The 72,089-nt window shown below is 43.1% G+C and overlaps 3 long non-coding RNA genes across 5 annotated transcripts in view; all 3 read left to right on the top strand.

Moving 5' to 3' along the window:
* The first annotated feature begins 30,474 nt into the window (after positions 1–30,474).
* LOC106148833 lies at positions 30,475–38,747 on the top strand. The gene is made up of 2 exons (XR_001234547.1): positions 30,475–30,573; positions 38,491–38,747. It is a non-coding gene; the product is annotated as an uncharacterized LOC106148833 (long non-coding RNA).
* Positions 38,748–39,160: 413 nt separating this feature from the next.
* Positions 39,161–41,573, top strand: LOC102029426. Its single transcript, XR_261405.1, has 3 exons — positions 39,161–39,259; positions 39,710–39,711; positions 41,564–41,573. It is a non-coding gene; the product is annotated as an uncharacterized LOC102029426 (long non-coding RNA).
* Positions 41,574–62,670: 21,097 nt separating this feature from the next.
* Positions 62,671–72,089, top strand: part of LOC102028884 — a 20,435-nt gene continuing 11,016 nt past the window's right edge. Inside the window, exons 1-6 of one of the 3 annotated variants that reach the window (XR_261402.2) lie at positions 62,671–62,841; positions 64,643–64,887; positions 65,339–65,498; positions 66,702–66,822; positions 67,663–67,949; positions 68,897–69,242. This is a non-coding gene — a long non-coding RNA (uncharacterized LOC102028884). Of the gene's footprint in view, positions 62,842–64,642; positions 64,888–65,338; positions 65,499–66,701; positions 66,823–67,662; positions 67,950–68,896; positions 69,243–72,089 lie in introns of those variants that run through there. The other 2 variants (XR_261401.2, XR_001234546.1) reach the window with 2 other exon arrangements.

Genomic DNA, 72,089 nt, shown 5'->3' with positions numbered 1-72,089 from the left:
AGTAGCTGTTTTTTATTTTAAGGCAAGGTCTTGATAAGTCATCAAGTTGCTCATGGTGGGCTTGAACTTGGATCTTCCAGTCTCAGACTCCCAGAGTGCTGAGATTATAGGGCTGCACTACCATTCCTGGGAGTGACTTTAATGTAGACTGTTCTTCCATGCAACATGCTTGGTAGATATTATCTTGCTTGACCCTTATAGCTCTTCTATGATGTTAACTGTAACAACATTTTAAATACATGGAAAGGGTATTAGAGAGGGAAATAGCTTACGTAAATGTCCATAGCTCACAGGAGGAACAAAATGGGACTTCTCCCACCTTCTGTGCCCTAAACCTCTGTGAAGTGTTCTTTACCTTGCTTGTGAGTACTCTGAAACCAAGTGCCATTTTCATTCATGGGTAGCTGAATGGGTAAACAAACGTCCTAGGTATTATGGAAATGCTAGCAGCAAGGACTGATGGGTGGATGGATAGATGGATGGATGGATAGATGGATGGACAGGTGGATGGATGAGAAAATGACGGACAGGTGAATGATGGGTGGATGGAGGAAAGATGAATGAAAGGATGTGTGTCAGTCCTTTACATTCCACATGAGCACACCAGGACCCGCATGGCTAAAGTGACAAACGGGGTTTGCTGAAGCCAAGAGGGCCATGACGATTGGTGCAACCTCTTCCCACCTTTGGAGAAAAGTTATATTTCCTGTAAAAGAAACTTCCCAAAGCAAGAGGAGAAAAATGAACCCCAGAGATTTCTGTTTTCTTTTTTTCCTGTAACCCTGGAACCAGAATATGTTTCTCTTAGCTGAGTCCCAAAAGGACTCAGAACCTTCTCTTCCTCTTCTCCACAATTCAGGTCACATCTTCTTCTGTTAAGTCTCTTTAAATTGTTATTGACACCTAAACTAATTTGGGATTAAAAGGGAATAAAGCCAAATCATGTTCAAAATGTTCGGCTTGGGAGGCTTATTTATAACTACTTAGAAATCAGGGTTTGAAAGAGGCAGGGGGGCTATTGAGCAGAGAACTGAAAAGAACATTTGAAAACAAGAAATAGAATCGCACATCATCCTAATTAACCAGCCGTGGAGTAAAAAGTCTACACTTCTGTCATATTGCTACCATGCAATAGCAAACTGTGACATTAGTTTAATTACATAAATTTATGAGATGAAAGGAACAACTTTTATAATCATCCAGACAATATTCCTATTAAGATTGCTGTGCAGGATCTTTATTTAGTCCTTATTAAAGTATTTATTAGAGAAATTCATGTTTGTCTAAAAGTCTCAAGCCTACCTATACTTTAATGACTTGAGGAGCACTTTTAATTTCCCTCCTCTGATTTCCTTAAGTGGGCATCTTTAACAGAGCCCTCGCTCCTTAAGCCCATCAATGTGTGCACGGTGAAATTCCCGCTCTGCCCACCGCCCTGCGCACTCAGCATCCCTGAGAGAAAGGGCAGAGGAAGAAGTGGCTCTGGGGGTTGACTTGCATCACTGCAGTAATTGCTCTTGTTCCTCATCATCGTCTTTGCTACCCTTTGTTGGCTAGCTACCTGGTTCCTGGACCACAATTACCATGCAGTTTCCAGCAGTCATCTCCGAGCCTCTTTGAGAGTGGTAGTGCCTGCCCTGGTCATACCTCCTCCTAAAGGACATTGCCCCTCCCCCAACCCCGCCAGGCAGGGAGCTGTGTTTGAGGTCACAGGACCCTGCTTTATCCTTTCCCCAAGCTCCACGGCTGATCAAACCAGGGATGAAGTCTGACCTAAGGACAGCTAATCCATGGGGTGGCCAGAGACTAGTGTTTGTGCAGCCTAATTAAAAATATTAGATTGGCCAAGAACATTCTCTTGGGAATTTTATCTCTGCACCAAAAGGCTCTGCTAATTTTCCCTGGCCACTGAAGCAGAAAGAAAAGAATATTGAGCTGACATTCTTAGCCTGGGGTCCGTGATCCCATTTAAACGACGTGTGAAATTTTGGGTTTATACATATAAATGGTATTCAATGCTCCATAAATTTGAAGTGCAAGTTGAGATCCTGTCCTTTACTTACCCGGTGCCAACTCCACTGCTTAGCCAGAGTTCCACTGCCCCATGCTCAAGCTTCCCTTGCCCTCTGGGAGACACCAGAACCTGAGGCTTGCAGTCCTGAGAGGCTCTGTCCAGTTCCCACGCCCAAGCTGGGAAAACTCGGGAAGCTGCTGAGCTCTCTGGTCCCACACAGTCTTGCCTGGCCTACGCCTGCTCCCCATAGTCTGCAGCAGATGCCTTGGTTGTGTTGCTGTGATACAGCCTGTTCCTGAAAGGAAGAACTGCAGCAGCCTCTGAGAGGCAGGCTCAGGGTCTCGGCGCTCCATGGCCACCGAAGACCCAGGGCAGTGCCCACTCCGGGATCCTGGGTCATGTAGACCCAGAACCCTGTCTTCTTATAGTCCAGAGAATGCATACCCCAAGAGGAGGCCTTCACAGATTTCTGTTCCATCCTCAAAACTAGATCTCAGATAGGAGGAGAGAGATACAGAGACGGAGACGGAGACAAAGACAGATACTATAGGGAGACAGCCCGAGCTCCAGGGCCAGGATGGAGCCTGCCTAGTGGGACACCTGAGAGTGACTGGAGAGAAGCCGGTGTGGGAGGCAGAGAGGAGGCTTGGAGCATGACTGAGCCCCATGAATGGCATCATTTCAAAGAGGGAAAATGCTGCAGCACATGGCTTAGTCTCGCAGACATAGTTGAGTGACTAGAGAACAAAAGCTATAATACTTCATCTATATGCAGCTCAAAGTGGGCAAAATTAAGCTATGGTGATGTAGGCCAAAAGAGGGTTTCACAGGGGTACCAGCTGGGTAGGGAAAGAGGTGCTGGGAGGCTCTGTCTCAGGGGCCCGCTGACTTTTTCTTAAAGAGGACCAGCTTGTTAGGTGTTTCGCTTGGGAGCCACAGACAAGATAGATGGTGGGCGTGGCTGTGTTCCGGTCAAGCCATTTCCTAAAACACGGACCGACTGGATTTAGACTGCAGACCTTCGTTCGCTGACCCCCGATATTTCTTGATCTGGGGGTGGTTACTTGCATGGATACAATTTTAAAACTCATTGAGCTGCAATTATACGATTTAGGTATTTCATCGTACATAAATACTACCTTCATTTCTTTTTAAAGAAAAAAATACGATTGGCTCAAAAACTCTTTTTAAAAAAATTAATGGATTAAGTACTTTTTAAAAGGTTGTGAAGACTAGATAGTAGCTGATTTCTGGCATGAGCTGGACTCTGGAATCTAGAAGCCTCCAGAGTCCATGCTCTTGGTTCTGTGAGGTTCTGAGTGCGCTTTCACGGCACTGCTTTGCCGGCGCCTTGTCCCAGCTTAGGGCCCTCTGTTCTCTGCTACAAGCGCGCCTTCCAGCACCCTCCCAGCTCCCTGAAGGGGCAGCTGGAGCTGCACTGTGAAAGTGGCCCAGGCTCTGGGGCTGAGTAACCTGCCCGGGCGGGTTACAGCCGCACACAACTGTGGCTGGCCCCAGGCTTCAGTCTTTGTAGGCGCCTTTACAGCTCCCTGGGCAGGCCTGAAGAAGCCGCCTTCCAGGATTCCATTCAGCCTCTGCTCGGAGTGATCTCATTGCCATCTGCCCTTCGCCTTCTCCTGTTCCAGTTCCTCAGCGATTGTTTGTTCTTAGTGCTAAACTTGACAGGAGATGAAGAAAAACACACAACCAAAGTCAAAGAGCAGCAAGCTCTCTCCTCCATTAAGCCTGCCTTTGTCTTTAAACAACACAGATCAAAAAATCCCCTGAATATTTCCCTGTGCTTTTGGCCCAGCTGGCGAGGGTCAGCCCAGAGCTCCATCGTCCTGGGTCTGTAAGCTGTGGCTTCCTCGCAGCCTTTCTCACTGCCCTCAGGGTGGGGGTGAGGAAAAGTGGGGATCCTACTATTACTCACCACCCCCTGAGTCTTATAAAGTCTGGTTATTAGGCAAAGAGGAGGGGAGACTTTTCCTGGGCACATTAGCCTGAGGACCCCAGCTGCCTGCATCAGAAGCAGGGGATTCCTTGTTCTATTTTTGTTGGAAATTGTCTCTCCCATGTAGCGGGTTCTATTGGTGCTGGAAGTGCTTACTATTACTTTGTTGTTTTGCAGCTAAGGGGTGGAAAGGCTCTCAAGTGGCCAAGAAGGGGGCTTGAGAATAGCATATACTGGGCCTGTCAACACCCATGCAATGACTAAACTCGGCATTCTGTTACTGTCCGCAGGCAGGGCCACGTAGCTCCTTGCTTTACTGACATCCATTTCAGTTTCCTATCGCTGCTCTAACAAGTTGCCAGCCACTTAGCTGTTTAAAGCCACACAAATGCAGTACCACACAGCCTTGGAGTCTGGCCTGCTGGGCTAGGATGCAAGTGCTGGCAGGACAACAGTTCTTGCTAACGGCTCTAGCTGGGAGTTGGTGTCCTTACCCTTCCCAGCTGCTGCAGGCTCCTGCATCCCTTGGCTTGCAGCCCCCTTTTCAGTCTTGAGGGCAGGAATGTCACATTTCTCTGTGCCTTCCTTCTTTGCTCACAGCTCCCTCTGACTGGCTCTGTTTCTGCTTCCTTCTTCCACGTTAAGGACTTGTAATTGTGCTAAGCCCATCTGGATAACCAGAATAATAAGGTGAGCCAACGGACAACTTTACTGCCACCTGTGACAAGGTCCCTGTGCCATGTAGCTAATGTCCTCACAGATCCCAGGGGTTGGGTTGTGGCTGTCTCAGAGATGTCACTCTGCCTGCTATGCCTCACGTCCCCAGGCCCCATGGTTGGATGCTGAGTCTGCACAAGACCCACTCATCACCCCGAACCCGTGTAGATGGAACATGGACATGAGTTTTCCTTTTTTTCAGAACCAGGACTGACCACAATATTCACTGACTACCACTCACAGAAAGTGCCGTTGTTTAATGGATGTGGCTTCACCCTCTTGCCTTTGTTAGAGCAAGCCTGCTTCCTTTCCTGTGGTCCCTCTCCCAATTCTGCTGAAGGCTCACTCCAAACCCTGCTTTCGCCAGTGACAAAGTATTAAAACACACATTCAAAAAGTCATTCAAATCCTATACCCAAATTTAAGGTAGAATGTGCAAAGCACATAGAAAGGTTAAAAGTGCATACTGAGAGCAATTCACACAGCACACCTTGTGCAGAGGACAGATTAGATGACTTGCTATCTTCAATGACTGAGGGAAGGCTCACTAATTACCTACAGGTGTACAGAGGCACAAACATTTCTCTGTCTAGTCTAGGAGACACTCTGTCATAGTTTAGACTTAAGATAGATGATTTATAAATAAAACCAGTGGGGAAATGAATAGCTCAACATGCGTGGTTACTTATAGCATGCTGAGAAGTTTAGCAAAGTGATTCATGGTAAGAGTTTGGAGTCGAACTTCCTGGGTTTAAGTTCTAGCTGTTCTTTCTGCGGTGTACCTTTGGGGAGTCTGCTTCCTTCTGGGGGCTTGGTTTCACTCTTGTATGAAAAGGAAGAGTATAATAGAATCCATCTCACACTTGCAAAAAGCGATAGCAATTATTCCATTGATGTTAGTTGTCAGAAGTGTTACCAGACAGTATCAGTACTGGGTGACAGACGTGAGGAGCTTCATTGGTTCGAGTTTCCTTTCCTCCAAGAGCTTACTGCCCATGGGTGGGAGCAGGCAGGCACACAGGTCGGGAGGCGATGGCTCAGGGAGTTCAGAGCAGAAGCGTAGGAACTGGCATGAGGAGCATGAGGAGCAGGGGCGACGTTTCTCAGAAGAGGCAGCATTTAAACTGAACCTAGAAGGACAGAAAGAAATTAATCAGCAACACTGGAGCCAGAGGATGGTGGGGGGAGTGTGGAGAGTATTTCAGGAATTAGGCACAAGGCTGGGGGCCTCAGCGGAATGCTGCAGGAGTTTCAGTTGTGAGTCCTGGTGCTGTGTGTTGTTAGCACCTCCTGTGCCAGTTGGATCCCAGCTGTGGTTTTTTTCTCTGTTCCTCAACTGGCTCTTTACCTTCTTTGTCTATTTTTTTCTTTCCCTCTATCTTCCTAGTGTGTTGGCCCCACTAGCAACCCCTGGGAGCACAAGTTTTGTCTCCAGCTTAGACACAAACCCATTAGTACTGTGAGAGGTTCACATAAGCCAGATGCGCTGTCTTCCTGTCCAGGCACTCTGTGATCCTTGATCTTAATGAACACAGCACCAGACTCACCTCTCTGCTGTGTCCTTTCCCTAGAGTGTTGGTCTTCCAGAGGCTGCGTTGGTCTCTTCCTTGTGCCTGACACTGTCCTGTGTCTACTTGTCCCAGAATTAACTTATTATCTTAACTTAATAAGAATTAGTTGTAAGTATCCTGAAGATTCTGGCTTGCTGGTGGAAAGCAAGTGAGAAAATTCCAGGACAGTTAGACACCGCTCACCTTTTCAGTCATTTGATAGAAACCACAGCACAGTGTGTTCCTGCTTCTGCTCCACGTTGATCTGCTGTGCTCCTTTCTTTGGGGTGGGGCCTGTTCAGAATGCAGGAAGTACATGCGTTGGAGTCTCTTCCTGTTGCTTCTTGGGTTGAAAAACTCTTAGCAAGTTATATAAACTCTCAGAGTTCCCTTTCATTATTGGGAAGATTGAGTGATATTTCTGTCTCTACTGGGTGGTTGTGAGGATCAAGTGGGATGGATTTAGTGTCCTGAGGCCAGCACGCAGCACCTAGTCATTTTGGTGGAATCTAGTCATGACCTTCAAGGCCTGTAGGTCTCACCAGTCCTTCCTTTTTCCCTGCTGTCTTCCCTGCTCACACAGCCCTTACACCTAAGCTGGCTTGGATTTTTCTTGCTTTCAGATGGGGCTGCAGCTATCTGATCTTTAAACCAGGACCATCATGCTCATAAAGCACAATATTTGTAAAACTGGAAAATCCCCAAGCAGTAGGCATAGCTAAAGGCACACAGAACTTTGAGCCAACAATTTCAGAGTCTTTGGTTTAACAATTTAAATGTTCAATCTGTAAATTTTGAACAGGACCTCACTTATAGGATTTTTGTGAAAATCAAAGTGAAGTTCATGTAAGCTTCATATAAATTGCCTTGATATTTTTATCGTCACTGGTAACTACTGCCTGATTTCCAGACATTGCAGAGGAAAATTATTAAGTGTTGTTGCTGCTGCTTCCCACTCGGAGAGGCAGGTCTGAAGTGCAAATGTGAGGCAATCCCATGGTAAATTGCCAGCCTTGTATCCCCACTGCCCACTACAGGCGCTATCAGCCACACGAGGCTCTATAAAATTCAATGAAGTCAGAATGTTACTCTCTCAGCCGTCCGTCCTCTTTGCAATGGCTGGTCGGTAGTTACGGCCAGTGCTACAATATAGAGCATTTCCATCTTTATGGAAAGTTACATGGGACAGCCTGGGGACCAAAGTGTAAGTCCACCCCCAACCTCTGCAGAGTTTCATGAACCCCTGCAGGGAACTTTGGGGATATCACAGATCCCCAAAAGTATATATTTTAGGTTAGATCTTCTCAAGTTCTCCAAATTTACTATAGAAGACCACTGTTGCTATCACATAGATATTAGAATCACAGAGACTATTCACCCAAAGGATGTGCATTATTCCTTACATACCTGGCTTTTCAGGGATACCAGCATGGGTTTGGCAGGGGGAGATTATGTCATGGAAAATGACTCCAGAGACCATTCAGAAAAGCAGAGACCATCCAGAAAACATGCTGTTGACTTTGGCAGGGTGGGGAGGATCAAGTTAGCCATCCCTGAAGCAGGCCTTGGGGTTGGTAACTGGCCGGCTCTTAGAGATGTCATCAAATGACAACTAGAGATTTGCTTCAGCCGCTCCAGAACTAAAGCATCCTCAGCATCCTGCTCTGAGCATCCCCAAGCAAGCCCAGAGGAGCTGGGTCACTACAGTGTGTCACCACAGGAGCTCCATCCCTCCTCCTGCTCTGGCTGGACTGTGCCCCTCAGGGACATGTGGAAGGGAACTACTACAAATCCACTGAAACGCTTCATACTGGGATGATGCTCAGTGAGAAAGGATGAGTCCAATTTATGTTTGTTGGTTTCTTAAAAAATACATTTTATATGTTAAAATATATTCTTGTGTTTTAAAATATGCAGTACAGCAAGCAGTACCTTGGTTTTTTAAACTTAATTTGCTTGAAGATTTTGGGAAAGATGATTGCATTTGTATTCCTGTGGGGGAGATGGCCATGGTAGTGTTTGCTACTTAATGAAGAGTTTGCAAACAGAAGCACAATTTTGCTGAATGCTTTTGTTTGCGAACCCAATTGTGAATTGAGGCATTTCTGTATTTCTTAAAAAATATATTTTATTGCCATAGACTAATTAATAGTATAGATTGTGATGAAGGAAGTGGACTTGGCAGTTCTGTAATATGGAGATAATACTACCCACCTAATAATAATAATTACAATTAAAAGGGTTAACTGAGAGATGTATATATAAGCTCTGGCATTGAGTATGATATGCAGTAAACACTTAGAAAAATGTCAGCTTGGATAATAAACATCACACTGCTTATTAGTAATACATATTAGTATTTCTTAGTATTCTTCACACATGTTAAAAATTTAAATATTTTATTAATAATAAATTAAAAATTTAACAGTAAACAATTTAAATTGTATTAATACTAGAATAGTTTAATAATGCAATTAAATATCAATTAAAATATTATTAATGTTTTATTTAGTCTACAAATCTCCACCGAGCCCTCACTTGGGGTCTGACTATCTTCTCAGACTAGGTAACAAGTGAATGAGTGAATGATTTTGATCTCAGGAAGCTTATACCTGAGCAAGAGGAGATGGCCTAGTAGGGTAACTATAGATGCATGCTGATAAGAGTGATTAAAGGGAGAGGTGTGTTATAGGCTGTTTCCTTAGCATGGTGTTATAGCTTGCATCTAAATGTCCCCTGCAAAGCCTCATATGCTCATAGGTGGGGCTTTTCAGAGGTGACTGGATCTAGGGTGTGTGAAAATAGATTCAGGGTGTGTGATAACTGAATTAGTTCACTGATTGGTTTAGCATCATTCTGGGTGTTGATAATGTAAAACCCCACCCTGAATGTGGGTGTCACCAACCAGTAGACTTGTAGCCTGAATGGCAAAAAAGGGAAAGAAACGCTTGCTGCTGCTACTGCTTCTTCCTTCCTGCCCTGCCATGGACTGTTTCTCCTCTGCCAGGCCCCTCTGCCATTCTGCCCTGCCTCAGACCAGCTGACTATTGAGTGAAACCTCTATAAACTGTGAGTCAAAATAAACTCTTCCTTCTTTAACTTGTGAGTGTTTGGTATTTTGTTCCAGCAACAAGAAAGTCACTAAGGCTCATGGCCAAGAGAAGCCTCTCTAGGAGGACACATTTGCTTTGCCCCCTGTGTGGTGAAAAGGAGCCGTGAGATGCTCTGAGGCAACAGGCTCACCATGGTTACCATACCTTTTCTGTAAATGGTTATACAGGAAACATGAGGGGCTGCAGGTCACAAGGAAAATATGAGGTTTTATGTAGGTTCTTAGATAACAAGAGTGAAAACAAATTTCCAGAAAAATTTCACTGACAAAATTCAAAGTAAAATAACAATAACAATTGAATAGAATTTCTGAAAATTAAGATCTATTAGTGAGAAGGGTGGATTTCTTTTTCAGAGGATCAAATTTTCCTTAATTCAGGGAATATGCTCAATTTGCTTAATTAGGGGTCATATCTGGCATTCTTTCAGAGGGCTAACATTCTGTTTAATCGGAAGCCACAATTATTTCCCTGTCGTCAAAATGGATCTCAGAGGTTCCTTTGCAAGTGCTTGTCTGTAATAGGTTTTATATATTTTATTATTGAAATTGTCTTCACACAGAGGTGATGCGTGCGCCCAGGAAAAGTTTTCCATTAGAGCACAGCCTCTGTGATTTGTAGTACGGCGCCATTCAATTCTGCTTTTGTAGTGCAATACCAGACAGAAACAAAATGGAAATGAATGAACATCACTGTGCTCCAATAAAATTTTATTTATGAACAGTAAAACTTGTGTTTTATGGAATTTTTATGCACAAAATATTCTCTTAGGGTTTTTTTTTTCCAATTATTTAAAAATGTGCCAAATTGGTAGGCAAAAAAGTGTCTCCCTTTTTAAGGGAGAAGAACTTTCTGGGATGAAGGACTAGCAAGTGAAAGTCTTGAGGTAGAAAAAAAAAATGGCATGTATCCTTCCTACCCTGGAGCAGAGAAGACAAGGGGAACACAGGCCCAAAACAAGAGTGGGAAGTTTGACTGACTTTTTGATTGTGGTGTGAGGAGCTCCGCAGACCTCTTCCAGCAAAATACGGTAATTGGTAAAAGTTATTTGTAAAAAGTATAAACCAATCTTATAAATTCATTGATTATTGTCCAAAGGATACAATGCAAATGAAGAAATATTTATGCCAGAAAATCTATTAACTCTTGGGGAGAACACTGATCATCTATGACACATGAATCAGCATCCACAATCTCCTTCCTTTCCCATCACTCCAGCTCCATGTTGTGGGGATGGAATCAAGAAGAACATTGCTAACCGGCCAGCACCCCAGCCCACGAGCGGGGAGAGCACGTCCTAGGCACTGCAGGCTGCGCGTGCTGGGTCCTGATCACCTCTGCCCAGCTCGCTTATCAGGGGAAGTTCCATGCTGGGGGGGAAGCCAAGACCAGAGCCACCACCCCAGACCCAGGCCCCCTCCTAATGCAGGGTTGTCACTCAGGGAAACTGACCATTGCTCCTACCCCTGCTCTGGGGAAAAAACTCAGAGATTTTGCTCAAAATGAGAGCGTAAGAAGGGAGCTCCCGATTTCTCTTCAAAGGAACTAGCTTTATTTGGAAAGGAATACCAAGAAAATCAAAGTTCTAGAGTGCTGTGTTTCCCAGGGTACCATAGCAAATTCCTACAACATTGGCTTAAAACAACATAAATTTATTCTCTCAACTTTTGGAGCCCAAGTGATCTCAAATGAAAGCGTTAGTAGGGTGTGCTTCTTGAAGGCTCTGTGTGAGAATCAGCTCCTGCCTCTTCTAGCTTCTGGGGCTACCCAGAATTCCCTGTGTTGCTTGGTTGTGGCCACAGAACTGGAATCTCTGCCCCATTTCCCATCACCTCTGTGTCCCCTTGTGATGAATAACTGCCTTTCTTTGTGACATGGGTCTCTTCTACTTTATCTCACTTACAGTTCCCTGATCGTCTTGGAGAAATAGATTTACAGTGTTTTAAAAATCAGTTTTATGAAATTTGTAGCCATCATTTCTTCAAATACTCTTTCTGTCCCTTTCTCTTTCTCTTTCCCTCTGAGACTTTCAGTAGGGCCATATACAGATAAATGGGACTTCGGCAAAACTAGAAACTTATGTGCTCCAAGGATACCATCCACCAAAGTGAAAAATCAATCCACAGAATGGGAGGAAAAATTGCCAGATCACTTATTGGATAAGGGATTTGCACATAGGACATATATGGAACTTTTGCAACTTATTAAAAAGATAAAGAATTAAAATTATGAGCAAAAGTTCTGACTAGATACTTCTTCACAAAAGATGATATACGAATGTCTAACAAGCACGTAAGAAGATGCTCAATATCACTAGCAATAGGAAATACAAGTCAAAACTGTGGCATAATTTCACAACCGTCAGGATGCCACAGCTGAAAAGACACATGACATGAGCAGGTGGAGGACTGGAACCTTTATACACTGCTGAGAATACACAGTTTAGTGGTTTCTCAAAAGGTGAAATATAAAGTTATCGTATGAACCAGCAATTCCATTCTTAGATTTACGTTCAAGAGAAATTAAAACCCATACACACCCTTACTCACAAATATTCAGAGCAGCACTATTAATAATTGCCCTAAAGTTAAGACAATGCAAATGTCCATTGACTGATAAAGAGATAAACAAAATGTCCACAGGATGGAATGTTATTTAGCCAAAAAATGAAGGACTGATACAGACTACCGCGTGGTGGAACCTTGAAAATCTGATGCTAACTAAAAAAGAAATAGACTCAAAAGACTATATATTATGTGAGTCCATTTACCCGAATTGTGAAAATAGGAAAATCTGTGAAAACAGAAAGTGAATCAGTTATGAGCTTGGGAGAAATGAATACTGACTGCTGATATGTACAGAGTTTCTTGTTAGGGTGATAGGAATGTATTTGAAATGATGATTGTGGCTTGTGATAGAGTGAATCCAGTGAATGTTGCCTTTGGTACCTTCCGGAACACTGATGCTTATTCAACACCCACACATCAAAGTTCAGCTCCGGACAGCATCAGGTTCCAGGAGATCGGCCAGGGCCACCTCCTGTTTGCTGTGATGGTGGTCGAAGATGATCGTGCCATTTGCAGATGCTTAATGTCATTTCATGAGCAATGTACTGAAGATTACATGGCACAGAATCCATCCAGGACTCCAGCCAGTGTGACCTCTGCCATTTGTCTCTTTGTGGGGCCCTGAGGAGGAAGAGGAAATCTTCTGTTCCCATGGGAGCAATTCCTGGAGTCAGGATACTGCCTAGTGAAGAGTGGCCCCACCCTTTAGCACTACATTTCTCTTACTCCTTGTGGGTCTCAGACACCCCTGGGTCCACAATAATGAATATTAGTAGTCATTCTCAGAATGAACAAGTGCTTCTAAGGAAACATTTAGTATGTGTGTAAATAGAATCTTAGTTTTTGTATGTGAAATTTGGCAGCTAACAGCAAGTTGGGAAGCAAACATCTCATTGTGCAGTTAACCTGTCTCATTACATCATTTGTTGGCAGTCGTGGGTGACATTTATTCTGGGAACCGGCCATATGTTTTTGAGAAGATAAGGACTCTTCCTCCAGATATATTGGTGGCAATGAGATCATGACACGAGAAGCTGGGGTTTTAGTACTAAACCCAGCAGCCATAGTTTAGGTCGCTGGTTGGACACTCAGATGCCTTCAGGGCCGTAATGATAAGGAGACTGAGTAGCTTCTTTCTATTAAGGCAGAAGTGAGCTGTGGTTACCTAAGAGGCTGTGGCTCAAGTGCATTTAAATTTAAAAACTTTAAATGTTAATTAAACTTAACTCAAGTAGCAGATCTATTAGCATCTGACTTGTAAGCCACACGATGGATGAATATAGCTTTTATTGGACTCTTCTTCAGAATTCTAATGCCCCTAGGCCTACACTCTCATTCAGTGTAAACTGAGGCAATTTCCTCTGACAGGGTTCCCAACAGATGTTGACATATTTTTTATGATAAGTAAAAACTCTCCTGGTCTCTGTATGGCCTCTAGACGGTGACAGACTATGGTAATGATGAAATCCAGTGTTTTCCATGTACCAGCCACAGGATTAAATGCTCTATACCAATTTATGTGCTCACCTCTAACCCCATGAAATGCATACCACTAGAATCTTGAATCTAACTGTGCAAGTAACCGAGAGTTAGGGTCAGTAACTGTGTGCCCAAAGTCACGCAGCTCTGTAGCACATTTGCTCTGTCCTGCCATGTGATATGTTCTATGTACCAGGAAGTCCCTCACCAGATGCCAAGCAGGTGCCAACACTATGCCGCAGAAACAAATCTCCACAGAAAAACTGGCATTTAACAAAACACCTAGTGTCCACTATTAGGTTCTTTCGTAGGCTTTAGAATAATGTACCAAGCATTTACATGCATATTGGTTCAAAATTTCCATGTGTGCCCATGGAAATGGACATTTATTGAAATGTATTGTTCAGAATGGTAAGATCTGTAAAAGACAATAAGGAGCATTGCATAATTTTCTTTTGTTGCTGCAACTGGATACCACAGGCTGGGTAAGTTTTAAAGAACAGAGGTTTGTTTGGCTCAGAGTTCTGGAGGCTGAAAAGTCTAACAGCATGGTACTTTGCCTGCTCTCCCCCTTTCGGCCCACCGTCATGACCTCATCTAATCTTAGTCACACCCCACAGGTCTCACCTCTATACGCAATTGGCAAGCGAATTCTGAGAAAGTCAGCCCAGAGGAGGATAGAATAGGGATTCCATCCCTACGACTAAACCTGAGCCTTCGAGTTGTTGGTCTAAAACAGGTTAGCAAACTACAGCACATGGTCCAACTCAGGCAGCTGTCTACTTTTGTAAACAGAGTTTGAGGGAAACAGCCACATTCATGCATTACATAGTATCTGTGGCTGCTTCCACATCAGGGAGTTGAGAAGTTGTGATGTAGCCAAAAATATTTACTTTCTGACCCTTAAGAAAAAAATTGTCAACTTTTAGGTATTAAAGAGCTAACAACATAAATATAACACATACCAGGCATGATAGAAAAATATGGAGAATATTTGAATTTTGACAATTTAATACAATAAAAGATATTAATCCCCATCAGAATACACCCTTCACTTTGAACACACCTGTTCCACTGCTTCTGCCATTTTCTGTAGCAGTTCTGGAAGTCCTCTTTCATGAGTGTCTTTAGTTGGCTGCCTTGATGTTCTGAACTGATCAGCAATGTTTACCTTTCGTGGTCATTTTCACTTTGGGACAGACCTGGAAATCACACAGGGCCTGGTGAATAAAGACAACCAATGTTTTTATGAGCCTGCCTTTCTACTAGGTGGCAATTGGCAGCAGTATTCGCCATATATTTTTAATCATACCTCTTAAAGAAACTCACAAAAGAGAACTTCCAGAACTGCCTCAGAAAATGACAGAAGCAGTGGGACAAGTGTGTTTGAAGCAGAGGGGAGTATTTTGAGGGTCATTTGTTTTGTCTTTTACTGTAATAATTCTGTTTAAATTTTCACTGTGTATTTTGATAACACTTTGTGTATCATTTCAACCAAATCTATCATCTCCTCTGCTATGTTTCTTCGGGATTTGACAATGAAGGAAACTAGTAAGACAAATTTTTTCATGAAATTCCTATCCTGTCTTTTGAAATGGGTAAAGGCCTTTTGTCTTTGTACTGGTTAGAGTGAAACGTATTTATAGGGGGCAAGTCCTTTGCTCAGGTTCAGAGTGGTTTGGAAGAAACCCTGAACAATAATGATACCTGTAGTCACAAGGGTTCCCTGATACTGGGTGCTGACACACTGAGCTTAGGCTTTGCTGGACTTCTGGGGTCGTTACTGTTATTGCTTCTAGTTGATCATGAGGAACCCTGGGCCTCCGTGAAGAAATTGCGCATCACCATACAACCTCTGCAGGCCCTGAAGGGTGTTCTTTTCATGACTATATATCTCTATGGCATCTTGAGTGACAGCTGAGCCTTAAGGCCTTCCTTGGGGAAGTGCTAGAGCTAAAACAATGGGTGTGGCTGCTGTGAGAGAGTCTTTTGTGGCCACAAGGGAAAGAGAAGTAGGGGTGTGGAGAAACTCTGCACCAAAGGTCATCCATCGAGGCTGGAGTCTCCCTTGAGCCCTTCCTACCCAGATTGTTCCCGATGTGCTGGATGCGTGGTGGCCCGCAGTGTCCCACATCAGCCTACTCCATCCCCCTTGGTGACCTCCGGGTAAACTTGGGTTCTAAAAGCTGAACATCAGAACCAGATTCCAAATTCGAACCTGCTCCCCCAAGTGACTCTTCTGTAAATGAATGGGAACCACCTGGTGGATGGGGGAAAAATATTTCCCCCAGAGAAAAACCAGGGAGACACAGACAGGGCTTTGTGGCCAGGAGAGGCAGAGTCCAGCAACCAGGCTGTGCTTTTGAAAATGGGAATGTGAGGAAGGGCTATTCTTTTGAAACAGAGAATGGAAATGTTGGAAGGCGGTGGGGGGAAGACCGGGAGGAAATGGCTGGGCTCCATCTAGGATGAGTGTGGCGCTTGCATGGTAGGTTAAATAACAGATGAAAGATGCCCGTATTCTACTGATCAAACCTAGAACTGTGCCCCCTTTCACGGCAAAGGCATCTTGCAGCTATGGTTCTGACAGTGGGTATTAGAATGGGGAGATCCTCCTGACAGTCCTGGAGTACCCGGGTGGGCCAGTCTGCTCAAATAAAGGCAGATGACTTTTCTGCCTAAATCAGAGAAACTCTACAAGGTACAGAGTGGGAGCAGACCAGAGAGAGAGGTAGCATGACAAGGAACACCACTGTTGCTGGCTTTAAGAGGTAGGATGGGGGCCACCTGCTCAGAAATGAAAAGTTTGCTTCTCGCAGCAAGGAAATGGGGACCCGAGCTTCAAAGACCTGAATTCACCCAACAACCGGAAAAAGCAAGGAGCAGATTCTCCCCTGCAGGGGAGTACAAGCAGCCCTGCCCTCCTGCTGCTTGCACCCTAGTGAGGCCTGCATTGTGGTTCTGATATACAGTATCATAAGATACTATTTTTGTGTTATTTTTCAGCCAGTAAATTTGTGGCCATATATTGCAGCAGCAATAGGTAACTAATATATCTTATAAATGAAAATATACTGCTTAGAAAGTGGTCCTGGTGCGAGGAATTATGGAAGGCAGACAGCAGAAGGGCAGCTCCACTTTGAGTCCCCTGGGAAGGACAGGTCTATCCATATCTGAATTATCTAATCCGATGATAGGTACGGGCAGTCTCCAGACGCGTTCCCTCTTCACGTACATATATACATTTTCCTGCCTAATTTCTGCCTAAGACCTGAAACAGGAAACAGGAAGGAAGCTGAGAAAAGATGCTACTGAGGGAGATTTTCTTGACTTGCTTTCCAAATGGGTGAGAAGTACAGGGGTCACCCAGATCATAGCAGAGACAATTATATCTGAATCCAGAGCTTTCTAGGTTTAGGCATCCAATTTTTCCTCTGAAGTAGTGAGAGCCCAGGACCAGGTGGTGGACTACTTTGGCCTGTGGTACAGCTCAGGCATCGCCATTTCACACAGGTGTAGCTTTAGCCTCTAAGCCTCTGAACGCACCTTCTGCTTTGTCCAGAAATTCTGGAGCAGGGCTGGAGGGAGGTAAGGGGAGCCCAAGGCAGCTTACTTGTCCTTCAGTTTCCAGTTTCCCTCTCCTCTCTAGTCCTCTAGAGTTATTCTTGGAATCAGTGCCTTTGTTTCCTTCTGCCCTGTGTTTATCATACAGGGTTCCTTTTCCAAGAGAGGAATAAAGGTATTGTTTAATTTATGAGAGCATAATGCCATAATAGTATATTCTTTTGCCTGAAATGTATTCTTAAGTATTACCTTGGTCTGTACTTTAATTGAATTGGATAGAGACAGCACACTGCAATTGTTAAGGTTAACGACCCAATGATTTACAAGACAAGGCACATTTACTGGCAAATAGATTTTCGTAATTGTTCTGCTCCACAGTGAAAATAGTGGTTTGTGCATTGATTTGCTATGTCCTCCAGCAGGACTTACCCAGAGAGGATGGCGCCCACGGTCCTGTGGAGGCTGCGCGGGAGCTTGCCTAGGATCGATGAGATTAGCACACCCCACAAGCTTTTCTTGCTAAGAGTAATTTGGCTCAGGAAAGCCTGCAGGTGCCCTCAGGAGGGGTGAGGAATGTTTTCAAAATGAAGATAGCTCAGAGTGCTGCAGGTGTCAGAAATTTTTTAGAAAGACATAAACTCCACAAAACTAATATAGATTTATTTTTATTGTGATATGAGTAACAAAATTGTGTGTATTCAGGAAGAGTACAATGTGATGTTTTGGTGTATGTCTAAATTATGAAATGATTACTCCACTTTGACTAATTAGTTTACCTGTCGCCTCATGTAGGTACAATTTGTGTGTGTGTGTGTGTGTGTGTGTGTGTGTGTGTGTGGTGTGAGATACTTGAGATCACTTCTGCAAATTTCAATACATTATTATCAGCTTTCACCATCATGCTGGGTACTGTGTTAGATCTCCAGTAGCAATTCATCTTACAACTGCAAGTGTGTAGCCTTTGTATTTTATTTTATCTGACACATAAGAATTGTACATATTAACGTGGTACCATGTGATGTTTTGATACATGTATACCTTGTGTAATATTCAAATCAGTCTAAGCATATCTATGTCCTCAAATATTTATAACTTCTTTGTGGTGAAAATATTCAATATCCTTTTATTAGCTTTTTTTGAAGCATACAGTACATTATCCATTATCCTACTGTGCAACAGAATGCCAGAACTTATTTCTCCTATCTAGCTGTGAAAGTTTGTGCCCATTAATCAATCTCTCCCTCGCCCCATACCTGCAGCACTTCGTGACAGCCACTTTATTCTCTGTAACTATGGTTCGCTTTTAAGAGATTCTGTGTGTGGGAATATGCAGTATTTGTCTTTCTGCATGTGCCTATTTTGCTTAGCATAATAGGTCCCCCAGATTCATCTATGTTGTCGCCCATGGCAGAATTTCCCTTTAGGAAGACAACTAGTATTCCATTGTTTATATGTGTTGTAGTTTCTTATACATTCATTTGTCGATGTACTTAGACTGTTTCTATCATTTGGAGATGGGGAAAAATGCTGCAATGAACCCGGGAGTGCAGATACCAATATAGGTTTATTTTTTGTTTTGCTCTAAGAAAGATGAACCATTCCACTGAGGATACATTTTCCGTAGGGATTCAGTTAGGGGGTTTTTAGGGAACGGGATGATGAAACTGAGGAAACAGTTTGACCACTTTAAAAAATCTTCTGTTTTGGCTCAAGAAGTAGAAGATCCAATTGTCAGTGACACTAAATTCCCTTTCTCAGAGACTTTATCTCACTGTGGACTGAAAGCTGCAGAATCGTCTGGCAGCCTGGCCACTCCAAACATCTCTTCTTAAGTCTGTGCTCTCTTATTCTTTTTGGTATATCTCCAAGATTGTTGGCAAGAGGCTCCACATTTCCTTTCAAGGACATCTCCAATGACCACTCATTAACTGTGACAAGAGCTCGACTGAAGAAAGAAGAGGCTCGGACACAGATGCCTTGGGAGTAAGTGGGCGGGCATGGGGTGCCATGGGCTCCCCAGAGAAAGGGTCTGGAGTGAACCAGACACAAGAACAGGATGTCTGTGACTCTTTTCCAAGGATATTCTATCATATATTCATATTGCACATATTTTAGGATATGCAAAAGAGGAATTTGAGTGAAATTACAGAGAAAAGACCAGCAGAACATTATCCTGATGAGAAAGGTCATTAAAAAGAAAATGGAAAGCATTTTTTCCAGCTGGATATAATAAAACACACAGAGTTATGCTTTGTCTTTTAAAAACTCTTTGAGTTATGAAACGTCATACTCTCAAGTCCAGATATACAGTGCATATTTACAGATGAGATTGGGAAAAGTCAGTCCATGGGAACCCACTTCCCGAGTAAAAAATAAAGCAGGACGATGCCTTCATTCCCTACCCCTTCCTTAGTCAGGGCTGTCTGCATTGTGTGTGATCATCCCTTTTTAAGAGGTATGATCTCTCTAGCTCTGAAATTGTTGAGCTGCGTATGGAGCCCATTCATTCCTCTTTTTTAAAGTCATCTCTCATAGTTTTCATCATATAGCTATACCACAGCTGGTTTACACAGTCTGTTGTTACTGGGTATTTGGGTCATTTCCAGATTTTGGTATCACAGATGACACTGTTGGACGCACTGCTCTGCACGTCTCACACACTCTCATCTACCAGTGAGCTTGCCGCTTTGCAGGCTGCACAGTTCAGTTGTGTAGCCTTGTGCCAAATTGTCTTCTGAAGTGGTGATACCAGTTTGCCATCCCTCCAGCAGTGAATGAGAGGATAGTCCCATGGCTCACTCTCTTCCCAATATGAGACCCTGTCGGACTTCTTATATTTTGTCTATCTGTTGGTTTTAAGGATGTTCCAAGGCAGTTTGAGTTCGTAATTACTTTAGATTGCTCACGAAGTTTAGCACCTTCTCCCGCTGGCTATTTATTTTTCTTCTATGGAACACTTTTTCATGACGTTCCCTATTTTTTTCTGTTGAGTTTTGTGCTTAGTTGTTAACTCAGAGGAGCCATTTTTATGTTGTGCTTTATTGTTGTCCGAAAGAAATACAATGCAAGCCACATATGTAATTTAAATATTTTAGTAGCCACATTAAGAAAGTAAAATGAAACTGGGAAAGTTAGTTTTAATAATTCAGTATTTTATTTCACTAGATTTATGATATTTGTACTAGATATATCTAAATATTACCCATGTAGAATTATTAATGAAGACTTTGAAATATGGTGAGTATTGTGTACTCACGGCGAGTTTCATTTGTGCTAGCCGTACTGCACTGTCCCCACAGCCACAGATACCTCTGGAATATACTACACAATTCTTGGGGCTTCTCCTTTGACAATGATACTTTCTTTTGACCTGTAGCTATATTTTTGGTCTGATTTCTTTTTGCGAATAGGAGGAGCACTTCAATTGAACAAAATCTCATGTTATAAACATTTCTTGATGCTTTTTTGCATCTTAATTTTTATGTGCTTGAGGTTGACTTAGACCATTTCTACTGCTATAGCTAAACACCCGAGACTGGATAATTTATAAAGAACAGAGATTTATTTACCTCATGATTCTGGAGGCCTGGAAGATGCAAAGCGTGGCACCAGCATCTTTTCAGCATTGGGTGAGCACCTTGCACTATGTTGTGGCAGAGGGCTTCTCAGGGTGGGAAGGAGAGAGGCTTTGCTTTTGTAACAAAACCACTCCCTCGATGACCCATTAATCCATAAGAGGACTCAACCCTCATGACTCAATCTCTTCCCGAAGGTCCTACCTTCAAACAGCACTGACATACAAATTAACTCTCCAACCCATGGAACTGAGGGGTACATTTAAACCACGCAGAGGTAAGGATCCCATTTCAATCTTACACGTAGAGGAGCAACCAACTCTGTATGGAAACAGTCCTTTTTGTCCATTTTGGGTACACAGGCTGGTTTCTAACTCTGAGCTTGAGAGATTCTCTGGCCTTAGCTTCTGCAGTAGCTGTGACTGCAGATTCACGCCCTTGGTCCTGGTACACCAGCTAAATCTGAATCTCAGAAAAACAATGGATCACTTTTAAGTTATAAATATGTTCCCAATATTTTATGGGATATACTTATACTGTAAACCTTTCATTTCTCTGAAATTCAAATGTAGCTGGGCACCCTCTGTTTTTATTTGCTACATCTGGCAACCTCAGGTAGGAGACAGCTGTTACTTCTTCAAACTGGGATGGGAAGCCGGGTGTAGTGGTGCACACCTGTAATCCCAGCATTTGGGATGCTGAAGCAGGAAGATCATCCTGACTTTGAGACCAGCCTGAGCTACAAAGAGAGCTCAAGACCAGCCTGAACTGCATAGTGAGACCCTGCCTCAAAAAGACAAAGAAAAAAAAAAAAGAAAGAATAAAACTGGGATGGGGCTCTAGTGTGCTAGTCCAAGCCTTGCCCTTAGGTGGCTTGTGGCCCCTCCCCTTTTTGTGATAACTGCAAACGGAGATCTGTGGGCTCAGAGTGGTTAAGTATCTAATTGAATGATTCTTGATTTTATATTTTTTTCTAATACCTCTGAGGATATAAAAATAGCCACCTTTTCCTTGTTGTTTTTATCCAGGAAAGGTACGGACCTTTACCACATTGAACCCAAGTCTTTACTGAGTGGTGACCTTACGCAGGTTTTATGGCAGACCTGGCTTACCAAGTGTGTATCTGGTCATTCAGTGAATTAACCCAGGTCTCAAATGCTCAGGATTCTAGAAAGTATCGTTCTGGTCCAGAGTTGAAGGCCATGAGGGCAAGCAGCTGGCCACTGAAGGCTTTTGTTCAAATAGCAGACCTGCCAAAACCTTCAGTTACCATAGTGACAGAGACCAGAGAGGTAGAGAGTAGCACAGAAATCTTCAGATTATGAAAAAAAAAAAAGTGTAGGGTTATAGCTCAGCGGCACAGTGCCTGCCTGGCAAGCAGGAGGTCATAAGTTCTATTCCTGGCATCAAAATAAATAAATGAAGAAAGAAAGTAAAAAATGAAAAGAATGAAAAACGTTGAAGGAAAGAAGATGGTGACTGAGGAGGAGAGCTATTGCCATTCCCTGGCATTTGGAGGGGCAACAGGACCCGAACGCAGAGAAGAAGAAGGCATCCTTTGGGAGATGCGAGTTGTATAACAAGGCTTCATATCAGAATATTTTTTCTAAATGAGGACTCTGACTGAGAAAATGCTCCCACAGGCCTCTTAGATTGATGAAGAATCCCATCGCTATAGTCATTTAAAACCAGAACTGAACAAAGCAATTGAAAATGAACTGGAGGGAACTCTCCCCCGATATCTTTGGGGAAGGACTGGCTAATCTGATAGGTCCTCCTTTCTCTCAATGCCTGTGAATCACTGGCTCATTTAAAAACATGATGGTTAAAGCTCTCAGGAAATCATAACTTGAGAATTTAATTGAAAGTAATTTTATACAAGTGAAGCATGGTCTAGAAATTTCATTGTATCTTTTTAAAAAAATCCAGGATAAGAGGGGAAAGCAGTCTCAAAATCCTTAATAGGCAAAAGCTTTTTTTTCAACTCCGATAAGCTGTTATTATTTCTAACCTCTAGTTTCAAATTATTTTTATGTGACACTTGGATGATTATTCTATTTGACTTCATTTTTCTAACTAAATAGTCTTTTCAGGAAATAGATCTCCTGGCTTACACCAAAGCTCTAAGTAAACATCCAAAGTATCTATGCACTGTAAAATACCTCCTCTATGGTACTGGTTCGAGGCATGACAATTTCCCTCCTGGTGCTAGATGCCAAGCCTGGATGACCTTCCCAGGTTTTCTGCTGCAGATCTGAAAAACAAACCCAGCTGTTCTGGAGAGCCATCAGACACAGGCACACACTAGATAAACGTTTGTGTTTCTGTTTCACCGCAGAGGGCCTTGAGAGAGATGAATTACATAAGCTCTGCGTGTTAATGGGCCTTGATGCCTGTTGCATTATTTTCTTGCATCAATTCTAATATTGCTGGTAATAGATTTTTTGAAGGTAATTTTGGTAGCAGGTATTATCGTTTTGCTTTGCATCTTGCTTTTCCTGTAAGTAATGAATTACATAATGCTGTTGATTCTACCCTTCCTCCCGCAACTCGCTCCCCTCCGTGCCTACCATTGTGGCCTCCCGCCTCCCCCTCCCTGCTGTCTATGGTATATGCTGCAGCTACATTAAGCTTCCCAAAACACAGCCTTAATCCTGTCACTCTGTTGCTCAAAAATTGTCAATAGCTCTCAGTTTCCTGTGACGCTTTCCCAAACATTTGTCATACCTCCTCCATTATCTTTGCTGTTTTTCTCTTTCATCTGGCTGTTGTTTACTTCCTATTTATCTGTAAATGGACTCCCTCTTCTTAACTTAAATGTATCCTAAAAGAAAACTTTATCTCTAAGTAAATGGAAAACCAGTACCATCTGTCATAATACAAGCCAACTATAAAAATAAATGGAATGAAAGCAAAACAAAAGTATTGTTTTCTAGCTAGATAGTTTTACCCTAGGCTCTAAGCCAGGGCTCAGTTCTCCTACTGCTACAAAGCTGGGTTGTCTTTCCTCTCTTCTCCTTGATCTCTCACTATGGACAAATCAGTGGGTTTCCTTCTCTCCTGGTTTCTAGCAGGGCTCCACCTATGACAGCCCAGCCCAGCCCAGCCCAGCCCAGCCCAGCCCAGCCCAGCGGCACAGTGCCTGCCTGGCAAGCATGAGGTCATAAGTTCTATTGCCTTGACTTCAGGAATGAAGGAAGTGATGGATCCAGTGATTTGTCCTCTGCCTCTCCTCCCTTGCAGAGTCACCTAAACCCAGAAATGTCCTGTCACCAGAGACGACTCTTCACTTTCGAGGGACTTGTTCCACATGGCTCCCCTTGGCTCCTCTGGCCTAGGAATGATGGGCTTTGCTCACCTTGGGCCACTTGTAAAGCTCCAACTGCACCTGACACCCGCAACCTGCTTGCTCTCTGCGGGGAACTCCGCTCCCACCGGGGAACTCAGCTCAGGACTGAAGCTGTCACAGGAAAGGAGATAAGACAGGACAAGAAATTTTTCAGGTCCTGGGGACATCGCGAAACACCTGAGAATTTACACAAGACACTTCAAGCACTCTGCCTACTGAGGTGCAAGACTGCCAGAGAACTCTGACCATAGATGTTTATTAAAATCTTCCCACCTAATGTCCCCTGCCTTCTCTCCCTCCCTTGTAAAAGGGACAAACTTCTTTTTGTTCAGGACAGATGGTCTTACTGTGCTCTCTGCCTGTCTGCACCCAGGCACGATAAATTCCATGCATGTTGCCTTTACACAAGTCTCTGCTGGCCCCCTTCCTCCCTCTGTGTGTCACATATGTTCTATTTGGTGCAGAAACCCAGGATCAAACTAGGGACCCTTACTTGAGCCACTGTCCCTGTCCACATTTGGTCGGTAGCTTCTCGGTGACAACTCCCTTACATTTGCCTTCTTTGTCAGTGTCTTACATGGTATGCTTGAAAAACACAGTTACTGTATAAATATTAAAAATTTACTGCGGTAAAAGACACATTGCCATCCGCCCCCATCAGAATGCTCTGCATTATTTAGAACACAGTTATTTCATCATTCCTGCCACTTTCTGAAGCAGTTCTGGGAGTTCTTTTCAATGCCTTTAGCTGCCCTCTCATGGTTGCCTTGATGTCCTAAATCGATCCAAAGTGCTTATCGTTCATGGTCACTTTGACTTTGAGGAAGAGCCAGGAGTTGCACAGTGCCGGGCTGGGTGAATGAAGTGGGTGAGGACACACTGCAATGTTTTTCCCAGCCTACCTTCCCACTGGATGGCCCTCGGCAGAAGCAGTCACCTTATTTTCCAATCACACCTTGGAAAGACACTCACAAAGGAAGACTTCCAGAGGTATTTTAGAAAGACTCAAGAGCACTGGGATAAGTATGCTCCCGGATGAGTATTTCGAGGGTAATTAATATCAATTTGCCATAAAAAGTTCTTTGAAAAATGTAAGCATTCACCGTATACTTGGAACTCCTGCAGAGACCCTGGTTTATGCAGTTGTCATGCATCAGATGCCGTAGATAGACTCACGGGGTTACCTGAGGCTGTACATGGCTTCATCAAAAATTGAGGGGCCTTGGCTGATGGACAGTTTTTAAACCACTTGCACTATGGGTACACTAGTGCCCTCGTGCTCCCCCAGCACGCATCTCCCTCTGGTGGGGAACGCCTCGCTATGGGACAAGCCCAAAGCCGGGCTTCAGTCCAGTCCACCCTTCTCGTCCCTGCCCTCCGCACACACTTGCATACAGTAAGTGAGCCTCAAGCTCCTCACTGTTCTTGCCCCACAGTGCCCCGCTGTGGTCCACAGAGAAACTGTCTCCTCTATTGGACAGAAAAATGCCCTTGTCACCTGCATGATTTGGCACAGTTCCAGCGCTGCCTGGTCCACGAAGGCTTCACTGCTATGCTTGGCATCCTTAATACTGTCTTGACTTCCCCAAATGGTGGATCTCGCTCTTGCAGTGGTCCTGCAGAGGTGCAGAGAGCCAGACTCCCTCAGCCCCTGACCAGACTTTGATTGCCTTGCCTATGGGCCTCCTGGCCTCTCGGACCCACCTTGGACACCCTTGGCCCATCTGCTTGAAGTTCAACATGCTTCAGCTTGTTTTATGTTTGTGCCCTCTCTCCTGTGTTATACTGAAACCTCCATTCATTCGTTTGTTTAACAAGTGGGGATTGAAACCTCAAGTTCCATGTGGATGGTGGGCCCTGGATATACAGTGGTATGTAAATTGTGTGATCCCTGCCCCAGAGGCTTATAGCTAGAAGGAAACTACAGAAACCCTTTGAGGTTTAACACTTTTGAAGAGAGCCCTGAGATGTGGAGCTCTAGAATAGCTTTCAGTGATTTATTCTTGCCTTTTATCTCTCTCTGTCTCTCACACACACACACACACACACACACACACACACACACACACACAATTGTGCAGCAGCTACTAGTTTACCATTTGGGGTTTACCTTAGAAAAAGGCAAATTCATACTTACTTGAGACCATCTGGGTTCCCAATGATGTTCAACAGTTTCCAGGTGCCAGGGCTGCGATGCACACAAGCTTGAGGAAAGCACACAGTACGCACACCTGGAGCAATGGGGAAGCCAGAGGGTTTTCTGAGCAAGTAGCATCTACCGCAGGACGGGACAAGCCAACTCAGAAAATTCATACGAGCGTTCCGCTAAGGTCCTGGGCATGAAACATCTTCTTGCGCATTGTGGAGCTGAGCCAGGAACAGAGGATTACGAACGTGGTCACACACGTTTAGTGTACTGAATCCACTTTGTATTCAAAATGCCGCAGACCCAATTTGAGGAGAGCAATATATACCATCTATATTCTAAAAACAGGGTATCGTTCTTGCCCTAAGACAACTTCAACAGACACAACAGAATGACTCATCTTTTCCTCTTGATCAAAGAATGTAATTTATAACCTGGAGGACACTGCAGACTTAACTGCACATTCTGTGTTATTTTATAAGTGCTACTGGAGAACAGAAATGGTTAGTTTGTGGGGTTGCTTTGGGTTATTTATTTTGGGTAACTGGACACACCTTCATTTTAAGATGAGCGCTGAAGGACAAGGAAAATCTTTATCTTGGTTAACAAAAGTGCCTTCCTCTGTGGAATCCCCTGGGCCTCTCCTGTCCTGTCTCTGTAAGAGTGAGAGGCGATTTTTCTTGGTCAGTATCATACACACCTCTCTGGACATCTACTTTGTGTGACCCCCACTGGACAGACAATGTATATTTTATTAACTCATTCTGGCAAGAAACTCCTGAAGTGAGAACAATTTTTTCTTAAACCATATGAGGAAACTGAGGCCCAGAGAGGTCAAGTGCCTTGTTCAAGGACACCCAGCCAATAAGTTATTGAGTCAGGACTCACATTCCAGTCTACCAAATGACTGTCAAGATCCTTCTCCTGCAGGGATTTGATTAGCCCGATCTGACATGTAAGGGTCTGATCTCCTCTTAGCTGAAGTGCTCCAATCCACTGCCATTTCAGCAGGATGACCGACATCCTAAAGATGTCTCAGGCACACTGCCTCACCCTGAAGGGGCATATGGATCAGTAAAGGGAGATTTGATCATGGAGTCTTTACTGTGTGTGTTAGAGTACAAGAATCCCTCTTCAAAATGTCGGCATGGTCCATGTCTGCTCAGCTGCTTACTAACCATATCTCTCAGCTGACAGGAAATTCCGTGAGGCAGGAGCCATAGCTGCGGCATTCGTCCACCTCTCTCTAGTGCCCAGAAACAAGCATTTGTTGAATGAATGAATTCTATCTGAAGTTCTGTCCTTTTTAATACATTGTCTTGCAGTTTTTATAATCCATTTATAGAGCTCTTCATAGACTACTAATAAATTCCTATAGGACATTGGAATCCACAGCCATGGAATAGTCCCAAGAAATGGCTTTAAAAAATCCTATTTGAGATTAGCTTTTATGTATTTCTGAGTAGCTGTACCTGGGTTTCTCTTCTGAGAATACACACCATGGGATATTGGCATCTCATTCCATTTGGACACTTACGGATTCTGAGTTACAAGGTGGGTGGAAGTAGCAGAAGGAGAGCTATAAGTCTCCCCGCCTTGAAACCCAGGCACTTCAGGTATCCAGGGGCTCAGCTCCTGATGTGGATTTTAACCACACACTTGGCATTTGCAAGTGGCTCATCTCTGTATGCAGACACTATGATGGTTGTGGGTAAGGGACCAACTCTAGGATTCAAAGCCAGCCCGGGGGCTTGCTCCTGCCGTGAACCTGGACACACTTGCATTTTGTTTTTACACCCTGATAAAATGGAAGTATACCATTTGTTGTTTGCACACTGACAGAGAGGACTGTGTTTTGTGAGCTTGCAGCTGCCCCACTTGAGAGCCTCCCTCCACATACCAAGGCACAATAGAAGGGGAACAGGAAAAGGGCTCTGGAGAGCTCACATTCTACCTATACTTTTAACTTTTGCAAACCAATTTTATGGGTCTTCTCCCATGCATTCATTACCTCTGTGTGTGTGAAGAGATGGTAGTGTAAGGGTCTGTGGGGGTCGCATGAAGCAGGGCTGAAAGCCGTCTGGCAGAGCGGTTGGAGTCAGAAGCCATGTCACCAAGCCACACTGGATTAAGGGATGTTATTTATGGCCACCTGCACTGGACTTCTCTGAAAGGCTTCTGTCAAGCACCCAACCCTTCCTGCACATCAGTTTCCAGTTCCTCTCCTTCATGTGAGCTTAAGAGCCTGTGCTCTGAAAACATCTCTGTCTGAGACCAGGAGAACACTTCACAAGGCCAAGAGGTCCTAATGAGGAAATGGGTAAAATAGTTACTGGGATTCTTGAGTATGCAATGCAAGCCTGGAAAGGTGCAGATTAGAGGCAGAGGGAAGAGAGGCTGCTGCCTTCCTCCAGCCACTGGAATGTAGGAGTGGGCTGGACCATAAGTGTCATTAGAAAGGCTTAGTGTTTTTCATCATAAAGTGGTGGGAAGAGCAGCACTTGCTTCCCAGGCTTGGGGAAGGGTCCCTGACAGTCTGCCTGGCAGCCTCTTAGAGGTAGCAGACTCCAGGCTGCACAGGATTGGTCAGAAAGACTCTGTGAGTGGCTCCTGAGTGTGAGGACGGAGGCCATGAATCTGAAGGGCGGAATCCATGGAAGGAGCCAGGCCCTGGTCATGTCTAGACTGTGCTTAGGCAGGCAGTGGGTGCCTCAGTCTTGGCTAAGATCTCCTAGCTGACTGACCCGATGCTGTATCGTGCATTTCCCTGGACCACAGAAGGTTCCATGTGTGCACTCTTTGAAGACTAAAACTGCCGCAGTACAGCCTTGATACCTCAATCTACTCTTTTAAAAATTTGTGATGATGTAGGCAAGACACACTTAGAGTCTTAACCATTTCCCAGTGTACAACTCAGTCATGCTAAGTACATTCACATTCTTGTAGACCCGATCTTCAGAACAGTTTTCCTCATGAGAGCCTGGAATCCTATATCCGTTAAATAAGTCTCCATTTTCCCTTCTCTGACAACCAGCTACCTCAACATGCATTGTGATGGTTTTACCTCTTCCTTTATGCATTTTTGTGTCTTGTACTTATGGGTGTTTTTGGGGGGTGGAAGCTCTTTGAATGAGGTTGGAATGAAGTAGATCTAAAACTTTTGTATTTTAATGACCTAAATCTGAAACCATTTAGAGTCACAAAGAAACTTACTTCTCTTGACAGTTTTTAAAATAGATTTAATTTGCATGCTCAGTAATAAACCATATTGGTTTCTAAGTCTGTGAAACTGTTTGGTCTCATCTCACATTTCTAAACTCTGGTTCCCTTGTGAGATACCAGCCATGGTTTGGGTTCAGTCACTGCTTCCACAAGTGTGAAATCTCTTCCAATCCCCTCCTGCTGAAGAGGGTAAAATGTGCTGTTGAGACTAGCAAGGAGCCACTTGCCAAATGCAAAGTTGTTTGGAATGGTGAAGGTTTAGCTAAAAATTTCATGCAAATGTTTCATTTTTTGGCATTCTATATCCAAGTTTGTTTTTTAATATTGATATTAAAATTGTTTAAGTTATTGGCTTTCGGATGTACAAAAACTGTAAATGAAATTGACTCTGTAAGATTGGCATTCCATCATTCACTGACTTTATGATTATAGGATAGAAGAAATTGAGAATCTTAAATTCCTAGTCACTTTTTACCCATGTTCAAATTAAACTGATTATCTGAGAATAGGTGGGATGATCTTAGGTATATAGTTTTTAGGGAAATTCAGGAGCAAGAATGTCCCTCAAATATTACAAAAACAATATATTATGTTCCATAACTAATATTATATCCTAAGAGAGAATTTTATGTTAATTAGTTATAAAAACCCAAGGCTTAGTTATGAATCATTTACCTGAAGTTAGCCCCAGCTTCCTAGGCTCATCTTTGCTCTGAAAATAAAAAGTATTAGACAGTGCAGACAGCAAAAGTTTGAATGACCTTTATGAGGCAACTTCCCTTGGATTATAAAAGAAAGGATCTTCACTGTGTGTTCAACCCTCTTCTAATGCACAGGTTGAAGTGCTTTAATTCTTCCTGAGATAAATTTCTTCCTTTACCAGCTATATCCAAAAGTCCTACCACAAACTAGATACTAGGCATCTAGCAAGAATCGGTACAATCAAGACTCCTAGTCTCATAAAGTTCACATTCTTAGGTGGAAGAAAAATGCTATATAAATAAACACATACCTAATTTCAGAATTGATTTATAAAACAAAGAAATTTCAGAGACGTGATTAAGTTTCCCCAGTTTGATTAGGTGACCCATGACAACACCTCTGAGGTCTCACCTCATTTAAATTAATCATGGCTTTAACAAGAAGCAATGTGAACTTTGCTTGTGAACAATGGGAGGAGAGGTTTCCAAGCAACGGAAACCACAGGTACAAAGGGACTGAGGTAGAGCCAGCTGGAGTTTTCCTTGTTTGGAGGAGTCCTGAAAAGGCCAGTACAGTCGGAATCCTGCAGAAGAGGAGACTGGGAACCCATACCAGGCAAGAGAGGTGGGCAAGGGGCAGATCACGTGGGATTTCATTGCTCCAGCAACATGGTTTGGCTTTTACTCCAACTGCAGTGGGAAACAGCTGAAGGAATGTGAGCTAGAGGTATGAGGAGACCATACTGAGGGCTGTGTAAAATCTCCGTTTCACGGCAGGTGAGATACTCTTGTATTTGTCCAGGTGTGAGCATAGTGAGCAGGGAGGGAAGTGATCAAGTTCGAATATAAAAGTGGAGGTACGGTGGTTAATTTAATATGTCCACTAGGCTGAGCCACAGTACCACTGAGCAAACAGTATTCTGTTTATTTCTGTGGAAGCGCTGCTTGGACGAGATTTGTATTTGAACAGATAGACCGTGAGCAAAGTACATGACCTCCAGTACTGTGAGTGGCGTTTTCCTGAGCTGAGAAAATTGTGCCAGTAGGCTGCCTTTTGGGCTTTAGCATCACCCCTGGGTCTTCTGTCTGGTTGCTCACCTGACAGAGCTTGGACTCACATCTGTACAACTGTATAAACCAACTTCTTAAAGTTACCCTTTCTCTCTCTCTGTACACAGTATATGCGTACACACACGCACATACTCACACACACACCTGTTCTGATTCTTTGAAAAACCCTGGCAGAAATAAGGTCCAGCTGGGCTTGCTGATGAATTGGTACAAAAGGATTCAAGTGGAGAACCCCTAGGTTGGCGCTCTCCAGTACAAATAGGATTCGGGACATATCTATTGCTAGATGCCTTCTAGCAGCCACATTAAAAACGACAAATGAAATTAATTTTGAGAGCATATTTTATGTATAATAAAATAGCCAACAGCATTATTTTAATGTAATCAATGCAACAAGTGTTTCTCAAAATTTTCAATTCTTTTTTTCATACCAAGTGCTAGAAAATTGGTGTGTGACGTGTACCTATACACCTTCCCGATTTAGTTCAGCTTTCTAAGTGCTCAACCACCAATGTCCTGGCCAGCAGAGGCCTCACTGGCCTCATATCTGATCGCAGTAGAACCCGAAGTGTTGCTTGGACCAGACTTGAACCCTCAATGCAGCAAGAAATCTATTTTTCTTGCCTCAAAATGCTGACATGTGAGAACACCAATTTTTCCTCTGTCAACCTGTGTATAAAAAAAACTGGGCTTCCCCACTTGGAAGGACAGCTGGAAAGTCAGGTGTTGGATTCTCTCTTCTCTTTCTTTTCTCTGGAATTTCCAGTTTCCTCTTGCTACAGAGCCCGGTGGAGGCAGCTAGAACCAACAGAGAAAAGAAAGAAGCAGACTTGACATGAACTATGCATTTGGGCCAAGAGGAAACAGAGAACTTTATGGCATTGTGCAAATAAGGAATCAGTCTGAACTCACCAAGTTTAAAAGAATACACAGGAAGGCAGTACTCACTGACACCGCAAGTGGTGATTCCATGTAACATAATATCAGATTTCATTAATGTAGGTGAACTTTAATTATGTTGCTTTTATAGTTTTATTTATTTCTACTTCAAGTGTGCCTTTATACTTATATCATAATTATATTTATATAGCTAAGTATGTATAGAACTTATAAGCTGACATTGGGGGTTTATGATAAGGATTTTCCTTTTAAATAGGGTCTTGAAATTTACCAATTGAACTAAACACATTCAGAGTCAGAAGTAGCTTCCAAAAGCTGAGTGGGCAGATGCCCATGACACTTCCCACCCTTGCCTGACCCCAGGCCCGTGAGCTGGGCTTTCACACTCATAATTGAAATGTCAAATGTGTGACTTGGGAATTAATTAGAGACCTCTTGAAGACTTCAGTTCTTATTCTGGATACACTGATATTTACTGTAGTAGTTATTTTGCCTTTGATGATATGTTCCTTTTAAATTCTTTAATGTCATATCAAAAAGGAAAAGTCCCTTTAACCTATGACAGTGCAAATTAAAGGGCTACATTTCAGCTTCCTGAAGGATATTGAAACTATCTGGGGGATTCTGAGAAGTCTATTTTTTTTCCCCTATTGAAGTAGAATTCTGAATTATAAATTATAAATTTTTAAATTTTTATTTTAAAGAGAAAAAAGATAAACAGTGAAACCAAATTGTGAAAGAGGTTAGTAGAACAGTTACAATAGTTGATGCACTGCATATTGTTGTCTGTATATTAGTTAATCAGAGTGCAAGATACAGGCATGATCAGCACTCTTAAGACTAAATCTTAAGGACATTTTAAGTAGAATAATTTCCAGTTAATAAAAGAATTTACAATATCTTTAAATCTTATGTATGTGCTATTTAATATCTCTGTAATCCATTAGAAAAGACTGTCTGGGTTAAAATAATCTCAGCACCAAATATGGTCCAGCTGTGGTATTCATGTGCTAAACCATTGGTTCCCATGATTTACATGCAGTAGGCCATGGTTAGCTGGCTAACAATTCAGATTCCAGGGCTGGATTGCCCTGCATGTCCCTGCCTTGAGCCAAGCTGCCTGTTGGGAGTGGAGTAGCCACATGTTCTGATTCAGGCAGCCTGGCACTTTAGAACGGGGACAGGCATCACTGCTGAGTTTGACTGTAAGGCGTATACTGCCCTACATTAACACATCAAGGCCCTCAAATTCATTTCATGGCTGTTAATATTTTATGCATGTTACAGGCGAGGAAACTCAGGTTCAGAAGAGATGAGTCCTTCTCACTGTTAAACAGCTGGGCAGAGCTGGGCCATTAAACCTGTCTGACTCCCAAGGCTGATGCCCCATCAGACTGCTTGCCAAATAAATATTTAGGAACTTAAACTGCTCCTGAACCAACCGAGCTAACCTAAAATGACCCTTGAATACAGATTTTGTTCCAAAACCTACAAGAGTGGCCTGGCTATATGATGCTGGCCCAGTTGGTTTGGGGTCCCTGTGAGTTCATTTGCATTATCCTTCCTCCACATCTGATAAACTATTGTTATCCCTATAGGTCTTTGTCAGACTTGTCAAATCCAAAGTCTCTGCACTCTGTTGATTTTTAAATGAGAAAGTTTGACAAACACTTTTATTTGGAAAAGCAAGCTGAATGCCTGTAGTTAGCTTAATGTGAGCTCACTAGACTAATGCTTCTGTATTTAGCTGTAGTCATTAATATTTTGAGTTGATGCTAGTCTAAGTAATTATCCTGTCTGACACTAAAAGGTTAAAAATCATGCACTCAGAAAACACACCCAACAGGCCTGAGCAGAAAGGCAGTCCAGTGATTCAGACAGGTCTTCCCAGCAATGGCAGGTTTTCCCAGTGTCTGGGCCACATGTGAAGATCAATTACCATACTGCTGAGATTATACATATTAGAAGAGATCCAGAAGAAAATCTAACCAGGCGTCATGTTAGTGCTACTGCCGTCATCTTATCTGGCCTGTTGGCATGTCATGTTTGGTAATAACTTGATGGGTGTAAAATTTCCCATATTTATATGAAAGGAAGACCCAGCTGTGACGATTTAAATGTACAAAACAAAATACTTTTAAAATTAAAGGGTGGCAGGGAGATAGGAGAGTGTGTCCAAGTTGTGCTGGCTATTTTTCTGTGTCCACTTGGCAACAGGGTGTCCAGATTAAGGATTATTTATCAGTGTGTCTGTAAAGATGTTTCCAGATGATGCCAACATTTGAAGTGGCAGACTCCGTAAAATCAACTGCTCTCCTCAAGGTGGGTGGTTATTGTCCAGTTCATTCAGGGACTGAGCAGAAGGAAAAGGACAGAGGAATCACGCCTTTCTTCCTGCCTCGCATATTGAGCTGGGGTATGTTATCTCCTCTTATCATCACTGAGATTTACACCAACACCTCCATGGGTTCTCTACCCTTGAAACTTGTTCTGAATTGCATCACTGGCTTTCCTAGGGCTTCAGCTTGCAGATGGAAGATCATAGGACTTCTCCATAATTGTGTGAGACCAGTCTTCATAACATACCTCTGTGAGTGCGTACACATACATATATATAGTCTACTAATTCTGTTCTCTGGAGAACCTTGAATAATATGCAATTGTCTTGGTTACTTTTCTCATTGCCAAGACAAAAATATGCAACAACCAAAATTAAAGGAGGGGAGGTTAATTTGGCTCACAGTTTGTAGAGGCTTTAGCTCATAGCTGGCTGACTCTAGGCAAAGAGGCATCACAGAGGAGAAAGAGTTCAGGGCAGGCAGTGACAGGAAGGCAGTAAAGCAATGCAATAGTAAGGAGGCAGCACACGTAACAACAGGAGCCCTCTTTCTGTCCTTTATACTCTATCCAGGCTGTCCACCCTTGGGGCAGGTGGTACTCACACCCACGGTGAGCTTTGCCACTATACATACCCACGACTATGCCAAACCAATTAGTGGACTAATTTAGTAACCACACACCCTTGATCCAAGCGTCGCACACTTAATCCTAGCATCACATACTCCAGATCCAGCTACCTCTGATCTAGACACAAGCCATAACACTGGGAAATAATCATATACTTCTCAGTTGAAAAAGAAGGAAATGTACCAGTTTATTTCCCCCAAGAGTATGGAACTATCAAGTACAATAAATGTGTAAGAAATTTCTAATATAGGTTTCAAATAGGAGAGTCATTGATTGTATTATAGTAACAGTAATAGTCAGTATCTTATTTCTGCAAGTATCCTTTGATGAAAAGCAAAGATGTATTGTGAATACCATACTGGGGGAGCAGATTCCATGGGGCAGGTAAATGAGTGGACGGAATATGAGGGGGTCTAGAAAGATAAGAGAAGCTTTTCAGGGCTTCTTCTGATTACTTATATTGATTGAAGAGGGCAAAAGTATGGTGCTTAAAACTAGTTAATTCCTTGTGTTACAGTTTTAAAAGTCATAATGCTTTTGAGCTACACTATTGGGTCTTCCAAATCTTCTATTAAATTGTAGTTTGGGACGATAGTGCAGGTTAGTCCTAAGATTTTGCACACCTCTTTTGTATTGCCCAAACCTCCAGTTATGTTCTTTGTCCAAGGCTGTAAGATAGCTTCTCATATGCTGTGTAATGGACTCCTCTGGGGCCCCTCCCTGACTAGTTAGGGAATCCTTGTTAATGAAAACTCCCAGGAATCTAAAAAGTTTGGTGTAAATTCCCTTGGGTTTTAAGATGGCATCTCAGAGTGGGTTTTCGGACCCTGGGGAACTGAATTCCTTGGAAAATCCCTATGAATTTTTCAGACTTGAATCACCCAGGATGCAAAGCTATGAAGAGACCTTTAGAAAGGCTCAACTCTGCCTCTGAATACTGCTTGTTCATACAGAAGAGCAAATCAGTCCCAGAGTTGCCTCTTCCTTCAGAAAAATGGCAAACTCCCTTTGCTATTAGATGCCTCAGCGATTTGGAACAGAACTCTCTTATGGCCTGGAAAATTGGCTGTCTCAGCCACGCTTTCCTCCTGCAGAGGAGCACTTCTCATGGAATTACATGATTGTTTTGATATTCTCATAAATGGTTTGGATTTGAAAGGTGAGTTAAAGTAGAAATTCAGCCTGAACCATAAAGACATTGGAAAGAGGAGGCTGGGGTAGCAATAGGAACCTGAGAACCCACAGAACAAAACAGGAAATGGAAAGGACCAGGAACTAGAGAGGGCACAGGGCATCATCAGCATCAGAGGGGGGTCTGCTTGTGCTGATTATCTTGCATTTGCCTTTTCTGAGCCCTGTAAGGAAACTTGTGTCTGCTGGCCCTGTTTCCTTTCTCTCTAATCCCTAAGAGGACTTTCTCCTTACCCCATTTATAGGTTCTGTTGATGCAGAATTTCAGGACTGAATAAGCTTATGAATGATACACATTTGTGCACACGTGTATACATATATAGATGTGCACTCACATGTCCACATGCATGATATGAGATGTCGTCAAAAAATATTGTGTGTGTTTAAATTTTGGGGAAAATTTATTGTAGTAGACAAATTGCCATTAATCCTCTTCAAAATACTCCCACTGGCTTCAAGCATACTTAGCCACCAGTTTTACTGCTTTCTGAAGCGGTTCTGGAAGTCTTGTTTCATGTCTTTCGCTGCTCTGTCAGGGCTGGCTTGACATCCTGAAGAGATTCAAAATGTTTACCTTTCATGGTCATTTTGACTCGGAATGTTTACTTTTCCCAATGCCAGATCCAGTGAATGGAGTGGATGAGGACACACAGTCACGTTTTCATGACCTTGCCTTTTGGCTGGATGGCACTTACCAGCAGCATTCGTTGTATTTTTGTCATACTTCATAAAGATAGGCATAAGAAAGTCTTCTGGAACAGCTTCAGAAAGGGGCAAGAACAATGAGAAAAGTGTGCTAGAAGTGAGGGGGAGTATTCTCAGGGTGATTAATGGCAATGTATCTTTTGCTACAATAAATTTTTAAAATGTAAGCAATATTTTTGATAAACTCTTGTGTATGTGAATGTATCTGTATATATGCCCATACACACATTTCTATAGCTGTTCATTGAGTCTGCCTCTCTCTCTCTCTCTCTCTCTCTCTCTCTCTCTCTCACACACACACACACACACACACACACACAGAATGTTCTACAGAATTTCTGGAGGAAAGATAAGAGTAAATTATTTGAGGACATCCTGGACTAGTTATGGGGTTTATGAATTGGAGAAAAAAGGAAAGGAAAGGCAAGAGGACTTTGGGAATTGTTCTGCTTGTGAATTAGGGTGTTGTTCTTTGAGCGATGAGAGACTGAGACTTTCCAGGAGCTTTGCTGATAGCGGCCCTGTCTTACTACCAGTGCAGAGACTGAGTCACACCGGCCCCTGTGGTATTTGGTTCACACACTCACTGGCTCCCTCTGCTTCCCTTCCCCCATGTGCTGTGCACATTTCATCCCATTGGTTAAGAGGACTAGGGTGGGACATGGGGGAAAGGACAGAAATCCTTTTAAGAATCCAAACAGGTTGGAATTAACTTTTCCAAATGGGAATTCGCAAGTATGCGATCAAATGGGGACAGTGCTTTAGAGAAAGAGAAGAACATGAAGCCACTCATCCAATCAGATCCCTGGCTGTAAGACCAGGCATTATGTTGGAAGCAGGTATGAGGACATTAGATCAGGAAATACTAATTGATAGGTTGTGCTCTTGGCTTTGTTTCTAATTTACGTATCACTAGAAAAAGGAGCAAGATGTTCAGAGACAGAGAGAAAGAGAGAGAGAGAGAGAGAGAGAGAGAGAGAGAGAGAGAGAGAGAGAGAGAGAGAAAGAAAGAAAAGATTTACTAAACATCCAGTCCTGGTATTCTACTCCAATTCTACTCCAGGTATAAGACCTGGTCATAGACCTGTGTCCTGAGAACTTTGCTGAGATGCTAAACTAGATTTTATGGGTCTTCAAGAGTTATTTATAAAAGCAATTGAGGGTAGATTAGAAATTGTGGGGCCTTCTTGTTTATAGTAGACCATTTCAAGTCAGAAAAAAATTCTATGGATCGATTCTGTTGAGAATTTCATATACATACATATATATGTATATATAAGTTTTGGACTTATGTAAGGAGAAGTTTTCTGCATAATGAAGGGTACTATAAAATATTTAATAAACTAGCAAAATAAAAATAATGAAAGAAAGATTTCCTTCTTTTTGTCAGAGGAGAGATAAAAACTTGTGTCTCAGTATGTGTGTGTGTATCTGCGTACAAGTAATCTTAATAAAATCAACAGCTGAAGAACCGATTCTCTAAATATTTCGGCAGAATCAGTCTAGAACAGCAGGGAGAAGAAATTCAATTGAGGGTGCCTGGCACTATCTAAAAAATGTGAGAAATCACTGTCAGAAAGGAAAGGATTGAAATTAAACAGGTATCAAAATTACATACTGCTTGGTGGGGTGGCTCACTCCAGAAAATTGACTGCCTAGTGGGAAGTATGAAAATAAACTGCTGACTGTAATTTTATCCTGTCGCCAGGTAACTACAGTTGTAGTCAGCATGCTAATAGCAACAAAGGCACGTGTCTGCTGCAACCTCAGTAAGAGCCAGCTGACAGCCAACTGGGTTCTGCGGTACACAATCAAGGTCCTCTCCCCGCTTTCAGAACACCAGGAGAAGCTGAAGGAGTTATTTGTCAAGAGAAGCCACATTCTTTATAGTGTCAACTACAAAATAATAATAATAGCGATACCTGTGAAACTGTATAGTATAATAAAAATTACGTTTGGTCTTTATTTCCTGTTTCTGGCACAGAGCCCCTACGGCCCTTTGAATTACCTGAATGATACGAGTTTCTTCTGTTATTCATAATGAACCCCTTTCAACCCCTTCTGAGTTTGTTCTAATGAAGTGATACATAATGGGTCCATAAATAGCTCATGAGGAGAGCTGGTACCCAGAGGAACAGCAGTGCAATCATGTCATAAGAGGTACTGTGATTTATATCTACAATACCCCCTCCCCCCGCCAAGTTCTCATGTGTGCGGAAGTTAATTGGATCATGAGGGTGCTGTACACGTCAGCGGACTCATCCATTGATGAACTCAGCACTTACATGAGCTGTTAGGAGACAGGGTCCTGTGTGAGGTGTCCCTCGGGGGTTGTGACGTGGGAAGGTGTACTCTTGTCCCTGGCTCCTCCCCTTGCCCTCTGCCTCCTAGCCGCCATGAGTTGACGCATTTTCCTCCACCATGTGCCTCTGCCATTTTGTTTCTGCCTTTGAGCCAGCCAGCCGTGGACTAAAACTGTGAGCCACAATAAATCTCTCTTCCTTTTTCCCCAGAAATGGGAAAGTAACTAAGACGAGAGGGTGGAGTGGCTCAGCCCCACTACGCAACCCTTCTAGGGAGGAGAGAGGGGCTTAAAGTTGAGCTCAGTCATTAATAGTCAGTGACGTAATTCAAGTTGAGCATATACAACTGACCCTCTTAAAAACTCTTAAGCTGTGCTGTTCAGGGAGCTCCTGGGACAGGGAACACACTGAAGTCCTGGTGTGCCTAAAAAGTCAACAGGCACTCTGCCCTTCCTTCCCCATAGGTTGCTCTATCTCTATGCATCTCTTACAGTTCACCGTTCCTAAGTTATATCCTTACCAAAGCAATAACTATAAGTAAAACCCCTTCCAGAGTTTCCAAGTTGTTCTCATTAAGTGATTAGAGGTTAGTCGTGGGAACTGAATTTGTAATAGGTGGAGCAGAAGTGTAAGTAGCCTGGGAGCACTGTTTGTGGCTGGCATCTGAAGTGGGGACAGTCTGGAGGGACTGAGCATTCATATGTGGTGCTAAATTTAATTAGGGTTAGTCCTTAGCCTGCGGGGTCTGCAGTAACTCTGGAGAGCCAGGATCAGAACGGAATTCTGAATAATCAACTGGTATCAGAGAACGGGTTGGTGTCAGAAAAACACCCCACACATAAGACAGATGGACGTAACATATATATGGTGAAATTTAGGATGAGATTTCAGGCAAAAGCAAAGCAGTCTGAGTTCATAGCTGTCATACCAGTGCAGGCTCTGCCATACAGAGAAGCTGATCCAGAAGCTATTCCTGCAGCTACAAAACTCAGTTCCTTTTTGTTCCACATGAGGAAGCTTATTCAGTGTCTCATATGGGAAGAATCTATAACCCTAATGTTTCAAGGCAAATCACAATATTCTGCACTCTAACCAGTACTCATAATGAGTAACTTCAGGCGTACTTCCCAGCTGGCTGGGACTCACCAGGCTACGGCCACATGCAGCTGAAAATCGCACTTTAAGACAGAGAGGAATCATTTCTTATGAACTTCATGCTTTTAATTGGAATTTAAATGGTGAAAGATGCATATGAGCTGATATTTAGATGGAAGAGAACCATAGATATCTATATTTATGGCTGAAAAGACAAGAGAAATGTTGTGATTCAATTCTTTTATGAGTGGTTAGCAGAAGCTCAGCGTTGCTGTGACTTACCCAATATGCTTCTTGGTAAGTTAGAGGATGGGGGTCAATGGCCACATTGATGCCATAAGAAACCTCCTGCTGAGTCCAGGATCGATCCTGTGCAGACATCGCTATATATGGGGTTCTGAAGTTGGCTCTTTAGTGATCTGAGTCTGTCCTGTGTTAACATTGATTAAAACACCTTCATCATAAAACAATCAAATCTTATGTGGCGAGAGTTAAACCTAGACCTATAACAAACTGTTCATCATAACTTGGTAAAGCCCTGCTTATCCCTTATTCATAGTTTGGTAGCTCCTATAGACAGCCAGCAAGAATATGTGGCCTGCAAGGTCTTAATGGTAGGGAGAGAGAAAGAGACAGAGAAAACACATGGCTCCTAGTCCAGAGGCCAGAACTATCCTCGTGGCCCTCATCTCAGCATTCAGAAGAGTGGGACAAAGAAGGACTGCCAGCTCAGCCCGCCTGCATCTCTGACTGTCAGACACTCCTCTAACAATCCTTCCTATTTAAACATAGAATGTATGTGATCTTTCTTAAGGGTGGCACTTTCTGTTCTTGGACACCAGCTCCTTGTGGATTGTTGCCCAGCAGCTAACATATGTACCTTTTGTTGTGATGGCTCCCTGCTTTGGAGTTCAGAATTTCTGCATTAGAATAACTTGTGACAGCATTCCAGGGCTGAGAGTGGTAAAGGCCATGCGGCCCTGCTCCAAGCGTAGCTGTGCCATCTGATCCGCGCGGTCTCCCTGCTCTCCACACCCGATGTCTCAGTCTGAAAGTGACACAGTTCACTGCCACTCACAGTCCGTTCCCCAGGATCCCGCTCGAGAAGCAACCTAACTGCGACCAAGGCTGAGTGTGTAGTGAGCCCCAAAGTGCAGAGTATGTGGCTGCCGTGGGCACTCACATCCCAGGAGCACCTGTCCACATTACCTGAAGAGCCCTGCTCTGTAATGAGGGTGGTGCAGGTGGGGAGTAGGCAGGGAATCCTCCTAGGGGCTTTGGAGGGTCCTCTGCCTTTTCTCTGGAGCTACATTCTGTGTCCTGCTGAGCAGCTTCTTGTCCTTCAACTTTTATTTTACCCTATTTCTTCCCTTTAGCACCAAGGCTTTCACAGTGAGCTATATATATTTAGTCCCTCTGTCTCTCTCTGTCTGTCTCTGTCTGTCTCTCTCTGTATATATATATATATGTATATTTTTTAAAGTTGCCCATGCTGGTCTCAAATTCACAACCCTCCTGCCTCAGCCTCCTAGAGTGCTGAGATTTACAGGTGTGCACTACCGTGCTCAGTTTATGTCCTTTTATTTATTTAGAGATAAATCCTTTGGCTATCATTTCCTCTCTCTCCCTCTTACATAGTTTGATCTTCCAGTCTGGAATGGTGGAGTAAAAGCAGATTTAAGTCTTATAATATTTAAAAACTAAGCTATATATGTTATTTTAAAATTTAAAAGTAATACATGTTAAGGAAAGCTTGAAAAGTACGGCAGGCTCTAAACAACAAATCAAATCACTCACTAGTTTCCACCCTGTGACTGACCGCCTACTAACATTTCATGAAATTTCCTTCTGTCTCTCCTTCAAGGAATATCTACTCCCATGTAACCGAATTACACTCCAGGCTACTCTGAGCCCTTCGTTTCTTAGCCATGGATCATGAGTATGTTGTATTGTTGTGGAAGCACAATTTTAAACTGAGGTAAAATTACTACATGATACAATTACACAGCTATAGTGTGTAATTCAGTGGGGTTTAGTACGTTCACATTATTGTGCATCTGTCACTCTTATTGGTTTCTGCCATGGTATGAATTTGTTCCACAGAATTTGTGTGTAGGAAACTTAATCCCCAGCACATGTGGATTGAAAGGTGAGGCCTCCAGGGAGGTGTGAGGTCATGAGGGCTTCTACCTCATAACTGCATGAATATCATTATAAAACATGCCCTGTAAAGGTGCAGCTACTCAGGAGTCTGAAACAGGAGGGGATCAGGTACCAGACCCTGTTTAAAAAAAAATACAATATAATAAAAGTAATAAAATAAAATAAAATATGAAGGGCTGGGGAATGTAGCTCAGTGAGGGTTGACTTGCCTAGCATGTGTGAAGCCCTGGGTTCAATTTACTGTACTGGGAAAATGGTAGAGGTAGCAGTGGGATCCTTATAGAAGTGATTTTTCTCTTCTCCACTCCTTCACCGTGTGGGAAAGCAGCTCTCTTTGCCTTTCTGTCTTCTGCTGTGTGAAGATGTGGCATGAAGCCCAGCACCTTGATCTTGGACTTCGCAGCCTTCAGAACCGTGAGGAAGAAATTTCTGTTTTTTATGAAGTCACTCAGTCTGTTGTATTCTAAACTCGAAGCACAAAATAGACGTAAGTTCCAAACCATTTTTGTACCCCAAAGGGAAACCATACCCACTGAGAAGTTACTTCTTGGTCCCCTAACCTCTCCAGACCCTAAAAATGCTCTTGAGCTTTCTGCCTCTGTTGATTTATGCGTCCCGGACATTTCCTATGAATGGAATCATCCAACATGTAGCTACTGTGCATGACATTTATTACTTCATATCATATTTTAAAGATCTGTCTGTGTTACAGTAAGCGTCGGTATTTCATTACTTTTTATGTCTGAATAGTACAGGTCTCACATTTTGTTCACCCATTTATCAGTTGATGGACATTTGGGTTGTTTTCATCTTTTAGCTGTTGTGAGTTGTATTGCTATGAACAATGGTATACAAATGTTTGTTGAACTACTTGAGCATGTACTTAGTGGAACTGCTGGATATGTGGTAATTCTCTGTTAATGGAGGAACTGTTTCCCACAGATGAGTGTGTGCTGCCTGCCGACACCTGAGAGTGCACAGACACTGCACTATTTCACGTTTCCAATAGTATTAAGTGAGCGTTCCGACTTTGCCACATCCTTGCCCAAGCTACTTTCGTTTTTGTTTTGCTTAAATTGTAGTTATACTCAGTGTGCTTTTGTAGTGCTACAAATTGGTAATGCAGTATGATGTAATTGCATTGTGGGATATTGGTAATCGCATATATTTTGCTTGTTTTCATTCTCCTGGCCCTCTGTCTTTCCTCCCTCTCCCACAATCATCCTTCTTCACCTCCTCTTTAAAAGTCTGTTTTCAAATTTCTTGTCATCACTTTCTTCCTCCATCTCTCCCTCTTTGCCTTCCTCCCTTTTTCCTCCTTCTTCTCTATCTCTATCTCTATCTCTATCTCTATCTCTATCTCTATCTCTATCTCTATCTCTCTATCTATCTCTATCTCTATCTCTGTCTCTGTCTCTGTCTCTGTCTGTCTCTGTCTGTCTCTCTTGCTCTCTCTCTCATTGTTCATATAAGAGAAAACATGCAAAATTAAACTTTCCATGTCTGGCTTATTTTGCTTAACATGATGGCCTCCAGCTTCATCCACTTGCCTGCACATAACATGACTTCTTCATCTTTGTGGCCAAATAATACTCCACTGTGTATATGCCACATTTTCTTATCCATTCATCTATGCACAGATAGGTTGTTTCCACAGCTTAGCTATGTGAACTGAGCCACACTATCCACGGCTATGCATGCATCACTCTGCCATAATGTCTTCAGTTCTTTCTGGACTTCCCCATAAACCAAGTGGTGGTATAGATGGATTAAATAGCATTTCTATTTTTAGTTTTGTAAAGATTCTCCGTACTTATTTCCATAGAGGGTGCATTAGTTTATCTTTCCACCAACAGTACAAGATGATGCCTTTCCTCCCACAATTCCTGCTAGCATTTACTGTTTTTTGTATTCTTACTGGTAGCCATTCTGACTTGAGTGGGGTGAAGCTCATTGTCGTTTTGATTTGCATTTCATTAGTGGCTAAAGGTGTTTGACATTATTTTTGTATATTTGTCATTTGTACGTCCTCATGTACTTGGTCAGCATAACTCTTATTATGTCAGACTCACCTCGTTATATTTACTGTCAGTTTTGAGAGCAGGAAGTACAAGTCCTCCAAATTTTTCCTTTTCAAGATTATATAATTTGCAGCATCTCTGTGACATCACAGTGTGTAGACATACCTCAATTTATCTGCCTGGTCTCATGGTTGAAAAGTAGATTCTTCCCTTCAGTTATAAAGCACTCACTGAAGATGTCTTTGTTACTTCTCCCATTGCTGAGAGGAAATACCTGAAACCCAAAGTTAAAACAGGGAAGGTTTATTTTGGATAACAATTTGTAGAGGTTTCGGTCCATAGTTGTCTGGTGCAAGGCAGGGTGGCATGGCAGAGGGGCACGGCGGAGGAGAAACTGTTCATGGCAAAGCAGGGTAGGCAGAAGGCGGCCCTTTATATTTTACCCTGGCTACCCACGTTTGGGGGTATCACCTATACATAGGAGGGGTACCCTTAATCTCGGCAGCACATCCTTAATCCCAGTGTAACATACTCTAATCCAGCCACCTTCAAACTCCCCACTTGTGCCCATATGAGGCTTTGGAGAGATATCTAGATACAAGCCATAAGAGATCACCTCCTACAGCAAGGTTTCCCCACTTTTATCTATCCTTCCCCGCCCTGGGAATCCATGTCTTTCTGCATTTATTGTGTAACAAGGAATAAATCATATCTCAAAAGATTTTTAACTTTTTAAAATCTACAACTGCTGCCAACATCCTGTCATGAACTACGTCTAGTTGACATTCAGAAGAGAATTACCTTCTTTTAGTCACAGTAGAAGTCATTCATTCATCCCTTCCCTCAAGGAACATTTTGTGGGCCTTTGAGCCACTGTGGAGGGTGGGATGAGAGGATCTAACTTCAGTTATTCATTTCCCCTTATCGCTCATTTGGCATCTCTGCACAGGGTGGAAAAAGATTGGAGAAGAAACCAAGCCAGGATGGTTTTAGCTCATCTTGTGTTCCGATCAGAAGCAGACAATGTCTAGCATCTAAATGTGAGAAGATCTTCCTACTGACGACAAAGTAGAAAAATGGGTGAGAGAAAATCACTAGGGTGAGAAAGCACTAGAAAGTTTTGGAAAGTTGCTGTTACAGCTGCTGTAATTCCCTACTTCACACTGCTGAAAGACAATGAAAACTTCAATAATGCTCTTTGACTGCCCAATGCTGTACAGCTACCTTGGCCTCGTATTGAATTTCTGAAGCAAACACTGTGGTTAAAACAGTTCTGAGTTTTATATAATGCCCCACTTTTAATATATATTTTCCTTTGACCTGTAAGTCTATTTTTATCATGACCTTTCATTGGGTTCTCTGTGTTATTCCTTCACTCTAATTGCTTCCCTGTCTCTGCTCTCTGTGGGTGCCATAAAATGATTCAGGGCTGCTGGGTCCTTTATTTCTCAGTCATTTTGTACCTTTTTAACATTTGAATTTCTACCTCTCAAAGCCTATACTGCCCACCATGAATAATACAAGTACACCCTCCCATGCTAACGAACCTTCTAGAACTTTCAGTGATAATAAACAGCCCGCTGTGGCAGGCAGGCCTTACATTCGCTACCACAGAGGCGCAGGACAAGCTCCTCTACTGTTTCCCAAAACAGGTTTATAATTATGATATTCATTTGATTTTCCAAAAATTTTGTTCCAGTAAATTATACTTTTCTTATATAGTTCTATAAAAAATAGACTGCTTTTGAGGAGTTTGGGCTTATAAAAAAATTAATCAGAAACCACAGCATTTCCACATACGTTGTCATAGATTCCCCCAGCCAACCCACATCCAGTGTTCCCTTTTATTATCATCTCCCACAGTGCGGTACCTTTGACAATTGATGAACCAATAGTGACACATTTTTAACTCACACCCATAGTTTAGATTGGGGTTCATTCTTTGTGTTGTACATTGTGCAGGTTTTCACAAGTATATCATGACATATACTCACTATTATAATATTGTACAGAATGGTTTCAGTGCCCTAAAATGTCCACGCTCCTCCTGTCCATCCTCCAGCTGTCTCTCTCCTTGAACACCCAGCAACCATTGATTCTTTCAAACTGGCTTCTCTCACTGACACTTACGGGTCTTCTGTCTGTTCATAGCCTGATGTTTCCTTGCTCTACCTTTTCCTTCTCTTCCTCCCTTTCTCTTTCTTTTTCTTTCTTTTTTGCTGAATAATGTTCCACTGAATGAATGTACCTGTTTGTTTATTTATCATATCCTCTTTCAAATGAAAAGTCTTAGCAATCTTGGCTTTCTTTAGCACAACCAAAAGCTCATTTTTTTCTATCTCACAATTATACCATATTTATTTTGATGCCTATGGAAAAGCCCTGGTTTTTCCTAATTAAGACTTCTGTAAGAAGCACATGTAAATCATAAACGTACCTCTTTACTTCATCTTCACCCCCTCTGTGGTCTCAATAAGATCTTGAGAAAACTTGCAGCTGAACATCAGCAATGCGTATCTTGCCTGTGTTATTCAGCACGCAGTCGCCCCGCCAGCACGAGCTGGAGGGCATGCAGGTGAACCCCTGGGTGGGAGCTGCTTCCTCTCCCGCCTCACTCTTCAGTGAAGCTCCTTGGCAGGTGGGAAGATGGAGGTAATCCTGCGGTTCAGTGGGAAACTTTGCCCCTGGGTAACCCAGACAGGCCTGTTTCAGTGTGCTCCCAATTGCAATAGGAAAGCATCATGGGGAAGAACATAGAATGTCAATCCCAAGAGGGCATTTTTCATGTTTTCCATTATATTCGATCTCTCCAGAACCAAGTAGCTTAATTCCTTTGATGAAAACTCACCTCCCATATTTAGCCTATTAGTAGAAGGTAGAGTTTTGTCATAGTGGATATAAAAATCAATCTTGCTCAAATAGCATCTGATTTATTTACCCAAGGCATTAAATTACAAAGGAGAAATCTCAATTTATTTGTTTATTTATGGTACCAAGAATCGAACTCAGGACCTTTCGTTTGCCAGGCAGGTGCTTGCGCTGCTGAGCTATATCCCTGGCCCTTCCAAGTGTGCAGGATTTTCACTTTTTCTTTTTCTTTTTGGTCTTTTTGAGACAGGGTCTCGCTATGCAGTTCAGGCTGACCTTGAGCTCACTTTGCAGCCCAGGCTGGTTTTCAACTCACAACGGTCCTCCTGCCTCAGCTTCCCAAGTGCGAGGATTACAGGTGTGCGCCACCATGCCCAGCAGAAATCTCAATTTAATCTCAATGCAATGAAGACTTTTTGTGGGCCTAGTAGTTGCCTGAAACCATGGTAGATGTCTTAGGAGCTGCTGTGATGAATCAGAGATGGATTTCAGCTTCAGAGTTCACTGTCTAGAAGGACTTCAGTGTTCAATGTAAGAAAGAAATCCATGATATGAAAGAGGAATAATTAGAGCAAAAGGAACTGGTAGGAGTTTGAAAGTGCTGGATGGAACCGTCCTGTAGCATTAGTACCTTGAAGATGAAGCCAGAACAAGTGTCTGACTACCTGCATTGTGAAGTGCAGAAAGCCCAAGAAGAAGGGTGTGCGTCTCCATCTAGCAAGTATGTCTGCTAAGTATTATCTGTCTGTGTTCTCTGTTCTTTCCTACCTTATACCATCTAGATGTTTGTTCTTCTCCGACGCTCTTCCCTTGCTCCTCTAATTCCCTTTTCTCTCATTCCTTCTGGATCTCTTCTCAAACTGGCCTCTAAGAAATCAAGACTTGGTATATGTGATTTTGGGGTTTCCTGTTCTAGTCCTTGAAGGCATGGAAAGTAGTTTATGGATCTTATAGTACTGAGTTAAATTTGTTTAATACACTTGAAGGAGTGTTATGATAAGCTCATTGAGGCAGAAAGGCGTCTATTCTTACTCACCAAGTATCTGTCTGGGCTGTGGAATGAACCCGGATCTAAACTATGGGCTTTAGTTAAAAATGTGTCAATACTGGTTTATCAGTTGTCAGAGGTGCCACATGGTGGGAGATGATAATAGAAGGGAACACTGGATGTGGGCAAAGCATCTAATATACCTTTAATAAGGACACCATTGCAGCCTCTAACATGTGTACAGAAAATGTTTCAGGCCAGACTGGTAGCTCTCATCATTTCCCAGCTCTGTGGCAATGGAAACGGTACACTAAGTATGTCTCCTCATCGGAAATATGGGATTAGTGATTATCTTTTCGAGTTCATCTTTCTTAAATCTGAGGAAATGAAAGGGAGGAAAACACTGAAAACCATGAAGTATTGTATATTTACACGTCAGCATATTATATATTAATCAAAAATTAATAAAAGCATCAAATTGTTTAGGCACAGACAAAATACCATCCAGCCTTTCCAATGAACTGAATTGGATAAAATTTAAAGTCATGTTCAAGTTCCATATCCATATTTCAGGACCTTTTCATTTCAGCAAATTTAAAATACCTACCTTTGGATCTTTCATTTGATTGATATTTTTAAATCTGGTACCTTTCTTTTCCCTACCAGTCTCCTTGCCCACCACTGCGCGCTTTCATGATTGTTGGGAAAAGGTAAACTCTGCCTTACTAACCTGTGATGGAGAGCAAGGTCCCAGTGTTATTTGTAAAATGGGTCATTTATGCCTCACATAGTTCAGTGCTGCATAAAGAATATTTGGAAACGTTTCAAATCTCAACCCATTAGCAGGCCCGTTCCCCGTGCACATTGTTAAAACCTTCTACAAAGTGAATTTAAATACCACTGTCCTGGTGTGAGGCTGCATGGGTGATGAAGAAGGTCAAGGAAATGCACACCCCTGATCCAGTTTCTCCAAATCAGTGCTGCAGGGACCTGGCCTCAGTGTGTCCTCTTGGTGTGCATGTGTAGGATATGAAATGCTTCAGAGTGAAAGAAGCTGAGAAAACTGGAAATATCATACCGTAACCTCCAGGCCCTAAGAGGATTTAACAGAGCAGTAGAGAAGAGGCTGGAATTTCTAGAACACTCACTGCCCCAAGCACAACTACTTGTAGGCGTATGGTCACAGGCAAGCCTCTCACTCAGACTGAAGGGTTTGTGAAATGGATCATTTTGGAGTGATCTGGTCACCTGGGAATAGTGCATGAGCAAAGGTTAATTTTCCCTGAGAATCACCTCCCTTCCTTTTCCTGCTCAGCAGCAGTTTCTTTTCCTGGCCTGTTCTGGGTTGTGGAAGACAGCCTTTCTTTTGACAAAAGAGCAGTCTTCACACTGCAATGCAAGTGTCCTAGGGAGTAGAGTACCTCAGCTATTATACATCAATAACACAGTGATAGACTGTGAATTCCCAAGCTGGTAGTTGTCTTTTCTCTTGATAATAACCGTTCTCACAATGTTTTCTTATATTGGTTAGGGAAGCAGTCATAGCAAAGATAAGGCAAGGAAAGGAATATACTCAAAACTAGTTCAGAGTAACATACCTTATTTCAAGCTTCCAGTAAATTGATACAGTAGTGACAGTTGGTAATTGCTTATTATCTCTTATGGGGTAAGAGAACCACTACTACATTTCATGTGGAAAATGCAATAAGGACACCAGCAAGTGAGTAGTAGTGAGAGCAATTTCAAGGTGCCAGATAAAGTAAGGACAGGCTGTCTGGTTATATTTGAACTTGCAATAAAAAATGGAATTTTTTAGTATAAGTTTATTTCAAATATATGTAGCTAAATTTGAGTTTTGGATAAATAACAAGTACTTTTTAAAAATGATGTAGGTCCAAAATAGCTCAGTTAAATTTGAACTTTCAATTAGTAATGGACTTTTAAAGCACAATTAAGTTTCATGGGAGATTTGGCCAGGTGATCAAGTCAGGTGGGGGAGCCCTATGACTTTCAGTCCTTTGATATTACATGGAATTTGAGAACCATTTCCAGGAAAATCAGAAGCAAGGAAAAAATGTATTAACACGACACAAAGAAATACCACTAACTGCAAAGGAAAGGTACAATTATCACAGTCATTGTCGACATGCTGGTTGAAAATTGCTAATGGGAAAAATTAGTAATTGGTTTAATTCCTAAATGTTTCTGGTTGTTCTTCAATCTCTAAATTTTCAACCACATTTCTTTTAGTGCATTTACCAATGAGTGCTGTAATTTAGTTCAAATAAATACTGCTATTTATTTGGAACTTCTTTCTTGTAAAAACTTGTCAATAAAGATTTTATTCTCATCCAGGTTCACTTTACTTGCCATTGCAATGTTTCTTGAGAACTATCCTAGCTGTTTGTGTGTACACAATAGGAAAAAATGTTGACCACCATTTCTGCCTATAATCAGTACTACGCAAGTGTTCAATTAATCATATAATGTGGTTTCACTGCTGCTGTGGGTTAGAAGTAAAATGTCCTTGTGTAGAGTAGTGGGGCTTTTTGAAGTGACTGGATTGTGGGGGCGCTCTACTCATTAGTGATCCATGGATGAATTCAGAGCTGAATGTGCAGTTAGGAGGTGGGACCTGGCTAGAAGTGGTCACTGGGAAGGAGCTGAAAGGTTGTATACTTTGTTCCCAGCTCCTCCCTTCTCTCTGCTTCCAGGTTGCCATGTGTTGAGCAGCTTTCTTCCACCATGATATTTCTGCCTTGGAACAACTGACCACTGACTACACTGTTTGAAACTGTTAGCCTAATAAGCATCTCCTCTTCTAAGTTGTAGGTGTCAGTATTTTGTACCAGTGATGGGAAAGTGACTAACGTACTTCCCAACTTCACAGAGAGAACTCTGGCCCTTTTGAATACCAATGCAGAACAATGTCTCTGTTGTCCTTGCCCCTTTTGGATTTGATGATTCTAATTTATTCCTTTCTTCTTAGAAGTTCATTGCCAACTTCTGCTGTTTCCTTACCATAGGTGGACCCCCTCTGCACTAACTTGCTTTAGAGCATTTTTCTCAGATGACAGGATGTCATGTCCAGGTTTAAGAGTTTGCAGGCAGCAATGCCCCTGAGTGACAATGCAGCCTGCCCTGCCTGCAGCTCAGTGAGAGAGGATCAATCCAGCATATAACAGCAGGCACAGATAAATTGCTAAACACTGGAGTACAATGATGGCATACATCTCCAAAATGAGAGTCTTGAAAATCAATAAGAATTGAAATTGAAAAAGGAAGAATTGTGGCTGTCAAAATGCAGGATGTTTGCAAGATATTCAAGCCAAGGTCCACTCTGGCTTCACTGACACCTAGGAGCATCATCTGTTAGGAAAAGTTGTCTCTGGAGTGACCTTTGTTTTGTCTCTTTGAAAAACATCACTTCGCAGCTCAGGGACTGGATTCTCTTCCCAAATCATAATTGATCTTACATATTATGCCAGGCTCAGCCAGGGTATCGTGAGGTCTGGAGAAGGTGAGTCTAGCACGGGCTAGAAGAACTATGTTAGGTGGGGGGAAATTTCACAGTTTATTATATCACTTTCTGAGATTTGAAATTCCGGAGCTTGAGGAAGTGACCAGCAACATCACAATAAAAATGGCCATCATTAATTGAGTCCTTACGTGTGCTTGGCATTGTGCAAAGCACCTAATATACCTAGATGGATTTGGACACCATTGCAGGGATCATTCCAGTAATAGCTAAGTGGTTTTCTTAGTGAACATTTGATGGGCGTTGCGCATCATCACGAAAACCTTACAATAGTCCTTTGAGGTGTGTGTTACCATTCTTTCATTCTACAGACAAACAAACTGAGGCTTTAGGGAGGGTGAACAATTTGCCCAAAGTGACACAGCTAGTATGTGACAGAACTGGATAAATATCCCACTTTTCTGGTTCTAGAAGCTTCCTCCTTTCCTCCCTTCAGTCATATTTCTCCTCCATGTCTTTCCGCATTTCTAGGAGTAGAGCTAGGGATCTGCTGGTTCTTCTCTCTGTGACTTATGCTACTGTCTGTGGATTTCTCTATCAAGTCTTTTCTCGTGTCTCAGCTTACTTCCAGCTTTGACTTCTTGGACATGCTTCTTTTGTGATAAGTTACAGCAAAGGTATTGAGAAATCCTTTAAGAATTTAATCACAGTGTGATTCAGTGTGGTTAGTAGTTTCTTTTTCTAACAAATGACCAATAATAAAGTAACCATTGTGTGTGTAGTGCTGAAAGCATGTTTTAAATCTCATACTCATGTAATTATTAAAAAAATGAAAGCTTGCTGCCTGGTAGGCTTCTGCGGGTTCCAGTAGCACCAGGGGGCAGTGGAGAAAAGATTTGCCACAAGCCCAAGTGATTGCAGATAAAATTCAAATTAGGCAGTGTCAGTTGCTGCATATCTCCTTTATCATACATTCTCTTTCTTACTCATTTCCTTTTTTAAAGACCACTTCGAAACCATGTGCTTTGGCAACTTCATGATGTACCTAATTAGCAGATTTGTTCAAGGGAACAACTTTATTTTTGAAGAGTAAACCAAGTAGCATAATTTCACAGACAGATACCACCAATTTCTTTAGCGAACTGTGTTCCTAAAACTTATATATTAACATTAGCTTGGAGACAGAGGCACTGGAGTCTGTGTGCATATATTTTTCATGACCTTAGTGTTTTCCTTTTATATCTGAGGTTTGCCACACAGTCTCTAAAGCAGTGCTTCTGAAACTTCAAGGTGCTTATTCATTATCTGCAGGTGGAGTTAAAATAAAGCTTCTGGTTTCCAGGGCCCAGGTGAGGCCTGAGACTCTACGTATTCCCCCAGAGGTGTGAGGGCAGCCACGCAGAGTTGCACTATGAGAAGCACAGCTGTGGTGCTGTACAGATTTTACTTCCATGAAGAATATATAAGAGACATTATTTATGGACTAGATGCTACTTCAGTGAGACTTTTTAAAGATTAAACTGCTTTTTTTTTGTTGATTTTCCTTCCCAAGATAGAGTTGAACTAGTTACACAGACTTATAATTCTCAATTCTTCTGAAATGCAAAGTAGACTTGAAGTTGGCAATTGCTAATTTCAATTTCAAATATCTAACAAGTTTTGAAGCGGGTATCAGCTCGCTGTGCTTATAACTAACAAAGGCTCTCAGACTGAAGCCTTCAAGGCTGACACTGACCAGGAGGCCCATGTGGATTAGGATCTGATTTCAAAAAAGCAGCTTTTATGTAGAGAAGTTGGAAATTAAAGCTTAATTTGAAATGAGCTCGTATCCTTTTTCCCTTTCCATCACTCTCACCCTAATACTTTCCAGCTTCCGCCTGGTTTCTCTCAGACAATTACTGTGAACATTAATATAACAGTGGCACTTTATATTTTAGTATCTTGAGCAACATAATATTTAGAAACACCATCTGATTATGACGTCATATTTTTAGTCTCACTGCAGTGGCAAGCAGAAACACTGACACGACACCCAGGATTGGGAGGCAGATTTATTTATGTCAGCGGGCACTGATGGTGACCATTCCCAGAATATCAGGCCCTAATCGCTGGTGGTCTAGGGCTTATATGTGATAAGCCAGCAGGAAGTACAGAGTCAGAATAGCTTGTCAATTGGGGGTTGGTTTATACAATGTGCATCGTAGTGACCAGCCGTTTCTAAGAAACAGGAGCAACCAGAACTGGAACAGGAACTATTACCTGGGGAACTATGAAACTGAACTATACTGGCTGGGTGGAGGGCATTTTCTGTTACATTTCCCCCTTCTTTGAGTTTCCCTGGCAAATCTTTGCTGAGCATATTACATGTAATCTTCTGAGACAAGGTCCAACTAGAAGCAGTGATCTTAGGGTGGGCCATAGCCAGGCTCCTCAAGACTATCTTATTACAAGTTTTTCCCTGGGTTGTTTTTAGGAAGAGAAATAATTCAGGGTAATCCATTCTATAACATTACTCTGGTAAGGTAGTGAGGGAGTAAATCTGACCTAGGAGCAAATTTTAGTCAAGTGTTTGATTGATTGTTCTGTTCTCTTGGGGCAACTGTCCATAGAGGTCCATAGAATTTAAGGTCAAAAAACAAATCAGCTAGCAGGAGGTGGGGAAGGAAGGACTGGGTTAAGCAGAATCCAGGTCAATTAACAAAAACTACAGCTAGCAGGGAGGCAGGGCGGCAAGGGCTGGGGTAAGCAGCCTGAAAAGATACAAAATCAAGGGGAATAGGTACGGAGCAATCCTGCGAATGATGTCCTTAGGCTTCAGCCCTGAGTGGACTGGTCAGCATCCAGTGTGACCAAAAGAGAGCTTTAGTTATGTTGTCTCTTTAAAGTCAGCCTTGGAGCAGCTGTCCAGGTAAATTTTCCAGCAGTTCTAAGGCTGGATTTCTGAAACTTGTAGAGGTAGTTAATATGTACCTGGGTTATGTGTGTGTGTGCAGGACTAGCTACAGATATAGCTGGTCTTTTGACTTGTCACAAGCTGTTTCTATAGGGTTATGTTTTATTTTGTGTAATCTGCCCATATATCTTTAAATAGGGAGAGTCCACTATGATGCATGAGGTCAGGGCCAGTGACACAGACACTGAAGGTTGAGCTGGCTGTAGGGGTACAGGTGCCAGCTCTGCAGCCTGAGCTTGCAGAACAAATAGTGGGGTTAGGTCTGGCTCTGATCTTCTGGAATACTGGGTAAAGCTTTTCTGGCTGGGTCGATGTGTCTGCCAATTGGATCCCTGGAGGGAGCTTAGTCTTCTGGACCAGATTATTTTCTGTCGTTGGTGGCAGATTTCCAAACAGCACCAGGAAGCAGTTGGCTGCATAGATCATCCCCGCAGGAGAGTTCTGGCCAAAATAATTTTGTCCAAGGTAAACACAGTGTATTTAGCCTGTCCAGACTTCATTCCTAACAGAGTGACTTCCATCTCTAAACAGGTTGTATCAAGGGGTCCATTGTTTAGAACGGTTCATCCTAGTACAGCATGTGGCACCTGGAGAGTTAGGTCTTGCCTAAAATGAGTTTTTCAGCATTCTTAATTAGAAGGACAGTGGCTATTAGAGCATGGAGGTGAAGATGAGGGGCAGCCCTTAGAGGCTACTGGGTGCTCGGAGGGACTGACAGTCGGAGTAAGCGGTAACTCCAAGAAATTTGCAGTTTTTTTGTAACCAGATTCTGCCAGATATTGTAGCAGAGCTTTTGTGTCTTTCCAGCAGGAAGCTCAAGTATCATTAGTTAGAAGTGTTTTTTTTAAGAGAAAACAAGTTTTTGAACCTCTGGGGATTGAGTCCATGTCAGTTAACCTTTGAGACCAGGACTGGGGTCTTTCCGAAGAGCGGCTGGCTGACAAGAGCCCACCAAAGGTAGAAGAAGGCATTCGTTAGGTCCAGGCAGGTGTACCAGCAGGCTGTGGGCAGCAGAAGACTGAGGCAATGTACATGGAGGGCAATCGTGGCAGCATTGGTGCTTGGAGATCTTGAACAGGCTTGACAAGTAGAAGACGTATATTTTAGCAGTTTGACAGTTTACTGTTTGCTCGGGGGACTATGATGGAGCTTCAAGGAACAGAAAAATCTTTCAGAAAAGGTGCTGGTGTCTTGACCAAATCTGTTGTTAGAGCCTCCCCCCAAATAGTGGGAGAATTCTTAATGCCTTGTGGCAGTTGAGTCTAATTGAGCAGGCGTTTTAACTCAGAATCTTCTCAATTGAAGGAGCTTATGGGAGCAACTCACAAGCACAGGAAAGCATCTTTTAAATCTAGAACAGTCCAAAAGGGAGTATGGGTTGGGAACTGCAGAGTGCAAGGCGATGGCTGCGTTACTGATGGCACAGAGATTTTGCTCAATGTGATTAACAGTCTATCAGACTGATGTTTGGCTGGATGAGTTTGTGCTTCCCATGACATCTGACACCAATGGCGATCACTGTGAGGTAGCAAGGTTTATGTCCAGGGCCAGAGGTGAGTCTTAAGTGCATACCTCTTGGAGGAGAGCTCTAATAACTTCAGGATTGCAGTTGTTTGTCTCACGCTGAGGCAGGTGTCATTTTCCACTTGGGGAACAGTCAGAGTTGAAAGTGTAGAGTTAAATAAGAGCGAGGCTGACTGGCTTGGTGCAAATGAGATTTTCTCTCAGGCTGCAAGTTTGTGCCTGGCAGAGGGGTGAGAGACAAGAGTCCTAGTTGCCCCAGTGATGGTAACTTTTTGACAGAGGGAACTTTTGATGGCAGAGGGTTCTGTTCCATTGTCTACCAGGAAAGTTACAGGTTTGCCCCCCAACTTTTGCAATGGATGCAGACTATCAGGGGCCCAATTTGATAGAGCTCAGTCTGTCCTATCTATTTAGGCCTGACAGGGTGCAACTCATTTGTCAGGGCTGACAGTCCAATTTTTTCTGACGCAGAATGTGGAACTCAGAAGGAATTGTTGACAGACTTCTCAAGGGGGCAGGAGATGATGCCATTTGACCAGGACAGGCATGTAGGCAGCAGGCCCTAGGGGTAGGACCTCTGTGGCGGAACATAGGCAGTGGCTCCTGGAACCAGTTCAATTGGCTGGAGGTAGACGAGTTGGGAGGGGAGAGGTGAAGCTTTAGGTGTTGGCAGCAACTGCGGCAGCTGATGAGGGAGCTGCAGTGGAATTCTCAGGAAGAATGGGCCTCTTTTTTCTCTTTTTTGGTTGAGATGCAGGAAATAGTTTGGTTTCACTTTTAACTATAAAAACCATTTTTCCTGCAATCAGGGTCTGTGGGTTTTGACTAATTAATTCCCATCTCTGACTTCCTACCTGTGTTTTCTATAACTTTGAATGATCGCACAGCAGACAAAGGGTGGGTGCCCCTCAGAGAGAGACCACTCAGATGCCTGCCTGGCTGGGGACTTAGGTGTGACTTAGCTAAGGAGGGTGCAAGGTTTCCATTATGCCATATGTTGATCACTATAGAACCACTGGTGAGGGCCCAATCAGCCACCTCAGCCAGTGCTTCCCCATCTTGGTGCACAGATGGAGCAGCCTATTGCTTCTGCTGTCCTTTCTACTTACACAGTAATTCAGCAGGCACTCAGAGGTTACACATTCCATCATCCCTTCCCTTGAGGGTGACCTTAACTAACTGATCAAGCTTTTCTACTGCTCAAACTGAGCAGGACTGACAGACTCACTTACTGGGGTGCCCTCAGGGGTCCTACTGGAATCAAGTAGGCAGACAAGCAAGCAGACAGACAGACAGACAGACTGCATCCTCTTCCCTTTGGAGTTCAATGTGAGCTGCTGGAGGAGGGAGCCAGGAATACTCCTCCAGACCTCTGAGGGGACTCAAGAAATAGGTCCTTGCTCTGACTGTGAGGGCCGCAACTGGCAACCAAAGAGGTCAGAAGGGTCAGTATTCTTGGCCAACACATGAGGTGCAGCAGCACACAGAAACACTGTAATGACACCCAGGATTTGGAGGCAGATTTATTTTACACTGATGGGCACTGAATGATCAAGACCATTCCCTGAATATCAGTCCCTGATCACTGGTGGTCTAGGGCTTAGAAGAGTTAAGCAAGCAGGAAGTACAGAGGCAGAATGGCTTGTCAACTGGGGATTGGTTTAATACAGTGTGCATCATAGTGACCAGCTATGCATCACAGTGATCCGCCGTTTGTAAGAGACAGGAACAACTAGAACCACAACAGGAACTAAGAACCTTGGCAAGAAACTGAAGTACACTGGCTGGGGGTGGGGTGTGCATTTTCTGTTACATTACCTTCTTTAAAGAGGGAATAAAAATACTAACAAAGGAACAACCTGACAAATACGACCTTAGCCTGTTAATCAAGTGTACACTGTCACTGAGAAGCTATACTGATAGCATGTGTCAGTGGAAAACATGTAATAAGAAAGGGACTTCACCTCTGTGGTATTTTTTCCCCCAAACCTATAACTCCAAACTAATTCTGAGAAAACCATCCAACTAACCTAAATTGAGGGGCACTCTACAAAATACCTCACCAGTCTTCCTTAAAAATGGCAAGATAACTACAAATAAGGACTGAAAAACAGACCAAAGGAAGCTAAGAGGACATAAGAATTGAATGCAGTAGGGCTCCTGGGATGGTTCTTGGACCAGAATGAGGCCATGAATAGAAAAAGTACTGAAATCTGAATCAAGGCTGGAATTTACTAAGTGCTGTTTTCTGAGTTTAAAAAAAAATGTAATATGATAATATTAGGGAACACTCCACTGGGTAAGGGAACTCTCTTTGCAAAGTTTCTGTAAATGTAAATTATTCCAAAATGAAAAGAATTTTAGAAATAGTGTTGAAAGGAGCGTGAGAAGGGAAGTGGGGAATGTAAGGACCTATGGAAAACTGGGCATTTTGTGGAGGATTTTTCCTCCACAAAATGTTTGCATGTATGTGCCCTGTGGGAGTGTCTCTTTTACTAGTGACATACTGAAAAAGATAGCATACTACAGAAAATCAAATTCTGCCACTGGTTCCCTAAGAAAAGAAGAACACCTCAGTGTCACGTGGAAGGTTACTCTAAAAGGAGGCCTTCATGTGAAAGTAAGCCAGATGTTCAGCTGACATTTAGCAAATCGCCTCAAAGAAAAACATTGTGTAGAGGAACTGTTGAAAAATCTGTCGAGTGACTAATCCCGGGTTGGATTCCAATGGCGGAAATTGGAGCGATCCATTAGGCAGACAAGGCTGTCCATTTCCTCGGAATTATCGACCGTGGCTGTGCCCTTGCTCCGTGAGCAGGTGCCACCTTAGCCGCTCCCCTGCTGGAATTGAGTTAAGTGGAAACATCACAATCAATAAAAGACACTCTATTTTCCATTTGCTCATTGTTTTTTAAGGGATTATTTTGTAACAGCACAAGGAGGATTCAATTCAATATCAATTCACCTTCTGGGAGGGGAGAGGACTCCAGCTATTGACTTCAGTGCCTGATACATTTTGTGATAAGGCTCAGTTTACTAACCTTCTAACCAAAGTGCACCCTCAGTCATGGAGGATGCAGGATAGGAAGGTATTTGCATCACTTCCTGATACTGAAAACCCTATCAGTTCTGCATCTAACTCCATTGGGCATCTACTGGTGGAGATTGATCCTGCCGAGAGTGCTTAGTTGCCCAGGTTTCTCCAGTGTGGGTGTGGGGAACCACTCAGACTGCTTGAAAGCTCAGGGACATCTAAAGCCATCTGACGATGTGACCCCACTTATCTAGCACAAGCACACAGTGGGATGCAGTTATGTAACCAGAGTTTCACACAGGTAAACACACATGTGCTGGTTATGACACTATGTAAGAATGTAAATATGAGATAACAACCTGTATAAGAATTATACAGCAAAGATGTAGGCAGCTCTTGGGCTCTTGCTCTTGCTTTTGTGCTCTTGGGCACCTGCACTCTGCTCTGCTCCATGCTGCCTGCTGTTGTTGCTGATGTCTTGCGTGCATGCATTCTTTAACCTTGGGACCTCACCAGCAAAAGTCTCCTTTGGGCCCCCTGAGAAAGTTGACAGTGGGTTTTTCTTTTTCCTTACTAACTTGATTAGCACCAGTGGTCTGCTGCCATTCATCCATGTCTTTATCTGATAGTGACTTCAGTGACCCTGGTAAAGGAAGTTTGACCTTTATGTTGACCTTACCTATTGTGTTGGAAGTTTGGTTTTTGAATTTGTGATGGTTCCAAGTAGTTGAGTTGGTGAGGCTGATGGTTAGGCTCCACTTAGAAATATCTTTTCATAGTCTTTCTCCCTTTCTGCTCCTGCTTCAGGTGAAACAGGGATGAACCTGAGACGTGGTTTTGTTTGCACAATTGTCCCTTGGTGTGCGCAACTGTTTAGTTCCAAAACCCCCTGCAGAGACTAACACTTGAAGGCATTCAAGTCCATTATATAAAGTGGAATAGTATTTGCATGTAACCTTTGCGTATCTTCCCATATACTTTGATCATCTTTAGGTTAGTTATATCTAATACAATGTAATTACTGTGTAAATAGTTCCTATACTATGTGACTAGTTTAGGAACTATTAACAAGAGAAAGTATCCAAATTTCAATATGTTTTTAAAAAATACTTTCAATTTGCAATCAGTTGAATCTTCAGGTGTAGAACCTACAGATATACAGAGATGATTACACTTATTGTGAACAGACTGTTTTAAAGATAGCTATGGCCATATCCACATGCATCCCTCTGCAATGTGACTTTGCTGATCCCCCCATCAAGAGATGGGCTGTAGTTCTCCACTCCTGGAATGTAGCTTGGCTTTGTACTTTCTTTGGACAATTGGGTTCTAGCAAATGTGATTCAAGGTGAGGCTTGAAAAAGGTATGGTTTTTGCAGCTTCCCTTCTTTACTGCTGAGACAACTGCCCACATCTGAGCACCCCCAGGCCAGTCCTCTAGAGGACAAGAGGCCACAGGACAAAATCCCTGGTTCACCATCCCAGTCAAGCTCCTACGTCTGTAATAAGTTTCTTAGTCCAGCTGGCCCCAACCAGGCCAATTTTCACTAGAACTATCAAATGTACTGAAGAATCATGGGAAATAATAAATGATTCAGTACTTTGTTTAACATTATGTTTTGTTACATAGCAAAAGCTAACTCAAGCAGTAGTCTTTGCTACGATGGATTATCGTCAAATTGTCTGTGTTTCTCCTCATTCAAATTACGCATTAAGAGTCTCAAATCCTAATTCACATCAATGCCAAGATGGAATAATTTGTCCTCAGCGAATCTGCCTCTCTCTGCAAGCCAGAATTAATTGTTCCTCTCTCGATAATTCCACACTGCTGTTATATTTTATATGAACACTTAGGCTATGCATCCTTATACTTTTCTTGCTCATGTCTGTGTTTCTCATGTTCTCTAAACTCTAAAGGACAAGATATATATACTTTCGGTGCCTATCCCAGTCACTTCAGTGTGGTAGACACTGAAGTATTTATTGAAATGAAAGAAATATAAAAAAATCTAGAATTTTTTAAAAATGTAGCAGCATCTTTGTACTGAAGTCTTTTGATGTGTAATATATAACCTGAGAAATAAGAGGAGATTGTAGGAGGGAGGCTACCCCTGCCATTTTTTATAGTCAAGGTTCATAAGGGAATAGATTTAATATAGGACACATAATTTATAGGGTTACTTTATAATATTCACCCAAAAAGTCAAATACAGAAGAGTGTGAGAGATCTGTCATGCACTAAAGTCCCAAAGAATCCAGCTGAGGGCCTGGTTCCCATGGCAGTGTCCCCCACTAGTCCAACCGGAGGCCTAGAGCCCACAACAATGTCATGCAAATCTGTATCAATGATCTGCACTGGGAAGCCCCAAAAACCAGTGGTGGAAGTTAGAAAGTCTGTGCCAGCAGGATAAGGATCTGCCAGCAGCCTGAGGGTTCTGCACTAGAGGATTCTGCACTAGAGGATTCTGCACTAGGAAGCAACACTTAAGGTGAGGACCAGAGTTTCCCTGAAAAGAACCACAACCATCCTCAGTGACAGCGAGGACCCAAGCTCCTCTGATAATGAGAACAGCTGAGCTCATATCAGGAAAGCCAGAGTGACAAGCTTCTCCGGGAGAATCAACAGCATACCATCTTCCCCTCCAGTTCTGCTTTTATGCTGTTGGCAAGAGTCCTCAGGTGGGCCCTCCACACCGAGACCACATGGATTCAGTTTAGTTGGGTTGACCCTTAGTTAATCCACAAAACCATTTTATTACCAATGAAAGGTAAATTAGAGGCTGTGGGTCCTCTGGAAGCCATCATGTTCCTAGCTCTCACTTCCAGAGATAAGCAGCCAACCTTCCCAGTCATTGGCAGTGCTCTACAAGATGATTTCAATGGAGTTTTCATGAACACGTTACCCACCCGTCTCCTACTGACATTTCTACCTATGTTCCTAAATTTCAGGTCTATCTCCCTCCCAGATGTAAGATCATAGTTCCTTTCGATTGGGGCATGGCTTCCATGTCATTTCTAGATTCCTTGTGCCTGGAAGAGTTCTGTAGCTCTAGGTACAGACTCAGAATTCAGTAAGTATTTGCTAGAAGACTAAGCCCTGTGACTCCAGAGGAAAATGGGCATCACTTTTGTCCCTTAGTTGGCATTGAAATTATAATACACCGCAGCTTCAGTAGACCCAGAATGGTGTGTGGACAGAAAGGATAATGAAGCTGCATGGGACATACTAAGCCTGGTGCATATGATCCTGATTTTAATAGGTACGTGCTCGTGTAAGAACAGTCAGAAGCCACTGCTAGAAGGAAGGGTGATTATCACAAGCATTTGCTGCTTGTGTGCTAATTTAACCACCCTCACGATTACAGTGTTTTTGAATGACTTGAAGATAATGTGAACATGACACGTTCTGAAAACTGAATCAGGATTCATTTGACTTTTTGTATTTCTTTTTTCAGAAGCTTTCACAGGCAAAATGCCTTTGAAGATGTTTCTATAAAGAATGTGGTTTTCAGAGTCTCCTGAAGTATGCAGTGCTTTCTGGAAATGCATATCCCTCGTTTCTCTGCCTAACATGGCAGAGTCAGGTCTTGGCTGCAGACCAGTTTAACAACCGCCAGGTGATCTGGATTCAGGTAGTGTTTAGGCTATGCTATAAGTAGGATCTCTCAGTTGCAAGGGAGTTGAAAGACACTCTTTCTTTTAGAAAGATACAGATTGTATCAGAAACCCAGGAAATACTGCATAATCAGGCTCCTGCAAGGGCACCACCAAAGCAGCCCCTGACTTGCCCCAGCTACTATGGACTGAATGCTGAAATCCCAGCAAAATGTGTTGAGACGAATGTAGAAATCCTAACCACTGTGATGCTAATAGGAAGTAGGGCCTTTAAGAAGTAATTTGTTCCTGAGTTCGGTGCCCTGGAGAAGAATGAGATTAGTGTCCTTGTAAAATAGGTCCCAGGGAGCTCTTTTGCCAGGGGAGGATGCCAGGAGATTCTGGTTATGTGCCTCCTGAAAGAGAGCCCTCACCAGAAACCCAGATGCACCCTGAGCTCAGACTTGCCAACCTCCAGCACTGTGAGAAATACATTGTTATTCTACCACTCGGTTCATGGCAGTTTCTTACAGCAGCAGGAGCTACTACCACTGCCCCTCTCACTTTTGTAGATTTTCTCAGTCCCCTAGATTTTTTCGCACAGGTGATCTCTTCCTACTTTTAACCTCTTCCAGTTCAGTCCTCAGGCCCTATGAACTTTAGTCACGCCCGTCATTGCACGCCAGTTCTTCCCCTACAATTTGTGCTGTGCCTTTTTCCTGAGAGAAAATCTAATTGGCTCAGCGCAAACTGTGGAGCCCTGGTACACAGGTCTAGGACCAGGAGCAGCTCTGGAGACCCCTTGCTAGCTGTGTGTCCACTCCAGGCCCAGGCTGGAGTGGTGAGAGGGGTATGGCAGTGGATCTGAGGGTGTCGTGGATCAGGGGCCTCGGAGCCCAAGGGCACTGGTGAGGTGGTCTTATTGATGCTTGGACCCTCATCATTGCAGCCTTGGACTTTCTGACAAAAAAGATGAGGAATGAATCAATCTTACCATAGCACTTTACCTTAAGGAATATTCTCTGCAGGGTAGCCCGTTCATGACACTGATATGGGATATGATGTTTCAGGGATACAAATACCTAAAGGGGAATTTTCAAAATGTTTAAACACTGAGAAACTTTTTTTTCTTTAACTTGGTGTCTTCACACTGATCTAAATCTCCAGTCATTTTTTAACTTGATTATTTTGAGACAGGATCTTGCTAAGTCACCAAGTTGCCCAAGCAGCACTCATTTTTGTGATCCTCCCTCAGCCTCAGAGTGCTGGGATTGCAACCATGCCCACTGAGACTGAAAACCTTACAGCACAAAGACTGGCAAACAAAGAGAACATTTTCCACTAGGAAAATGCTTTTCTTCGGTTTGAATTAAACTCTGAGTGTGCCCAATGTCTTGAGTCTCCTGAAAATCAGTCGTATTAAGTGTCCTCTTAGCCAGCCAAAGTTTTCCACATTGGCTTTGGCTGATTTCAAGTTTTATTGCTCAAAAATCTGTGAGAATATGATTTTCTTGATGGAAATTTACTAAGATCAGTTCTTTTCATACTATAGAAATAAAGGATGCACTCAGAATTGATACCCTTGCTAAAATGCTAGTTATTCTGAATTGTCTCTGTGTGTGTGTGTGTATTTGTGTGTAAAGGTGCAATAAGAAAAGGATAGACTTTGGGATCCAATTTTTCTAAAACTCACTCACTGTCCCCAGGCTAGAAATATTTCATTTTGGACACTGCAGTGAAACTTAAGTAATTACCCATGTTGTGTGTCTGTGTGCTTGACAGCCTTGCCTTCAAAATATTTTGATATGCAACCTTTCTTCTCCGCCTTTGTGTTGTCAGACAACATGCCAGCTGTCAGATGGAGGGAAGCAGGAAACTTTGGCATCACTATTCCAGACACCTTCCCTGCGAAGGCCCTATAAATAGCATAATAGGATAAAACCAGCCACAGAGAGATCGCGGCAGGTGGCACTCGTCCTACCCAGCACTGGAGGAGTAAATGAATTTCAGTGTCTTCATGATACCAAACAACAATAAGATTACAGAGAATGAAGCTTTTGTGATGAGAGAGCCCAACATTTGAAGTAAATAATAATGATGGTGATACTTTTCATTAATATGCAGCTTTCCCCCTTTGAAAGTGGTTTCAGAGAATAAAGAGCCCTGTTTTCGGAACAACCAATTTCCCCTCTTATCCCTGTGAGGAGTCTCTCCTGAAGGCCCCCTTCTCAGAAAGACAAGGTGATACTGATCAGAGCCAGCTGGTGGGTTGAGGGAGTGAAGTCCATTGTTAACTTAAAATGTTGCTATAGAAATACGTTTTGCTAATTATCGCAAAAGGACATCACGGAGGCTTTCATCTGGAATGATTTTAATCATCACTGTGTTTTTCAGCTGGATTATTCCCTGCCCATTCCTTGCCGCTCTCTGTCCCTGCCTCCAAAGCCCATCCTGAACTTCTGCCCTGAACGGTCTCACCCCACCTGGAGCAGGTATGGAGGAACAGTGTGTCTTAGGTCTAATGTTTTCCACCAGATTTTGAATGACCTGAGAATATAGAAGACTTCGCTTCCAACGTGCTCTGAGAGAGTCCAACTTATCTTTGGATTCATAACTGAATATTGTGCCTTAATCGAGGACAACGTGCCCACACATTCCGAACCAGCATGGGAAGAGGGACTCCCACCAACCCCAGGTTAATGCAAAACTCTTGGCATCTCTGACCTGGCATCTGTCCTCTCACTTCCGGCCCCTGTTGGTGTCTTTGCGGGTCCCATCTCTAGTCCCCAGCTTGGCTCCTTTACTTACCCTCAAGCATGGTGGCAAATTGGTCCCACTGTGCCCCAGCTGGAGCTTTGCAGGACTCTAATTTTAATTTTTATTTATCCAAAAGTTGTAGCCCTTTGTCCCTCTGTGTGACTGTCCTGCCACTGGCCAGTCTCCAAGGTCAGGGAGGCAACCACATGCGTGCAATTGTAAATGTTCAACTTTATCTCTTGTAATCAATCAAAACCAAAGCACTGCCCCTCACAATCTGGCCCTGCTGTATATTGCTAGCCTTTCTCTGGTGGTTTCCCTCCATCCTAGGGCCCAGCCCCGCTCTGGTGCTATATATGGTCTGACACCTAATTGAGACTGAAATTACTAACATGAGAGACTCCAAGTTTTAGGAAAATGTGGCTAGCAATCCATGCCCCTCCTTGATTAATTACTGCATTTCCTCACATTTAACTGGAGAGTGACACCAGAGTCTAGGCAGGCATTTGTGACTGCCCCAATGGATGAGATAATGGTGCCACCTCTACTAAGCGTATGTGGATGGCAAAGCACTGCCAACTGCAGTCTCACTGCAGGGGCCCAAGGGGGTCTACTCTGTGCTTCCGCTTGTTGTGTGCACCAGTACAGACAACGAGGCAGGCCAAGTAACTTCCTTCATTTCACAGACCTCGGAACCCAAGGTCAGAGGCTGAATACAGAGCGATTTAAAAGGAAACCAAGAAGTGAACAGAGGTGCTAGTTGTAGAATCTAACTTGGTGTGTTTCTCACAGTACCACCGCCTTTTTCCTGGGCCTCTGTCTCATTTTCCCAGCTGCTTCTGTCACTTGCACTCATGGTCTGCCTTACTGACTGGCATGTCCGTGACTGGCAGGAGGCCCCAGCAGCAGCATCCCCATGGGGGCTTTGGTGAGTTCCTTGTATAAATGCTCTTTTCTTAATATTGTAGGGCCAGGTCAGCATATTATTTTGTTGAAGAGCCAGGCGACAGTTACAGACTTTGTGGGAAAACAAGCAAGATCAAAGATATTATATACAAATTTAGATTGCAAGAAATAAAAGCTAATGTCTGTCAGTTTTCTTATAGAATTTGGAAATGTAATACTTCCTTTGCCCCTCCAGCGACAGGAAATGCAAGCCCAGAACGGATGGATCCTCTAGGCACCTGGGTTCCAGAGTAACGAGAGCCCCCTAGCAACCCAAACTACAGAGCCTGTAATGTGTGTGGGAAAGCTTTGCCAGTGTAAGTCACCTAGATTTGGAGTTCACTGTTACTGCACCATCACCTGGCCCATCTTAACTGCTATGGTCTGGCCAGCCCACAAGGATGAGAGTTAAACAAGGGGGAAAACGCTGTTTGCTGGGAGGAATCCTTGTTGAGGGTGGTTTCCTGGTAGACTATTGCTGGAGACTGTCTCATGCAGCACTTTTGCTGACCTGAAGTCAAGAGTGGTGGTGCACTGGTGAATAGGAAACCAAAGACCACACCTGTCTCCCAGGAGGGTAAACCACTCTCTGCTAGCTGAACAGATCCACATGCTGGGATGAAGGCTCTTGCTTTGTACTCTGCACACATTTACTGAGCACCTCCTGAACACAAGGTTTTGTCAGAGTCTCCACCAGCATCATCAGTCTCTGAAAGCAGAGGAGCAAGTATTCTCTTTGAATTCCAACACACTTTTTTGGCGGTCAAGGAGTCAGAAAGGAGCGACTCCAATTAGCAGCTATTGCATCTCTATGTAGACAATTTTCAAGTCTGTTCTTCTCCAAAAGGTGAGAAGGTGATGTGAGTAGAAGCTTGTTGCCCACCCGGTGAGAAAATGCCTCCCTCCCCATGACACTCATGGGGCAGGCAGCTCATCCCTTCAGTGGGCTGAACTTGGTCAGAAGAAGCCTTTGGCTACTCTCATGACACCCCGTTTATTTTAACCTCTTTGGATTAAAAACTTATTGCTAGTTTAGTGGGCCTGCTCTGCTAGCATGAGCAGCTAATGTGAAAAATCAAAACTGACAGCACATTTAAATCAAACCCCTAACCCAAATTGGGTGTCAGTACATCTCATGAAACAATTTAAATCCCCAGATGGAGAGGCAGAGGGGTGTTCCTGCGCTTGCTGCAGGGCATGTACTGAAGGCAGAACTTTCCAGCTACCGGGAACCAGACGCTGGGGGACCAGTTTAGATTGCAAGGAAGAAAGTAAGTCACCAAGTATGCAAGATGACAGCTGAAGAGGCCCTGAGATAGAAAGACATACTGTCTGAATCCTGCTCCCTACACACTTGAAGCTACTGTAAGATTTGCTGTCCTAAGCGCTATCACCAGAGGATCAGCATTTTCTCCTTTTATGACAAAATAACCGGACCTATTCAGTAAGTGGTTTTGTGAATCTCTGTGAGACTCTTAGTTGAAGCAGGAAATAACAAAACTCATGAAGAAGTGGTCTCTTCAGTCAAGGTGTTTATGACACATCCTGACTTTGACTCACAGAATCTTCAGGAGTTGTGATTTGCAAATGTATTCGATAGAAAAGGAATTTCTGATTTCCAAACCTGTGTTATGAAGTGGGATAGAAATCAGATATGGTCGCTAAATCTGAAGCTAGTCTGACAAGGAGTAAAGAAAACTTCGAGTATCCGTCATTTCTGTTCAAAATAGCTATCTGAACCACAATATCAATACTTTGGGGACAGAAGCAACACCTGGGCATTAGAAGGCAAGAATCTCTCTTTTCTGTGACTGTGAAGAGGCAAGGAAGCATATGTTGCTTTATCAGAAGGAATTCAGTGGTTAGGATAGTGAGAGAAATACATGCACCCTCTATTTCGAGCAAATTTTGAGATAGGGTTAGGACAGTTGCATCGTGTGTAAAACTTTTGGTGTCTTCCAACAGAGAAGTGCCACTTGGTCCCTCCAGCACTGCTTAGCTCGGCTCTGAGCTTTGGAGTTCTGTCATGGGCCTGGCCTGCTCTTTCCTGACTTATTGTTACACCAGGGCTGCCACAGCCAGTTCACGTGGACATTCAACAGCTTTACAAGTACAGCAGACAGCACCTTATTTGGGTGAGCACTGTATGCCTCCTACCTTCATTGTGAGCCTCTGTCACATTCGGTGTAGTGTGGTTATTGGGGCTGGTAGGTTTACAGGAGCAGGCTGGAGGCCCAGGATGACCATTCTTAGTGAACACTTCTAAGATACATTTCAGAAAACTTCCCACTGGGTCCTAGGGACAGGACATCACAGAGCCTACAATGGAAAGGGCCTGATGGCATGTCATTGGGCCATTGTCTTCTCACTAAACTAGTCTTCTGTTTGCAGAGTCCACTAGCCAAACCAGCCATCTGCATAAGAGTTGGCAGTCTTCCTCCTGAGGAATCCTGTCCTACGACACATTCAGCTCAGTGGCCTCACCTGTCTCCCTGAGAAGTGTGTAATTTTACACCAAATTCAGTCTTCCTACTTTTGGGACATTATTAATGAATATAAAAGATCCCACTCACTTCTTCATTTCCGGTATGGTTTTAGCACCCAGAGGACAGCAGACCAAAATGATCCCATTAAAATGGTCAATGACCTATTTTTTTCCCTTTTAATATAGGAGAGGCCCCTCTAATGTGTATTTTTACCCCACTGGATTGCTCCTTTGTGAGCCTCATTATAGATCCTTGACCTTCAGAAAACAAATTAAAGTGTAGGGCCATTTCATGGCATTCGCCTTCGTTCTTGGTGTGCTTTTTGATCTTTGCGAAGTACGAACAGTCTGAGGAGAGTGCTGACGAGGCCAGTGTGGTGGCCCTGATCCCGGCACGGCTGATTAGCCTTGCGTGGAGCAAAGCCATCACAGCGCCTGAAATTGCATTCTGAATGCTAGGGGAACACAGCGCGAGTGTTCGCTCTGGTCACCCAGTGTAGCAGATGACAATGCACATTTCACCCTCACTTTTGAACACCAAACACAAGTGTCAGTGACAGTGATTCAGAAGTGCGGCATGGCGTGTAATGAGATGAACACATTTATGTAACAGGGCGGTTTTAGCTGGCTGAGCAAGACTCAGATGAAAGAGGGGACGCACTGCTCTGGGTTAGGAGAGTGAGTTCCGGAAGCCATTTGAACTGTTTGTCACGTGAGGCAAGGAGCTCTGTAAGATGCTGGCTGGGTACAAGCCAAGGAGCTTCAGGCCTCAGGCGATCAGGCAGGAGGATGAGCTGAGAAGTGGCCAGGCTCCTCCCTGTGTGAGCTCTCTGCCAAGCCAGGACCGCAGGTGCCGGGTCCATGCTGAGACCGTGCCTGTGTTGAGTCACAGGTGTGTGTGAGCCCCTGTGTGTGCATGAAGGGGGTCTCAGAAGGGGATAGGAGTGTTAGAGTCTGTCGGGCAGTGGTTTTGTAGCTAAGGTAGGAAGAGGGAGGATCTGCAGGACAAGCTATGGTGACTGCAGACAACATGTGAGATTTGGCTGTGTATACTGGGGAAGGAAAATCGTTGCTTGCACAGATTTTGGTGGGGGATTTTGAGTCCACAGACATTTGGCTAAAATTTTTATATTTCTCTTTAGGGATTGAACTGTGCCAATTCCCTTTCTGACTTTTGCAAGGCTACTGAATGCTCTAAAAACTTCATGCTTAAGGAGCGTTGACTTTGGCATTTTCTCCCTTGCCCCAAATAAGTGGACTCTGCAGCCATGTCCCCAGTGGAAATGGATCATCTAGCAATGCAGGCTATTGACCTTGAGTTTCAGAGAATGCCTAGCGGCTCCCCAGGAGGGCTGCAGCTAAGCAGACACTTTGCTAAGACCAGAATTGGTTCTTCAAGTTAAAGTTGTGTTAGAAATCAGCTTTGTGGTCCACTCATATGTGTGTGTTTTTAAAGGCAAGATTCACATAACATAAAATGAACCAATTTAAAAATATGCAAGCAGTGACCTTTGGTTGTAATCACAATGTTGTATAACTACTACCTTTATCCAGTTCCAAAACATTTTAATCATTCTCAGATGAGACCCCCTTTCAACTCATTCTCAAATGAGAATGGGGTCTGAATGCCTGATGACTCGGAAAATTGTGGATTTTTTTTTTAATGGGGAGCAATTTTTTGTTTGTTTTGGGTACAAATGTTATACCCTCTTTTAATTCAGTTTAATTTTCCAAATCTGTTGTTAAATGTATATGCCGTGCTCCATCTACCATGTGCAGGCCCAGTTAGGAGGTCATGTACGAAGATCCCCTGAAAGAATGCGGACAGGTGTCTCTCCAAAGCCTCCTAGCTGATTCACTGAGCCTCTTCTAGCATATTTGGGAATTACTAGTTAAGCAGTAGTTTAGAATCAAGTCAAGTCTGAAGTAACAATCTGAGCCCTGTTACTAACCGTGTGACCTTGGCTCGGGTGGCTAAAATTTTTCTGAACCTTGGTTTTCTCGTCTGTAAAATAAGGATAATATCCACATCATAAAGTTATTGTGGAAATTAGATGCCTGACACACAGGGAGTGCTGAGTAAATGCTAGCTTTTTGAAAAAGGGACAAGAACAACAAACAGGGAAGCAGATGTTTGGGACGTGCCTTTTTCTGGCATTTCATCCTCACGGCACATTTGGCTTAAGCTCCTGCCTCTGGGAGTGGAGTGAAACAGCCATATTTGGAAGCTGGCACAGCAGACATCTATTGCTGAGCCCTGTTGTACGCTGCCAGAGATCATCTCTCGATTTAATGCAAGATCAGTTTTGGTATCAAGCGATGCTGCGATGAACAGTAACGGGAGAGAAATCAGAGAAACAGGCCTGGGGGATTTGGGAAAGGGCTGTGTGCTCTGAACGTGACTCGCTCAGTAAGCCCAGGGCTTTGAAATAGATCCCTCCCCATGGGAAAATGACACCAGTTGAACAGGCAGGACCGTGCTGCCTGAGGAAATGCTCCAACTCATGCAACTGAGTGGAATCCCCCTTGACCTGCTGCTAGGGAACCAGTTCTGTGCAGGTCCTGAGGACTTGTTTCATCTGCTATCACCCAGGTTGGAGTACAATCTGGAGTCCATTAGCCTTGCCAGGAGATAGATCCAGCCTCACCAGTTGGTAATTTGTTCAGTGAATGGTTGAACATCTATGCTATTTATTGTAATGGCATCTGGAAATAATACACGGTTCCAGCCTTTGTGGATGTCCAGTCCCAAGTGGCCATTCCCTGCATGTCCTGTGCCCCTCTCGTCTCTCAAGGTGTCCTACCCACCAGAAAAGTATCCCTTGGCCAACAGAGAAAAGCTGCATAGAATGTAACTCTGGAAGAGTTCTAGTTCTTATTAGCATTTAAAACCTCTGGCTTGCAAAAATGAAAAAAGAAAGAAACAGCCTGACTTAGTGTTAACTCAGCCTAACTCATACTTATTTAAACATGAAATCTTTTTTGCCATTTAACACTTCCTGACATCTCCTGGAGTCTGTGTCCCCCGCTGGTCTAGAGGAAATCTGTCATGATAAGATGTAGGATTTCTAGACCAAGACTCATAAACAAAACTATTCA

The sequence above is a fragment of the Chinchilla lanigera genome, unplaced genomic scaffold, assembly GCF_000276665.1.
Source record: "Chinchilla lanigera isolate Chin_1 unplaced genomic scaffold, ChiLan1.0 scaffold00029, whole genome shotgun sequence".
NCBI lineage: Eukaryota > Metazoa > Chordata > Mammalia > Rodentia > Chinchillidae > Chinchilla > Chinchilla lanigera.
This window is presented reverse-complemented; position numbering and strand designations above follow the sequence as displayed.